Raw genomic sequence first — 64,656 nt, 5'->3', positions numbered from 1 at the left:
ATAATGTCATCCTTTTCATTTCTACATTTCATCACGCCCCTCCCTTGTGCTTCTCAATTCCGTCTGGTAATTGTCCTCTTTGTCCCACATTGTTCACCCTTCCTCAAAGTAATGAGTGCATATATTTTGTCAATTATTGTTTTGATGAAATGATATGTGACATAGGATAATATTGACAAGTTTCGCACATTCAAATAGCGTTTTAGCATGAGCAGCGTCTTGCTTTGCTCGTGCTGTTGTTTTCCAATAAGAAAATATAGAGTAGTTACTCTCTATGAGTCTTGATTTTCTATTATGATCGAAAATTTTAGTTGAATTAATTAACTTCATGCTCGAGTTTTTAACTCCTTATCTTTCTCAAACTCCCACTTGCTTCACTACCATCCTCTTTCGGAGCTTCGTATCCGTATCATAACATATTGTGTAAGCTCATATATCAACAATATGAAACACAATAAAACAATCTCCTCCATGAGAAGTAAAATATGTTCATTAATTTAACAACAACAAATAAAAAAAAACAAAAACAACAAGAAAAACTAGGGACCCGTTTGGCCATGAGAATTCTTCACTTTTTTCCTGAAAATTATTTAACTTTATTTGAAAATCAACATTTGGACTTGCAATTGTATTTGGCATTTGCAAAACACCTAAAACCTTGTTTTCACTTTCAATACATTCAAACAACCAAATATTTTTTGCAAAAACTATAACCAAACACAACTCCATCTTCAACTCAAAATTTCAAATAAAGTGCAAAAGATTTGGTTTTTGGAGCCAAAAACGCCTACTAGAAAACATTTTTTGCCCGGACTGGCCTTCAAAGGCACTGGTCTTTAGTTTTTGCCCTTCGTTTAAAAAAATCGACCATAAATATCCTGAGGTTACGGTTCAAACCTCCTCTCAGTCAAAAATTAAAAAAAAAAAAAAATTATAAGGCAATGGTTGCATAAGGCAGAGTTTGCTACTTAAGACAAACTCTACCTTATAAGGTAGAAATCTGCCTTATAAGTTAGAGTTTGCAAGCAAACTTTACCTTACAATTTTTTTTAATTGTAACTGAATAGAAATTCGAACCCGGAACTCGAGGGAGGACAAAAAATTAAACACCACCCCGAATAAGGCCAATCCGTCCAAATTGCCCAATAGAAAAGGATTGAAAACAGTGGGCCCGACCCAGTGCAAAACTGTAGGACGGTATGTACAAATTACAAAGTACAAAGTACATCAAATGGGCCCAATGTCTTAATTGGGTTATTCGGCCAGACAAAGCCATCCCCACCACTGTAATAGGAATCGTACCTCGCTCAATTGAAAAGACACAAGTCCATGAATTTTCAGACTTCAATGCAAGCACTAAAAGTGCCACGTTTCTATTTCTTATTGCTTCAAATACAAAGTGGAGATTAAAAGAAAAGTGAAAATACAAAATTGATCAAGGTTTTTTTATCCAGGGTTCCAATTACAGCGAAAACCAAAAAAAAAAAAAAACTAGGTGATTTCAAAACAAATTTTGGTCAGACAGAGTTACAAATGTTAGCGGCGAAGCCACCTTTTGCAAAAGGAAGTCAATTCACGCGATGAAAATTATAGGTTAAAAAAAGTTTTTCGTGTATTTACAATATGTTAAATTCTCTTATCTTCTTCATATGTTTACTTTTTTATATTATATTTTATCTCCTCTCAGTGAAAGTTTTGACTTCGCCATCGCCGGATGTCTAGGGCGTAGCTACCTCTTCCAAAGGAAGTCGATTTCACCCGCTCGCCTAAATATTACACTATATATATGTGGTCAATTTATTTATATACTATACTGCTAGATGCCAATTTATTATATACTATAATGCTAGATCTACTTTTTCTTCGTGTTGGAAATAACATTTGGGTCGGGTCCACTCATAAAGGATGCTAGTTAACCCCTATCATATAACGTATAAATACGCCATTATAAATGTCTCAAGAGCGACGATTTTCAACCATAAGACGACCAGGATTAGCTATCCAAAAGAGAAAAAAAATACTCTTTGCATCACCGAGGATTTTTAGGCCACGGTAATAAGAGGAATATTCATCCGGTTCATGAGAATTAAAACGTGACGTGACAGCATCGTGATTCTTTCAACAGATCACTTAAGCTAAAAAGCAAAAAGTCTCCTAACTAGTGTTTTACAATTCAATACTTATGTGCTGATGAAAGATAGCAGATATTTAATAAATATGTGCGAGCAAATTGATTCAAAAGAGTTGATGCAAAGTCAAATCAATCAACTTCGTTCATGTTTACAAGACAAATTATGCACATTCCCTCAGGTTAGAGGAACCCAACCAAAGAATCGTCCCCATTCGAAACCTGTCTGCTGCGTAGTGCAACATAACATCTTTTAATTTAACTGCGTAGGGGGCCACCACTCACGAGTAGCTAAGACAACCCAATGCCAACCATGTACGCTTATCTTCGATTTTTTTGGATGCCCACATTATTCAAATCGTCACTATTGTCATTAACTCTCTCAATTGTAACTATAGAATTTGTTTCAACTTTATGGGTTGTATGCTTTTTTCTTTCTTTCTCATCTAATGTCCGGTATGGATTTTGGATTCCAACTAGTCTGATCTCGTGGCGCGTAACGAGAAAATGTTCCTTACTAAAATTTGATTTATTCTCAAGGCGCGAATCAAAGGCCTAAGGATGCAAAGATCCTATCCATCCCTGATCTTGGTGATAACTGTATAAATTGTATCTTGGTGATAACTGTATAAATTGTATGTTCTTTAGATAATTTCATTATTTAAATGGTAATTGTGATTGTACTTTAATCCCCATTCTTTATCCAATCATAACATTTTCATCTTCACTTGTCAGAACATATTTTATATGTGTAATCTTTTTTTCTTCTTCTAATTTATCGATGAAAGTGAGCTTGTAAGTTGTAGCTAATAAATGAAGGAAATTTATTTAAAAATATATGACATTTAGCGGAATTGGAAACTAGCTAATCTATATACTATTACAGTTTTATCGGATGTCCCCGAAGAGACGGATTGAAAACCAGCTAGCTCTACACTAACGAGGTGCATTAGGCGGTTACAAAAATTAGGCGATATTTAAGAGGTGCATTAGGCTGTTACAAACATTAGGCTATAATATTAATCTTCTTTTATGGGGTGTATTTCGGATTCAAATTGTTTTTGCTAAATAGCGATTGTCAATTCTTCATATTCTTTAAGTTGTCCTAAAAATAAACAAATTCTTTTCTTAAGTGGTAAAAAAGTTAACCGATATTTTCGGGAATAAAGCAGATCAACCATAGCTGGATGGAATAGTATACGTCTGTCCAATTTCATCAAATATTGTGACACTTATATTAGTGTAGAATTATTATGGAAAAAATAATAATGAGCATATTAGAGATGATATTTTTTCGTTTTCCCTTTAATTGTTCCTCAATTATAATCTTATATTCTTCAAAGTTTTGCATCTTATCAACCTTAAATTTGTTTATGTCAGTTAGGTATTAATTTTAACTTCTAAGGAAAGCAATCGAGTGGATCAAAGAACATCAAAAGGACGTACCATATGTTTGATTGTACATTTGCTTTGTCCTTAAATCAATATCACAAGGTTGTCATGATTTACTTTTCTAAGCTTAAGTAAGTGGAGAATAAAATTATAGATGGTTGATTATAGGCATTTAAGATATTTGGACTATCATCAATATCAACATCATGAGTTTAAGCTATATAAACTCATGCTATGAGTTTTTATATTATTCGGTCATCTTTACCTGCTGACGTAACATTCCTTATTTTCAAGATCACAAATTCCACATTTTAAGAAAACACCTCTAGATATTTTTTAGGTGATATAATCAGAGGTGGATCCACACCATTGAGTGTGGGTTCGCGGGAACCCACAACTTTTATCCGGATCTTGTATTTATAAAGTGAAACCTTTCAAATATATAAGAAATTTGGTAGACGATATGACAACAGAATCTTATTTAGACTACATGAGTTTTAAATCACCGGATCCGCCTCTGAATATAATAATGTAAAAACAACTACAAACACACAAATTCCGAGGAAGTCTATAAAAAATATGGGGTTCCAACAGGAAGTCCATAAAAAATAAAATAAAAATTCGACGAGCCAATTAATTTGGGAATATATAACTTAAACTCATCAACATATATTAATTTTGTCGTTGCCTTGGGCAAAAGCAGAGCCATCCTTGTCTAGATTTGCTGAAAAATGACACTATGTGTAGATAGTATTTTTTTTCTTATATTATATATTTATAAGTACTGTATGCTGAATTTCCTGACATCGTTGTGTGCAGTTAACTCTTTATATTTCGACTCTTCTTAGCAAAAATTCTGGCTCTGCTATTAATATGCGGCATCAAATGTTGCTTTCATTTAATCATTCTTTAGCTTCTCATACGCACACATGTACCGACACTAGCTTGTATTTTTCCTCTTGTCAAATTGACATTTATACTTTAATTTCCCCCCACCCCAACCTTATAAATAGATCCACAAAAAACAAACGCATACATGATTTAAAGACGTGGTCCTAAAAACATCACTCTCTACCTTTTTCCTCTCAAAATTAAATTCCCACTTCTACCACAAGCCTATATCATCATCCTTTGTTCTCTTCTTCTTTTCTTCACATCAACTTTAGTTTTCTTCATGGGAACAGCTGGTCATCATCATATGAAATCCATGGAGAAGAATGATGACTTGTTGCTAATTTCCACTAGTGACGATGCTAAGAAGAAGATTATTACAACAAATAATACTAATAAGAAAGGGTCACCAAATTCTTCTTCACTAAGGAGTTGTCAAGCTGATAAATGTAGTGTAGATTTAAGTGATGCTAAGCAGTACCATAAGAGGCACAAAGTCTGTGAATACCATGCAAAGTCTCAAGTCGTCGTCGTCGCCGGACTCCGGCAACGCTTCTGTCAACAATGCAGCCGGTTTGATCACTTTCTCTGCCTTTTGTTTGATCTAAAGTCAAAATGACACCTTTTCATATTTAGATTTTTAACGTCAAACTTTTCATTTTACCGTTAATAACAAGTTATCATATGACATGTTTAAACCCGAGTTCCAAGGCTACTTTTGGTATGTATCAAAAAAGAGTTCATTCTTTTTAAAACTTTATCTCCGATTAAACATTGTCATATAAATAAAATAAACGGAAAAGGGTCAAATATCTGTACTTATCGGAAAAAGGGTTAAATATCTTTTTCTAGTTATCTTTGGGTCAAATATCTTGCTTTAGTTATCTTTGGGTTCAATATCATCTCTTGTTATCTTTTGGATTAAGTATACTCTTCCTCCATTAAAATTGTTATGATGAGGCATGAAATATGACATGTAATGACAGTAAAGGTGAGGAGGACACACATGTAGCGTGCGCCTCGCTAACCCAACCCATTTACCCCTCTCTTCCCCTTCTTCTTTCACCACTATCATCTCCTCCCCTCCATAACCTTTGCCACCATTAACACCACCACACCACCATCAAGGATAAACTTTCTTCACTCTAGTTTTGATTCATCTTTCATCAAGAAAAAAACTCGCTGAGAGTTGTTTCAACTTTACTCTAACGTATCCTTCAAAGAAAGATCATACTTCTTTTTTCTTCTAAGTCGTTCAAGATTTCAGTTTTTATCTGGGTGTGTGAGATTCTTGTTAGTGTTGTTTCTTCATGTGAATTAATTATTTATCTTGTAGATAAATTTATGAATTTGTTGCATTCTAAACACCATTTTCTGTAAAAACTGAAACTGTTAACTAGAAATTTATTTTCTTTTATGGCTACGTCCTTGATTGGTCATTTGGATGGTTATCATCCAAGTAAAATTGAAAGGAAAAAACAACTTCAAGTTTATCTAAGACTATGAGATAAACAGAAATCAAAACTAGAGTGAAGAAAATTTATCCTTGATGGTGGTGTGGAGGTGCTAATGGTGGCAAAGGTTGTGCAGGAGAGGAGATGGTAGTGTTGGAAGAAGAAGGGAAGAGAGGGGTAAATGGCTTGGGTTTGTGAGGTGACATGCTATGTGGTGTGCATCTCACCGAGTTGTCAGTGCCACATCATATTTCATGTCCATCATGAACAATCTTAACGGGAAGGATATATTTGGACCTAAAGTATAACAGGGAGTTATGTTTGAACCCAAAATATAACGGAAAGGGTATATTTGAAACCAAAGTATAACGAGGGGTATATTTAAACCATTTCTGATAGTTCAGGGGTATATTTGACCCTTTTCCGTAAAAATAAAACGAAGGGACTATTTGTTTATTTGTTACATAGATTACATTTGTCTGTAAAGTAGTTGAAAAGCTGGTATTTGAATGTGACTATATAGTACGTACTCATGTTTTTCTTGTTGAGATTGACCATTTATATCCTAGTAAAAGAAATCATTGGAGACCAATTATTTACTTTAACACCTACTTCTTCTAGGTAATCTTCATGTCATTTTCTGTGTCATCTCTATGGTTTAATTAGATCAGATTAAGAACTGCCTAGATTGACTTCATAAACTAAGTGGTTGACAAGTTTAGTTACGTTCCTCATATGAGTCAATTCGTTTAATATCATGACATTGATGATCTGTTTGCAGTTAAAAAGTGGTTGAGCTAGATGCCAAAAATAGCATGGAAAAGCTTCTTTTTAAAGTGGGAATAAATTATAAAGGCATCTTACATCACCAAGTTTAGAACATATATTAATTTATGCACTTTTTTTTGTTTGTTTTACCATTTATTATGCAGATTCACTATCACGACTAATCCAAATTCACACCACATAGGATCTGTAATAGGACAGATCGAGAACTTATCATGTATTATGCAGTAGTTGTAGTATGACAGATAAATTCTCAATCTGTCCCCAATTCAGATTCGCACTGAATAAGTTCTGAATGTTTTGTCTTAGCTTTTATTTTTTGTCATGGTGTATTGTTCCTTTTTACTTTTGTTGTTCCTCACCTTTTCGTTTTTCCTCATGCATTAAAGATAGGAGAATGGTCCTTCAAAATTTCGTTAACTGATTTAAATCAAGAGTAACTTAAGTTTTTGTAATTAATTAAACATATTTTCTAATTTTTAAAAACAAATTAAGTATATAATGCCATAACTTATTAAAATATTATGCAAACTAGCTAAGGTAACAAGATCTCGCTTTTGGTTTCTTATGATGTATTAGGAAAACAATTTAGTTAATTAATGAATGATTAGTTGACGTTCCTTATCTCGATCTTTTTTGTCTTTCATTTTTAATTAATTTATCACGTTATAATAATAAAATCAGATCGGGGCATGTACACCTGACTTCAGATCTGATTTCGTGATAGTGTACTTGTGATTGATATTTTCTGCTTAATTACATATTAAGCGAAAAATGGTATGCTATTGCACGTACATACATGAAAATTAGGTTCAAATAGGCTAATTTGTTAGTTGATCTAACTATTATTATGATAAAGTCCTCTAAAAAAGTAGTACCACTTACGATCATTACGAATAATAAGTGGAATTAGTTATTTGAAAAAAAATAACTTGAATAATAAAGAAAGTAACCTAAATTAAAAGTTAAATTATACTGATAGCTAGCGTAATTATTTACACGATTCATATAGACACTTTAAAATCCTTTCATAATTTTTGAAATGGTGCTGGCTAGATAAAAAAATTACCCACACCTAAATATGCGGATCTGGGTAGGCTCTATAGGTTCAATTTTTAAGATTCTTAACATTGAACCTATTTTATTTTTAAAATTATGGGTTCAGACCTACTATTCGCTACAATTCAGTGAACTTTTACACATAAACTATGTTATGCGTCAAAAAATCTTGGTTTTAGTTGAACTCGATCATCAAAATCTTGGTTTGAACTGAGCACTTTTATTCTAACGCTACGTACATCTCCTTGTCAAACCAATTAATATATGCAAGATATATATATATATATATATATATATATATATATATATATATATATATATATATATATATATATATATATATATTGTAATGATAATTAAAATGTATGTTCTGCTTTTGGTTAATTAAATAACTATGCAGTTTTCATGAGCTGACGGAATTTGATGAATCGAAGAGGAGTTGTCGAAGGCGTTTGGCTGGGCATAACGAAAGGCGAAGAAAGAATTCATCATCATCATCTGCAGATCAGCCTCCTAATACTATTGCAGAAGGTTCAACCAGAAAAGGAACAGTGACACTCAACACGGACATTAACAACATGATGTGTGGTCAAGTTGATGACAGAGGAGGAATTCACGTATCTATCCAAGAGAATTCCACTTACAAAAACTTCCATCTCCGTTGAAAAAATGCATGCATGTTTATAGTATAAAATAATTGCTCTCTCTCTTCTGTCATAGTTCTCTCTAAGTAATCTGTTTCCAAAATAATCATCATCAGTTACACCACCAGTGGCTTAATTTATCAATTATCTGCACTAAAAACAATATCAGTTATCATTATGATAATGAACTACTGTCAAATACCAGAATCATGCATGGCTGCTGGTAGTTTATAAGTACTATATATTGATCTGTGGTTGCTTTCTGCTATATATATCTAACTAAGATATGTGTGATCTCAATGTAATTAAAGTATTAGTGACTTTAAGGACTTGGTACGTTAAGGTTGTTGTAGTCCTTGTAGAGTTGTAGTAGGACAGAGGATTTATCGCGATTTTAATTTTATTATGGTGTTTTCTCTATGTATTGTAATATATAAGTTTAAAGAAGAGCATAGTCCATGACTCATTGGGCTCCTAATTGTTTAGTTTGAGTTGTAAGTTTCGTGGAGTAACCTATTGTCCATGGGGTGTCCTATTAATCCCTTAATTTTATATCTGTACGGACTATTGGTTGGTGACAATTAGCTATATATTCATGTTCCAATTGTTACGTTGTTTTAGTTTCTTCATTTACTTTTGAGAAGAGTTTAACAAGTAGTATTGCTTCGGATTAGAATTTTCACTAGAGGGAGATAGAATATAAAGAAGTGTCTATACAAACTTTGACCTATTTATATAACGTTGTTTTTTGACGAAAGAGCGTTAGCTGACTCCTATTAGGTAAGGTTATAGCTTCGCCCTACTCTATACTATAACCTCTTCTACAGTCTACACACACACACACACACATCTTCCTTACGTTTTGATATTGCATTAGAAAACAGAGGAAAAAGGGACGAGAGAAGAAAAATTGATGCTGCTTAGTTCTTATTACTGCAATTTTACAATCAAAGGTAACTAGTTTAATTAAACAAGTGTATAACTGATGCATGCAATTATGCAACCATGAACCTCGAGTATATGAAAAGCTTAATTCAAAGATTCTTGAAGTACATAATCATGTGTATATGATCACGTAGTCAAATTTTAAACAAATGCTCCTAGATATATGCATGCCCACAATATGAGAGTACTTTCATTTCATGATATTTAAAAGGATTTTCATGAAATTGTAAGAAGCGTAATATAAGATTTTAAGTTGTTATATAGACGCTATATTTCGTTGTGTCAAACGTATGAAAATAGTGAATGCATTTATCCCCGTTTTAGATTTGCTTCATCCTTTTATGATAATTCAAAAGAGGAGAGGTTGTTTGTATGAGAGCGCGAGAGGCGTGAAGAAGGGGAAAAAAAATGAGGCAGTGAAACAAAATGCCGATTAGGGTCTAGGGAAAAAATTGCATTTGTGTGGACCACAGAAATAGTCAACTACGACTAGCATAGACCCGATTCTGGCGATTCAACCTATCATAAAGACATTTTTAACACTAAAGAATTAGTTTTTAACACAAAAGAATTAATCACATGTATTATATAAAAGTGAAAATAAACGGGAAATGAAATTGTTGGTACATACATAGCATATTTAAAGTTTTATTTTACGATTCAAACAATTACTTCTGAAATATAAAGGAGACCAACTTTCTTAGATAACCCTTTATATGACTTTTCTACTTTCACTAATATTTTAGATGAGCTAAAAAATCATTGATCATTCACATAACTTTTACTTCTTTTTTTTTTTAATGTATAATTGTTTACTAAGAGCTTTATTTTAATAACATATTTGTTATTTTATAAAATCGTGTATTACTTGATTCAGCATACACATGCCTAGAAACTAGTTTAATTAAACAAGTTTATAACTGATGCATGCAATTATGCAACCATGAACCTCGAGTGTATCAAAAGCTTAATTCAAAGATTTTTGAAGTACATAATCATGTGTATATGATCACATAGTCAAATTTTAAATAAATACTCCTAGATATATATATATATGCATGCCCACAATATGAAACTACTTTCGTTTAGTGAAACTTAAAAGGATTTTCATGAAATTGTAAGAGGCGGAATTCAAGATTTTAAGTTGTTGTTCGCTATATTTCGTTGTGTCAAACATGTGAAAATAGTGAGTGCGTCTATCCTTGTTTCAGATTTGTTTCATCCATTTATGATAACTCGGAAGAGGAGAGTATGCGAGAGAGAGAGAGAGAGAGAGGCGTGAAGAAGGAAAAAAATACTAGGCGGTGAAACAAAATGACGGTTAGGGAAAAAATTGCATTTATATGGAGCACACAGAAATAGTCAACTACGACTAGTATAGACCAGATTCTGGCGATCCAATCGGTTAGAAAGACATTTTTAACACAAAAAAATTAATGACATGTATTATATAAAAGTGAAATAAAACAGGAAATGAACTTGTCCGTACATATATAGCATAGTGATTTTAGTTCCAAATTTGCCCCAAATGAAACATGAAAATTATAATTTTGCCTTGGTTCGTCCTTCCCAACCCCCATTTCTAATATAGAGTAATTTGATACATATTTGACACGAGATTCTAATTACTAAATACACCAATCATTAAAAGACATTTAAAAATTCATATCTTCTCGTGTGAACGCAATCTATATCTAAATGTCGACGTTTTAAGTTGACAAAAAAGTTTAAAAGATGAGAGCATCCTTGAGAGTAAATGACATCATATCCTCACTGTACAATTGTTTAACATGCATAATGTATTTTCTTTTTAGAAAATTGTAAGAATTACTTTTGACATAATTGAAAAGACGAAAAAGTCCCTCTTAAAAAGCATATTTTTGCTGTAGATTTTCAATATCTACACTCTGGGTCGGGATTATGATACCATATACGTGTTTGAACGAACTCAATAACTTTGATCTGCTTAGACCTTATATTTGTTTTAAAAAATCTATTATATACATAAGAATATTTAGGTGACACCAGATGCACGTGTGACACACGGAATGCACGTGTGGCACATGAAATGTACGTGTGACGCACACAGAAGCTAATCTTATTAAACATAGTTGAGATGTTTTATTAAGATTTGGCTTTAGACCAACAATTTCATTGAGCCACCCTTGGTTGTTATTCGCTATTTCCTTGTATCAAAAGTGCGAAAAATGAATGCGTCAAATCCTATTTCAATTTCATTCCATCCATTTATGAGAAATGTGTAATTTGTGTGCATACTTGGCACGAGATTCTAACTTCTCCTAAATACATCGATCATAAAAATATATTTAAGAAAATCACATCTTCCCGTGTGAACGCCATCTATATCTAAATGTCGTCGTTTCAAGTTGATAAAAAAAATGAGAGCGCCTTGAGAATAAATTACATCTTATCCTCACTGTACAACTGTTTAACACACGTAATATATTCTCTTTTTGGAAAATGTTAGAGTTACTTTCGACATTATTCAAAACAAAAAAGTCCCTCTTAAAAAGGCATATTTTTTGTTGAAGATTTCCAATATCTGCACTCCGAGGTGGGACTACATTATTTGTTACGTGTTCAGACGAATCCAATAAATTTGATCTACTTAGACCTTAAATTTGTATTAATATAATTTGATCAATTGGATTTCAATACTGGATACTGAAAAAAGAAGACATGCAGGAAATTTACTCATCCCAAGTCCACTTCTCCCTCTCTCTCTCTCTCTCTACAATGAAAAAAATACCTCTATGCTTTCATCAAATTTACAACTCTCTCTTTCTTTTCTTCTCCCAATTCCAAACACCAAATAAAACCAACACACATTCTTGAAAAATACTTTTCCTTTTCTCTGATACAACAAAATCAAGCGGTGCTCATCAAAAAAAAGGCCAGCCTAGAAACACTTTTTATCGAATTATAATCAAGATGATGATAACAACAACGACGACGACGACGTTGATGATAACAACGATGATGAGTAAATAACATCTTATCCTCATTGTACAACTGTTTAATACGCTTAATACATTCTCTTTTTGGAAAACGTTAGAATTACTTTAATTTCTACATTATTGAAAAGACGGAGAAGTCCCTCTTAAAAAGGCATATTTCTTGATGTAGATTTTCAATATCTACACCGCAGGACGGGACTACAATACCAGATAATACCAGATACGTGCTTGATTGGATCCAATAATTTCGATTTTCTTCAACCTTATATTTATATTAAAAAATTATTAAATATATATAAATATTTAATTGACACCAGACGCACGTGCGACACACAGAATGCACATGTGGGACACTAGATGTACGTGTGACGCATGCAGAAGCTAATCTTATTGAATATATTTGAGACGTTTTATTAAAGTATGGCTTTAGACCATTAATTTCATTGAGCCACCAGGCTTTAGACCATTAATTTCATTGAGCCACCCCTGGTTGTTATTAGCTATTTCATCGTATCAAAAGTGCAAAAATAATGAACGCGACAATTCCTATTTCAGATTCGTTCCATCCATTTATGAGAAATGTGTAATATGTGTGCATACTTGGCACGAGATTCTAACCACTCCTAAATACATCGATCATTAAAATACAGTTAAAAAATCACATCTTCTCATTTGAATGTCATCTATATCTAAACGTCGTCATTTCAAGTTGATAAAAAAGAACAAAAAATGAGAGCTCCTCGGGAGTAAATGACATCGTATCCTCATTGTACAACTGTTTAGCATGCGTAATATATTTTGCTTTTGGAAAATGTTTGAATTACTTTCGACATTACTGAAAAGATAAAAAAGTCCCTCTTAAAACTGTATATTTCTTGTTGTAGATTTGAATATCTACACTCCGGGGCCGGACTACAATACCATATAAGTGTCTGAACGAGCCCAATAACTTCGATTTGCTTAGACCTTATATTTGTATGAATTTTTTATTAAATATATATAAATATTTAATCGATACTAGATGCACGTGTGACACACAAAATGCACATATGGCACATGAGATGCACGTGTGACGCACACAAAAGCTAATTTTATTAATTGAGACGTTCTATTAAGGTTTGGCTTTAGGGCTTAGACCACAAATTCCATTGAGACATCCCTGGTTGTTATTTCCTATTTCCTTGTGTCCAAAGTGTGAAAATAATGAATGCGTCAATTCCTATTTTAGATTCATTCCATCCATTTATGAGAAATGTGTAATTTGTATGCGTACTTGGCACGAATTCTAACTACTAAATACCCTGATCATCAAAAGAAAATTAAAAAAATCACATCTTCTCGTGTGAAGGCAGTCTATATCTAAACGTCATCATTTAAAGTTGGTTAGAACAGTAAATGAGAGCGCTTCGAGAGTAAATGACATCTTATCCTCACTATACAACTGTTTGACACGCGTAATATATTCTCTTTTTGAAAAACGTTAAAATTACTTTTGACATTATTCAAAAGACAAAATAGTCTCTCTTAAAAAGCAATATTTCTTGTTGTAGATTGCTGACATCTACATTGCAGGACAGAACTACAATATTAGATATGGATTCGGACCAACTCAATATTTTTTGCTTAAACCTTATATTCGGATTAGAAAATCCATTTAAAAAGTATAAATATTTAATTGCAAAGCCGATAACTAAATCAAACTATAAATTCAAAATTTGTAAACTTCAAATCCTGAATAAGTCTTGATCTGCTCTCCATTCCAAAGGAAAACAGAATTGAATGGAAAGTGAAAAAAAGAAGAAGGAAAGAAGTGTCTAAAGTTGCAAACTTGTAAAAACATATTCTCTAACAACTTTTGTCAGGGAGCTCTTTATCCCCCTTTTTTTTTGGCCACCTCATTCGGTGGATATATTTATTAATAGGAAAATGATGTCCCAAAAAAAAAAAAAAAGAACCACAACAAGACAGAAACAAAAGGGTAATTGAAAGGATACATCTAGAACACTATCACTAAACACAAGGGAGTTGCACGTGTGGCACATGAAATTTCAGGTCCTTATTCGAAAATCCATTTTTGTTGTTGGGCACCGGGTGAAAGATAAAAGACGTGTAGTATAATTATGTTTGTGGAGAAAAAGAGAAAAAAAGAAAAAGGAAGCTCAAAATTTACTCAACCCAAGGACTTTAAATTTGTATTAATATAATTGGATTTCAATACTGGATAGTGAACACCGGGTAGAAATAAAAGAAGACATGTAGAAGTAATGTATATGTATGTGGAAAAAAGATAAATAAAGAAAAAGGCAGCTCAAAATTTACTCATCCCAAATCAACTTCTCTTCTCTTCACTTCTCCTTCTCTCTTCTTCATAGACTTCCTTTCTCTCTCTCTAAAAAGTGAAAAAACACAACTCTATGCTTTCATCAAATTTACAACTCTCTCTTCCTTTTCTTCTTCCAATTCCAAACACCAAATAAAGCCCACACATTTTTGAAAAAAACTTATTCTTTTCTATGCTACAACAAAACCAAACGGTGCCCAACAACAAAAATGCCAGCCCAGAAACGCTATTTTCTTGTATTAAAAATGCCAAAATAATGAATGCATCAATTCCTATTTTAGATTTGTTCCACCCATTTATGAGAAATGTATAATTTGACATGCATACTTGGCACGAGATTCCAACTACTCCTAAATTCACCCATCATTAAAAGGAATTTAAAAATATCACAACTTCTCGTGTGAAAGCCATTTATATCTAAACGTCATCGTTTCAAATTGATAAAAAGACAAAAAACGAGAGCTCCTCGAGAGTAAATGACATTTTATCCTCACTGCACAACTATTTAACACGCATAATTATATTCTCTTTTTGGAAAACGGTAGATTTACTTTCGACATTATTGAAAAAGACCAAAAAATCCCTCTTAATAAGCATATTTCGTGCTGTAGATTTCCAATATCTACATTCTGGCCAAATACGTGTTTGAACGAACCCAATAACTTCGATCAGCTTAGACCTTATTTGTTTTAAGAAATTTATTAAATATATATAAATATTTAGTTGACACTAGATGCAGATGTGGGACACACAATGCACATGTGGCACACGAAATGGACGTGTGACGCACACAGAAGCTAATTTTATTGAACATATTTGAGACATTTCATTAAGGTTTGATTTTAAACCCCAAATTTCATTGCGCCACCCCCGATTGTTATTCTCTATTTACTTGAATCAAAAGTGCGAAAAATGAATGCATCAATTCCTATCTCAGATTCATTCCATCCATTTATGAGAAATGTGTAAATTCTGTGTATACTTGGCACAAGATTCTAACTACTCCTAAATACACCGATCATTAAATTTTTTTAAAAAATCACATCTTCTCATGTGAACCCCATCTATATCTAAACGTTGTCGTTTTAAGTTGACAAAAAAGAAAAAAAATGAGAGCGCCTTGAGAATAAATGACATCTTATCCTCACTATACAACTGTTTAACAGGCGTAGTATATTCACTTTTTGGAAAATGTTAGAGTTACTTTCGACATAATTCAAAAGACAAAAAAGTCCCTCTTAAAAAGGCATATTCCTTGCGGTAGATTTTCAACGTCTGCCGCGGAACTACAATAACAGATACGGGTCGAGATGAACCCAATAATTTTTATTTAAATTCTATATTCGTATTAGATAATCAATTAAATATGTATACATAATTAATTACGAACCTAGTGACTAAAACGAATTATGAATTTGATTATAGACCCAAAACCCATAAACTTTAAATTCTCAACACATCTTAATTTGTCATTCATTCTAATCTGCCATATTCCAATCAGTGGCGTACACATGATTTTTTGTCAGCGGTGTCACATTTTAAAATGAGAAACAATAAATAAAACAATGTAACACCGGAACAAAATATAAATAAAACATCATTCACGTACAGTAATATAACTTTTCTCGATGAGATTTTTTTTTGTTTAATGTATTCAAAATAACCTCATTAAAAGTAGCGAGAAAGAAGGTGAAAGAAAAAAAAAACATAAAAAAACCCGCAAATAACTAAGTAGGGAAGGAGAAAGATCTTTTTTTCTTAACAATTAAGAGGTCGTGGGCTTGAACCCAAATATGTTATAAAACTTTTTGTAGATGAGGAATATAACTTTTTTAAGAAAAAAGTGATGTGCTGCTGGGTTTCGAACTCGCGTTCAACTCTAAAAGAGGTAGCGCCCGACCAATTAAGCTATGCGATCCAAAGTGCTATGAGGTGTCACTTAAAAAAATATATCCTCAATTTTGCCTTTGCCTTTTAATTATACATAAATATTTAGTAAAATTTTCCGACAAAGCAGTGTCACGTGACACCCCTCGGCCTAAGGTAGATCCACCCCCGATTCCAATGGAAAAAAGAGTTGAATGGAAAAAAGAAAAAGGTTTAGTCGGATCTCACTATAGATTCCAGACAAAGGAAAAGAAAAAGATTTAGTCGAATCTCCCAATAGATATCAGACATCGGGTGAAAAAACAAAACACATGAAGTAGATGTATGTGGGAAAAAAGAGAAATAAAGAAAAAGGCAGCACAAAATTTACTCATCCCAAGTCCACTTCACTTCTCTACTCTTTCTATCTTTTCCATAAGACCCCATTCTCACTCTCTACAAAGTGGGAAAAAAAAAAACATCTTCATGCAGCTTTCATCAAATTTACAACTCTCATTTCCATTTCCTCTCTCAATTCCAAACACCAAATAAAGCCAACACAAATTCTTGAAAAAAACTTCTCCTTTATGCTACAACAAAATCAAGAGGTGCCCAAAAACAAAAATGTCAGCCCATAAACACTATTTCCTTGTATTAAAGTGTGAAAATAATGAATGCGTCAAATCCTATTTCAGATTCGTTCCATCCATTTATGAGAAATTTGTAATTTGTCGTGCATACTTGGCACGAGCTTCCAACTACTCCAAAATACACCTATCATTAAAAGGAATTTTTTTAAAAAAAAATCACATCTTCTCGAGTGAACGCCATCTATATCTAAACGTCGTCGTTTCAATTCCATTCACTTATGAGAAATGTGTAATTTGATATGCATACTTGGCACGAGATTCCAACTACTCCAAAATACACCTATCATTAAAATGAATTTTTAAAAATAATCACATCTTCTCATGTGAACGCCATCTATATCTAAACGTCCTCGTTTCAAGTTCATAAAAAGAACAAAAAATGAGAGCTTCTCGAGAGTAAATGACATCTTATCCTCACTGTACAACCATTTAACACGCATAATGTATTCCGTTTTTGGAAAACGTTAGAATTACTTTTAACATTATGGAAAAGACGAAAAAATCCCTCTTAAAAAGCATATATCTTTTTGTAGATTTCCAATATCTACATTCCAGAGCAGGACTACAATACCAGATACGTGTTTGGACAAACCCAATAACTTTGATCTGCTTAGACCTTATATTTGTTTTAAAAAATCTATTAAATATATATAAATATTTAGTTGACACCAGATGCAGATGTGGCACACAGAATGCACATGTGGCACACGGAATGTACGTGTGACGCACACTTACAACTCTCACTTCAATTTCATTGAGCCATCCCTGATTGTTATTTGCTATTTACTTGCAGCAAAAGTGCAAAAAAGGAATGCGTTAATTCCTATTTCAGATTCATTCCATCCATTTATGAGAAATGTGTAATTTGTGTGCATACTTGGCACAAGATTCTAACTACTCCTAAATACACCGATCATTAAAAAACATTTGAAAGAATCACATCCTATCATGTGAATACCATCTATATCTAAACGTTGTCGTTTTAAGTTGATAACAAAGAAAACAAATGAGAGCGCCTCGAGAATAAATGACATCTTATCCTCACTATACAACTGTTTAACACAAGTAATGTATTCTTTTTTTGAAATTTTTTAGAGTTACTTTCAATATAATTCAAAAAATAAAAAAAATCCCTCTTAAATAGGCACTCCTTGCAATAGATTTTCAACATCTGCCGCGGAACTACAATATTAGATACGGGTTGAGACGAACCCAATAATTTAAGTCTGAATCCTATATTTGTATTAGATAATCAATTAAATATGTATAAATATTTAATTACAAAACTAGTAACTAAAACAAATTACGAATTTGATGATAAACCGAAAACCCATAAACTTTAAATTCTGAATACATCTTAATCTGCCATTCAATCCAATGGAAAAAAGAGTTGAATGGAAAAAAAAAAGGTTTAGTCGGAACTCACAATAGATACCGGACAAAGGAAAAAGAAAAAGGTTTAGTCGGATCTCCCTATAGATATCAACACCGGCTGAAAAAATAAAACACATGAAGTATATGTACGTGGGTAAAAAGAGAAATAAAGAAAGAGGCAGCCCAAAATTTACTTATCCCCAAGTCCACTTCACTTCTCTACTCTCTCTCTCTTCATCATAAGACCCCCTTTCTCTCTCTCTCTACAAAATGAAAAAAAAAAATCTCTACGCATCTTTCATCAAATTTAAAACTCTCACTTCCATTTCTTCTCCCAATTCCAAACACCAATAAACGCCAACACACATTCTTGAAAAAAAAACTTCTCCTTTTCTATGCTACAACAAAACCAAGCGGTGCCCAACAACAAAAATGCCAGCCCAGAAACGCTATTACACGTGCGAAAATAATGAATACGTCAATTCCTATTTCAGATTTGTTCCATCCATTTATGAGAAATATTTAATTTGACATGCATACTTGGCACGAGATTCCAACTACTCCTAAATACACCTATCATTAAAAGGATTTTTTTTTAAGAAAAACTACATCTTCTCGTGTGAACGCCAGCTATAGCTAAATGTCGTCGTTTCAAGTTCAGAAAAAAGAACAAAAAATGAGAGCTCCTTGAGAGTAACTGCCATCTTTTCCTCACTATACAACTATTTAACACGCATAATATAGTCCGTTTGGAAAATGTTAGAATTACTTTCAACGTTATGGAAGTGGAACTGACCCTGAAGCCTTTGATGAGTAATTCTCTTTGTTACTTGAGAACTTTTTTTTTTTTTACTATGCATGTTTAATTTTGTGTTTTTTTACTGTTGGGTTTGTTACTTTCTATCTTTTTCTGTAACGATCGTTTGGTCGTTATAGTTCTTTCGGCATTTTCCCCCTTTTCCGAGCATTGATTAGCTCGCTTTTGACCCGAAGGAACCGCTGATATGCTTCCTGGGGTGCCTAGACCGAATTCGGGCAACTTTGGTGAAAATATAGGCTTAAAGTGAAAAATGGTTGACCCGAAATTGACTTTTGGGCAAATCGACCTTTTCCAAAATTTCGTCGATTTCGAGAGGTCCGGATGGTTGTTTAGAACCTGTATGGGTATTTGGTTCGATTCCCAATGCATTCGGATGCATTTGGGGACTTAGGATGGAAAATTAGAATTAAGGCATCGGGGGTTGACTCGGTCAACGAGGCCTCCGTTGGAAATTTCAAGACCACAAGCGTGTTCGTAGTGTAATTTTGTGTGGGTTTGTGTGTTTGATTTGTGAGCAGATGGCCTCAGGAATAACCCAGAATTTCGATTGAAGACTTAGAAAAATAGGGGAATTCTGGTGTCTGGTGCCCGCTATGGCGGCACCGCTGTTGCGGTATGTTGACCGCTGGGGCGGCCATGTATATTTTGGCCATTCTGTTGTGGCGGTCCACCATTCGCCGTGGCGGCAGCGACCGTAACAGTCTCTGCATTCCCACGCGAGTGACGGGCAGTGATTTTTCATTAAATGTGTCTTAAATAAGTCTTAGACCCTCATTATTTCCTATCTCAATTTTGGAGCTTGAGGGAACTGTTCTTGGAGCTAATTTAGAGAAATTCTTGGAGGTCAAATTTTCCTAATCCTTTACCCTTCCTTAATCCCAATCATCTTAGATTTCACCCTTCCCTTTAACAATCCCTTAGAGATGAAATTTGAGAGAGGGTTTTTGAAGAACATTTCCCTAGATTATTAATGATAAATTGATGATGGGTATGCTAGATATTGACTGATCTAAGCTTATTAAGCATATATCTTCCACTATTAACATTGAAATTCAGATTTGGAGACTTAGGGTTTATACCCAATTTGGGGGTTTTTACTTGAGATCAGATTTAGGCCAATTCTTGAGTAAAATCAACAATTAGTGGTCGGGTTATGATCACCTAGTACTTAATTTGGTATTTTGCCCGCGAATTTTCTGTTTTGCCCTTGTGGGTCCGTTTCCTCAATTTCTAGGGTTAAAACGGACCTAGTTGATATCATAGCAATATTAGTATCATTCTTCATGATTTCTAATATAGAATTCGATTATGCTTAGATTACTTTGGTTCTGAGCTTCAGAGGAAGGGCAAGGCAAAAGAGTGACTTGTTGGTGTTGCGGTTCGGCAGTCCAGGTAGGTTATGGCATACCTTTAGTGAGACTTCGTATAATGAATCACATATTTAGATTATAATGTTGGAGACAGCATGTGAACCTTCAGGTATGAAGTTGGGATGGATATTGCCTTAGGTTGGGCCTTGATGTGTGTTGGGACTAGCCACCCCGTTATGCGTGCTTGATTGTTGAATTGTGTTAGCTTGATGCCATGTGTAGTTGGTAATTATCGACTTCTGTCTTGTCGTCTTGATTTCGATAGAATTGACATACCCGTGGTTGGTATTTGTACTTGGATATATTATTGGCGTACCCACTGTGGTACTTAACTTATTGATATTTGTTGGCATACCCACTGTTGGTATTGTGATGTGATACTTGTTGGCGTACCCCGTTTTGGTACTTGTGATATTGAACTTGATCGATTTACATATGCATTGAACACATTCTCTCATATTCATGCATGACCGATACCCGGTGATGATCCGGTATTGTTGATCGAGCGAAACTGATAATTGATAAACTCTTTTACTTGAGTGATTGTAAAAAGGACGATGTCCGAAGATCCATTCCGGAATCGTTGATTACATGAAACTAATATTTCGATGAACTATTTTTACTTGAGTGATTGTGAGAAGGACAATGTCCGAGGTTCAATTTTGAAATCATTGATTGTGTAAAACTGATATTTGACAGACTCTTTTACTTGAGTGACTGTGAGATGGTTGATGTCCGATGAGCTATTCCGGCATCGTTGTTGCATGGCCGATTCCGATGTTATTCTGGAATCGTTGTTAGTGCATGGACTCCGCGGGTCCCCCAGGGTGGTGCCAGTGAGGCTCCTCCTGTGAGCAATTAGCCAAGGTCCCGTCTATCTTTTGGGCAAAGATCTGGGACGGGTGGCACTTAGACCTCACGAGTCACACTGGGTTGTGCCACCGAGACGTCGATATTTCCGTCCGGAGTACATTTGTACACCTCATTTGCATGGCATAGCATCACATTCATACCATTATTGCACTGCATTGCATATGACTTGATTGAGATGTTTGATGATTGGATTGGATCAGATATACTTAGACTTGACATATTCAGGTTTAGATGCTTTACATAGGTGGTGTCGGATACTCGGTTGTGACTATATTGTCTCATGCTTGTTTAGTTTATTAGCTTATCTGCTTTATCTTCTGAATTGTGTTAACTATACTTAGTCGGCCGATGATGCCTACCAGTACTGTTGATTGTACTGACCTGTACTTGCTGCATTCCTTTATAAATGCAGAGTACCAGGACGGTTCTACTTCTGTGACCCATGGCTGATCGACTCTTCAGCTTTCTCTCGAGTTTCCAAGGTGAGCGTGGATTCCGCTGACCTTGAAGACCTTCCTATCGCATATCTTACTTTTATTTCAGAGACATAGACATTATGTATTAGTATTCCAGATTGTATTATTCACCTTAGATGCTTTTGTATTATTTAGAGTAGACCCTGGGGTATTTACTGTCTTCCGCACTTTTTACTACTATCTATCTAGTGAGACTTACGTAATTGTTCTATTCCGCTATTTTAAATTCATTCTTCGTGTAATTATTCGTTGTTGGGATGAGGGTTCGCTTACTGAGGTGGGAAGGTAAGTGCCCGCATGACCTAAGCAAAATGGGTGGTGACATTTTCGATGTGTGTTTAGTTCAGATGGCGTGTTTTGCTATTTGAGTCTGTAAAAATGCGATCTTTTGTCATTTTTTGGTCTGTTTTGATAGTTCTTGTTTTGAGTAACGACAGTTTGGATGGATACTGAGTTTCTAGTTTTGAACTTGTTTGAGTGTGATTCTTAAAAAGAATATTTCTTGTTGTTGATTTTCAATATCTACACTTCGGGACGATAATACAATACCAGATACATGTTGAACGAACCTAAGAACTTCGATCTACTTAGACTTTATATTTGTTTTAAAAAATCTATTAAATATATATAAATATTTAGTTGATACTAGATGCAGATGTGACACAGAATGCACATGTGGCGCACGAGATGCACGTGTGATGCAAGCAAAAGCTAATTTTATTGAATATAATTGAGAGGTTTTATTATGGTTTAACTTTAGACCACTAATTTCATTAAGACACCCTGGTTGTTATTCGCTATTTCCTTGTATTACAAGTGTGAAAATAATGAATGCGTCAATTCCTATTTAAGATTCATTCCATCCATTTACGAGAAATGTGTAATTTGTGTGCATACTTGGCACGGGATTCTAACTACTCCTAAATTCACCGATCATTAAAATACAGTTAAAATAATCACATCTTCATTTTAACACCATCTATATCTAAACGTCGTCGTTTCAAGTTGATCAAAAAGAACAAAAAATGAGAGCACATCGAGAGTAATGACATCTTATCCTCACTGTACAACTGTTTAACACGCGTAATACATACCTTTTTTTAGAAAATGTTAAAATTACTCTCGACATTATTGAAAAGACGAAAAGTCCCCCTTAAAATGTATATTTCTTGCTGTATATTTTCAATATCTACACTCCAGGGGAGGACTACAATACATATACATGTTTAAATGAGCCAAATAACTTCGATTTGCTTAGACCTTATATTTGTATTAAAAAGTCTATTAAATATATATAAATATTTAATTGATACCAGATGCATGTGTGACACACTGAATGCACACGTGGCACACGAGATGCACGTGTGACGCATAAAAAATTAATTTTATTGAATATAATTGAGACATCTTATTAAGTTTTGGCTTTAGGGCCGAGGCCACCAATTTCATTGAGACATCCCTAGTTGTTATTCCCTATTTCCTTGTGTCAAAGGTGTGAAAATAATGAATGCGTCAATTCCTATTTTAGATCCGTTCCATCCATTATGAGAAATGTGTAATTTGTATGCATACTTGGCACGAGATTCTAACTACTCCTAAGTACACTGATCAATAAAAGAAATTCTAAAAAATCACATTTTCTCATGTGAACGCAGTTTATATTTAAACGTCGTCATGTCAAGTTGGCTAGAACAAAAAATGAGAGCGCCTCGAGAGCAAATGACATGCATCTTATCCTCACTGTACAACTGTTTAACACGAGTAATATATTCTCTTTTTGGGAAACGTTAAAGTTACTTCTGACATTATTCAAAAGACAAAAAAGTCCCTCTTAAAAAGGCATATTTCTTGCCGTAGATTTCCAACATCTGCACTCCAGGGCGGAGCTACAGTATCAGATACAGATTCGGACCAACCCAAAACTTTTAACTTAAACCCTATATTGGTATTAGAAATTCATTTAAAAAGTATAACTATTTAATTATGAAGCCGATAACGAAAACAAACTATAAATTCAATGATAAATCCAAAATTCATAAACCTCAAATCATGAATAAGTCTTGATCTGCTCTTTGTTCCAAAGGAAAATAGAGTTGAATGGAAAGTGAAAAAAAAAGTGTGTAAAGTCGCAAACTTATAAAACCATATACTCTTAAGAACTTTTGTCAGGAAGCGCTTTGTCCCTTCTCGAATGGGACTTCAGATGCGAATTAGTATTTAGTCGGGTCTTTATTCGAATACCGGTCACCGGGTGAAAGATACAAGACATATAGTATATGTATGTAGCACGAGATTCTAATTACTCTTAAATACATCGATTATTAAAAAATATTTAAAAAGACTACATTTGCTCGTGTGAACGCCATCTATATCTAAACATCGTCATTTGTAGTTGATAAAAAGAAAAAAATTGAGAGCGCCTCGAGAATAAATGACATTTTATCCTCACTGTACAACTGTTTAACACGCGTAATATATTCTTTTTTTGGAAAACAGAGTTGAATGGAAAAAAAAAAAAGTTTAGTCGGAACTCACAATAGATACCAGACAAAGGAAAAAGAAAAAGGTTTAGTCGGATCTCCCTATAGATATCAACACTGGGTGAAAAAATAAAACACATGAAGTATATGTACGTGGGAAAAAAGAGAAATAAAGAAAGAGGTAGCCTAAAATTTACTGATCCCCAAGTCCACTTCACTTCTCTACTCTTTCTCTCTCATCATAAGACCCCCTTTCTCTCTCTCTCTCTCTCTTTACAAAGTGGGAAAAAAAAACATCTCTATGTAGCTTTCATCAAATTTGCAACTCTCACTTCCATTTCTTCTCCCAATTCTAAACACCAAATAAATCCAACACACATTCTTGAAAAAAACTTCTCCTTTTTTATGCTATAACAAAACCAAGCGGTGCCCAACTATAAAAATGCCAGCCCAGAAACGCTATTTCCTTGTATTACAAGTGCGAAAATAATGAGTGCGTCAATTCCTATTTCAGATTCGTTCCATCCATTTATGATAAATGTGTAATTTGACGTGCATACCTGGCACGAGATTCCAACTACTCCTAAATACACCTATCATTAAAAGGAATTTAAAAAAAAAATCACATCTTCTCGTGTGAACGCCATCTATATCTAACTGTCGTCATTTCAAATTCATAAAAAGAACAAAAAATGAGAGCTCCTCAAGAGTAACTGCCTTCTTATTCTCACTGTACAACTGTTTAACACGCATAATGTATTCCATTTTTGGAAAACGATAGAATTACTTTCAACATTATGGAAGTGGGACTGACCCTGAAGCCTTTGATGAGTATTTCTCTTTGTTACTTGGGAACTTTTTACTATGCATGTTTAATTTCGTGTTTTTTTTTTTACTGTTGGGTTTGTTACTTTCTATACTTTTCGATGTGCGTTTAGTTCAAATGGCGTGTTTTGCTATTTGGGTCGGTAAAAAAGCCATATTTTATCGTGTTTTGGTCAGTTTTGATAGTTCTTGTTTTGAGTAACGGCGGTTTGGATGGATGCAGAGTTAGAGTTTCTAGTTTTGAACTTGTTTGAGTGTGATTCTTAAAAAGCATATTTCTTGCTGTTGATTTTCAATATCTACCACTGAGGACCTGATTAAAATACCAAATACGTGTTGAACGAACCCAAGAACTTCGATCTGCTTAGACTTTATATTTGTTTTAAAAAATCTATTAAATATATATAAATATTTAGTTGACACTAGATGCATGTGGGACACACAAAATGCACATGTGGCGCACGAGATGCACGTGTGACCCAAACAAAAGCTAATTTTATTAAATATAATTGAGATGTTTTATTAAGGTTTGACTTTATACCACTAATTTCATTAAGCCACCCTGGTTGTTATTCGCTATTTCCTTGTATCAGAAGTGCAAAACATGAATGCGTCAATTCCTATTACAGATTCATTCCATCCATTTACGAGAAATGTGTAATTTGTGTGCATACTTGGCACGGGATTCTAACTACTCCTAAATTCACCTATCATTAAAATACATGTCACGACCCAATTTCACAAAGTGGCGCGGGCACCTACCTATCCTACCTCGGTAGGCGAACCCTTAATTCAATCTTCACAAACACAGTATATATAGTGGAAGAAAATAAGCAACGAAGCCTGTCATTCGAATATATAATAAATGTGGAAGTAATTATAAACCACCCCGATCTCGTTCGGTCATACAAGAGCACTAACTAAATACTACAAGTCCGAAGATGAAAAAGTCTCAAAATACAAGCGTCTCGAAAATAGAGTAAGACAAGTAGGTAAGGGAAAAAACATCCGGGGCGTGCCGCCGTCATCGTGCTCACCCCGGAATGACTTACATCACCTCGCCGAATAGCCGCGAGGGGAAAGGAGGAACACATTTAATGCTCTGCATCCATAAAAGAATGCAGCAAGCGCAGGCCATTATAAAACAACGATATTGGTAGGTATCATAGGCCGACTAAGACTAGTTGACATATATAAAGACAATAAGGTAAAAGAAAACAAGTAAACGATAGAATACAAGTCATGATTTTCCATGTAATCACCGTTCATATCCAACCTTATGTTATAGCAACTAATCTCAATTGTTCCAACCATTCAAATATATCAAACAAGTCTACTAGTACGATCCAAACAACGTAGTCTAACTCACAAACAACCAAGAAGTATAACCAACACCATAACCAAGTCATAATCAACCAAGAAGTATAATTAAAGCAATGCAATATGAGGTATGAATGCAATGCGATGCAATGCAACACTTGCACTCTTGTACTCCGACGGCGGAATACCTCTACGCCTTGGCAAAAGATAACCCATGAGGGACCCGCGAAGTCCAAGCACCGTCACTCCGCACACAGCTCAGAGGACCAAATATCCGAAAGTCTCATAATATTAGTGTTCCATATCAATCACTCAGGACATAGTCCAGAGATGACTCAATATCAAATATGTCTTAGAAGAATATCGATCACTCCGCACACAGCCTAGAGATGACTCGTATCAATATGTCTCATATCAGTCACTCCGCACACAGCCCAGAGATGACTTAGTATCCAATGCAATAATGTATGAAGCAAGAATATGATGCAAGTACAATATCAATGAATCATATTAACCAACCGTTCCCCGAAGGGGCGCACAAGTAATATCAGCATCAAGGAAACGAGATAAACCACACAGGAGTCACAACTCTCAATTTTACTAATAATCAAGTCTCACAATATCAAATTCATCAATGTTTCCTTTTCATTTCTATGATCAGTACCAATCACAAGGCCTAACAATATAGTATCAGTATTTCCATCTCGGTCATTCCGTGTCACAAAGCCTAGGGTGACTCAATAATCAATATGCCATGAATATGAGTATGAATATAGGACAATGCAACTATAAACCGTGAATAATCTTAAGTTTCAAGTCGTGCCAAACATAGCCCACCAATATCACAAATGATACACATCCGTGTCATACAAAGCGCACCAATATCATTAGTAATGATCCAAACAAAAGAATCATAATGAATATCCAATTTCCATGACAATAAGGGCCAAATATCCCAAAATTGCTATACGAATAACAAGGCATACACTAAGTATTAGTATCAATATCAGGTAATTCCGTCCTTCCATTTGACTTCCAATTCACAAACAATCCACCAATTTATACACAACGTACCAAACAAGGTCCTATGGAGTCTACAGGCCACAAGCTCGATCAAACAAGTCACAAGCAATACCAAACCCTAAGACAACATCTATCGCAAACTTCATATCTAAATATACGCTTCGCTAGTCGAAGTCTCACCACAAATGTAAGCTGTAACCTACCTGGAATGCCGAACAGCAAATCACGGACCACGAGCTAATTCCTTGCCCTCACGGTGAGTCTCACACAATCAAACTCTAACCAAATAGAGATTCTATGTAAGAATACGAGAAGAGCAACACCCATATTGGTTATATTCTATTCGGGTGAAACCCGCTCTTTAATTTAGGAAAATAGGACTTAAGGGTAAAACGGATATTTTATGATCAAAATACCAATTTCAACACCAATTAACCCAAACCCATCATTAAAATCAAATGAATGTTAAACTAATCCTCAAAATCCTTATTATATTAAAAAAACCCCAATTTGGGTCTAAGAACCCTAATTTTTATTCAAGAATTTCTATGGAATAATCATGGGTTATTGATTACTAAGCATGGAAACATGATAATCTATCATAAACATCAACAATTTCATCATTAAACTCCATCTATTCATCAATTTCGTTTTTAACACTTTTTCTCCCAAAACCCATGAAAACCCTCTTTGATTTTAGTTATACTAGGTTAGAATCATGCAATAATAAGTTCTAGTCATCAAATCCATGCTTAATAGAGCTAATCCAATCCAACAAATCAAGATTTTTTTAACCACAAGTTCATTTTAGAAGAAAACCCCAAAACCCAATTTTTTTTAACCACAAGTTCATTTTAGAAGAAAACCCCAAAACCCACTTAGCCTTCATACTCTTAGGAAGAATCTTAGCATAGATTAATGGTTAAGAGAAGTGAATAGATGATTCTAAGGTCAAGGATGTTACCTTTGTGAAGAACTAGTGAAAACCCTCTCAAAATCGGCTCCCCAAGCTTAGAGATATGAAAATGAAATAATGACTTAAGGTTGGTGCTTTAACACTTATTAACATCAGATTCTGCTCGTCAACCGCTTCGGCGGCCACTCGGCCGCTTCTGCGGCCACCAGACACCAGAATTTTTCTGGTGTCTTACAAACTTGGAATTATCACTCGGAACCATCCCGGAACCGCCTAGACACAAATCAAATATGCAGATATACATAAAAACGTGCTACGAACGCACTCGTGGCCTTGAAATTCCCATCGGAGGTCTCGTTGACCGAGTCAATCCCCGATACCTCAAAACTAACTTTCCAACCCAAGTCCCAAAATGCCCCCGAGTGCATTGGGAGCCTAACCGAATGTACACACAAGTCCTAAACGACTATAAGGACCTCTCGAAATTGAAAAATATCCGAAAAAGGTCCGTTTACCGAAAAGTCAACTATGAGTCAAACAATTTTCATTTAAAAGCCAAATTTTCCAAAAATCACATCAACACTCACTCCAATGCCTAAGGAACCATGCCACCTATCCCCGCGGGTCAAAATGGTACTAATAAGGCTCGGGGATGAGTTAACGGGGCAAAATGGTCAAAAATGCAATAACGACCGAACGGGTCGTTACAATACAGTTAAAATAATCACATCTTCGTTTTAACACCATCTATATCTAAACGTCACCGTTTCAAGTTGATCAAAAAGAACAAAAAATGAGAGCTCCTCGAGAGTAAATGATATCTTATCCTCATTGTACAACTGTTTACCACGCGTAATATATATATATATTTATTTATTTTTTGGAAAAAGTTAAAACTACTCTAGACATTATTGAAAAGACGAAAAGTCCCTCTTAAAATGGTATATTTCTTGTTGTAGATTTTCAATATCTACACTCCGGGACGGGACTACAATACCAGATACGTGTTTGAACGAGCCCAATAACTTCGATTTGCTAAGAGCATATATTTGTATTAAAAAGTCTATTAAATATATATATAAATATTTAATTGATACTAGATGCATGTGTGACACACAGAGTGCACACATGGCACACGAGATGCACGTGTGACGCAGAAAAAAACTAATTTTATTGAATATAATTGAGACATTTTATTAAGTTTTGGCTTTAGGGCTGAGGCCACCAATTTCATTGAGACACCGCTGGCCGTTATTCCCTATTTCCTTGTGTCAAAAGTGTGAAAATAATAAATGCGTCAATTCCTATTTTAGATCTGTTCCATCCATTTACGAGAAATGTGTAATTTGTATGCATACTGGCCATGAGAAGTACACTGATCATTAAAAGAAATTTTAAAAAATCACATTTTCTCATGTGAACGCAATCTATATTTAAACGTCGTCATGTCAAGTTGGCTAGGACAAAAAATGAGAGCACCTCGAGAGCAAATGACATCTTATCCTCACTATACAACTATTTAACACGCGTAATATATTCTCCTTTTGGAAAACGTTAAAGTTACTTTCAACATTATTCAAAAGACAAAAAAGTCCGTCTTAAAAAGGGCATATTTCTTGCCGTAGAATTCCAACATATGCATTCCAGGGCGGAGCTACAATATCAGATACGAATTCGGACCAACCCAAAACTTATGCTTAAACTCTATATTTGTACTAGAAAATTCATTTAAAAAGTATAAATATTTAATTACGAAGCCGATAACGAAAACAAACTATAAATTCAATAATAAATCCAAAATTCATAAACTTCAAATCATGAATAAGTCTTGATCTGCTCTATGTTCCAAAGGAAAACAGAGTTGAATGGAAAGTGAAAAAAAATTGTGTGTAAAGTTGCAAACTTATAAAACCATATACTCTTAACAACTTTTGTCAGGGAGCGCTTTGTCCCTTCTGTGACGGGATTCAGATGCGAATTAGTATTTAGTCGAACCTTTATTCAAATATCGGGCACCGGGTGAAAGATACAAGACTTGTTGTATATGTATGTGGCACGAGATTGTAATTACTCCTAAATACATCGATTATTAAAAAATATTTTAAAAAATTACATCTTCTGGTGTGGATGCCATCTATATCTAAACGTTGTCGTTTGAAGTTGATAAAAAAATGAGAGCACCTCGAGAATAATTGACATCTTATCCTCACTGTACAGCTTTTTAACACGCGTAATATATTTTTTTTTTTTTTTTGGAAAATGTTAAGAGTTACTTTCGACATTATTCAAAAGACAAAAAAATCCCTCTTAAAAAGGCACATTCTTGAGGTATTATTTTCAACACATGCCGCGAAACTACAATATCATATATGGATTGAGATGAACCCAATAACTTTTGTTTAAATCCTGTATTTGTATTAGATGATAATCAATTAAATACGTATAAATATTTAATTAAGCACCTAGTAACTAAGACGAATTATGAATTTGATGATAAATCTAAAACCCACAAACTTTAAATTCTGAATACATCTTAATCTGCCGTTCATTCCAATGAAAAAAGAAGAAGAGTTAAATATAAAAAGGAAAAAAGAAAAAGAAAAAGGTTTAGTCAGATCCCACTATAAATACTCAACAAAGAAAAAAGAAAAAAGTTTAGTCGGATTTCACTATAAATACCGAACACCGAGGGGAAAAAACAAAAGCATGTAGTACATGTATGTGCAGCGAAAGGGTGAAAAACAAAAGAAGAACAAAGCAGCTCAAAAAATTACTCATCCAAGTCCACTTCGCCTCTCTCTCTCTCTCTCTATAAAGTGCAAAACAAAACAGCTCTATAACTTTCATCAAATTTACAACAACACTCTCTACTTTTCCTTCTCCCAATTCCAAACACCATATAAAACCAACACACATTCTTGAAAAAACAACTCCTTTTCTCTGCTAAACGGTGCCCAACAACAAAAAAATGCCAGCCCAGAAACGTTTTTTATCGAATTATAATCAAGATGATAACAACAATGATGATGAAATTAATCAACAACAGCGTCGTGGTCGGAAACAATCTCGACGAGTTATAGAAGAAGAAGAAGAACAACAAGAACAAGTTGAGGAACAACAAGATGAAGATGAAGATGAAGATGAGCAAGAACAAACCCAAGATGATGTTGATGGTGATGATGATGATGATGATAAAGAGGGAATTAATCAATCTACTGATGATGGTTATATATCTTTAAACACTTTTTATGTGTACCCAAATTCTCAAATCTGTGGTTATTACATTGGTTTTTACTGTTATGACTAATATGTGTATGTGTGTGTGCGTGTGTTTTTTTAATCGTGCATTGATTTTATTTGTTGTTTTGATTGTTTGTTGCAGATTCTGATGGAAGTGGCACTGACCCTGAAGCCTTTGATGAGTAAAATTCTCTCTCTCTCTCTCTCTCTCTTTTCTCTTAATTTTTTTATCTATGCATGTTTAATTTCGTGTTTATTTTACTGTTGGGTTTGTTATTTTCTATCTTTTTTGATGTGTGTTTAGTTCAGATAGCGTGTTAAGCTATTTGGGTCGGTAAAAATGTGATCTTTTGTCGTTTTTTTGGTCTATTTCGACAGTTCTTGTTTTGAGTAGCGGCGGATTTGATGGATGTAGAGTTTCTAGTTTTGAACTTGTTTGAGTGTGATTTTTACTTTGGTGAAGGTTTTGATGCACTTGTGTTGCTTGATTTAATGCGCGAGTCATTTCTGCATGCGGTCGGTTAGTTTAATATCTGGGCTTCTTGGAAGAGTTTTTTTCTATAAGTAGAATGATTGTGAATTTGGAAATGCTATTTGGGTATTGTTTTTGACTGTTGAGTTGTAAAGAATCCATTTTTATAACTTACTTCTTACCCCTCTTTGATTACATCACATTGCATTACTTATATTCTCAATCTTTACATATCTAGAGTTTGCCCAAAGAGTGAGGGCAGTGGTGTAAACCAGAAATTTTCTTCTTACCAAACTTCTTTCAAATATGTAGATGGTCATAAAGATTTATGTATATAAGGATGTAAACATGTAATGTCAGCCATGCGCATGCATGTATTTTGTCGAGCTTCTGTACTTCACTGCCTTGTATGGTATGACCTTATCAGTCTAAGCCTACAATCTTGATCTTCCCTTCTATCTTCTTACTTTCTTGAGCCAGAAAATAATATGATTCTTCTTTTAGTGATTATTCATTTTAGAGATGATCCAGGATTAAAACTTGAAGGATTCAACTTTCAAGATTCTTAGCATTACACTCTTTGTACTTTCCAAAATATCGTTTCAATTTCAATTTTTATTGAAATTGTAGTGATTTTTCACATATATATATCGATACTTTGTGTCAACAGTTACCGGGTTCTATTGAACCCCTTGCACAAACGCTCCATCCGCCACTGTTTCATTTGGCATTTTGGTAAATGCTTCTATTTCGTGGAGCGTGGTAATGGTTTTGGTTGCATCAGTTCAACATGAGATATGTCGCAGCTTGATATTTCAGTTTCTGATGTATGAAGTTAGGCACTTAACTTCAGCATAAACTAACTCCCGGGGACGTCCTGAAGAGTCCGGAGAATTATATTTTGAAAATTTTGGACTTTTCAGTTGTTCTAGCAGGCCACTACTGCTGCTCATAATTTTGTGTTCATCCTCAAATATTCACCTTGGACGTACCTATAATTTCATGTATATATCGTCATAGACATTAAAATAGGCACCTTTTCCTGACTTAGTTTTCCAGAGTTGTTGTGTGAAGGCCATTCAAGATGGGGTGTTCTATTTATTGTGTTTGTCCTTCAATTAATGTAGTGCTTCAAATCTGTCCTCTTTTGGGATATATGTCACTGTTGACTATTATCTAGATAATAAGGTAGTCACTTAATTTGCCAGAGGTTGGTATGGTCGTTATCCTATTATATCTCTGGATCTGGCCATGCAGGCTAAAACTTTTCGCCCATATAAAGCCATTACTTCGATTGAGCATTCAGGGTATGCTTTTTTCTTACTGTAAGACTTGTGAATATGAATTACAAAATGCTCAATAATATAGTTGATCATGAAATATACGGTCAGGTTTGTGCATGACCAAATAAGTTGTCTGTACTATGTGTAAGATATCTTATTGATAAGAATATCTGTCTTTTAGTGTCAGGAATTAGTTGTCTCAACATCTTTGATAACTGCAATTGGAAAGTCTGATACTTTGCAGTGAAAGTTACTAGTTCAAGGTTCCTTGGATTTTTACAATGAAATAACTTGTTAACTTTTGTCCTATTTACTTAGTAATGAAAAAGCAGTTATGCTAGATGATTACTATAAAGTATAAGGTGGCACCATTTTTTTCTTAACATAATGCTCAATTAGGTTGTCATCTTGCATGCTGAACTGAAAGTTAAAATGTACAAATTTCCAGAAGTTATTCTCTCGAATTTAGAACCTCTTGATCTTACTGATTATCATGAGATTCTAGACAGTACCTTTTCTATATCATCTTCTTGGTAAAATGATCTGCAAAATGCATCATCTCAATTTTTCTGTGTATTTGATGCAGTTTTGTAACTTTATGGTCTTTCCCTGCCTGCAGGTTGATCGCTGTGTCACGATCTGAGATTCGCACCAATGTACAATGTCCTATATGCTTAGGTATTCTTTATTCATTTATTGTATTATATTTGAATATTTACAGCTTCGAGTTTTTTGCTAGGATTTCGATGAGAGAAGTTTTTTCGCACAATTATTTCAAGCTCGTAAAGATCTAGAATGTCCTATATGTCTAGGTATATTTGCTTTCACATCATTCTATGTTTTTAATGTTCTATAATTTGGTTATCCAATCCAAAACTGTTGTGATATTTGTGGATTTTACCATTTAACTTCGCTGTTTATGCATAAGTTTGTTTTTCAAGAATTTTCTCCTCAAAATATCCCCTTTATTTTTATTCGTTTTCCTGCACCCTTATGAGGGGATTTTAGCAGATGATTCAGGATTATGAAAAAAAGCTGATATTTTCCCGAAGTTAAAAGTTGAAGAGATATATCAGTGGTGATTTTCCATATCTAGTGCAAACTTTTTCTTTGAGACTCTAGCACCATGACAAATACCTGAGCGATAAAATGTTGTTAGGTGGTTGATCAAACTTGACAGGCTTTGGGCTATTTCTAATTGTATGGAAGAAACAGGGATCAAAAGAAGACACCTAATTGGATTTGTTTCAGTTATAATATTTACCAGGCCAGTCATGTATAATTGGCCGGTATTTGTCAGTCTAGAATTGTGTCAATCCCTGACGTGTGATCCTCAAGATTCTCATTCTAGTTATTCTCAAATTTCCAGTAACCATTGATTTGAATTGTCAGTTTGATACAAGCGTGAACTTTCTTGGATGAATTGTGTATTCAATTATACTCAGTTGAATAATCTTCAATATGCTTTAGTTAGGGTAAGTTATATGTATTGCACCTGATTGAATTATGGTTTAGGGATGATGAGGGTCCTATATGGGCTTACATTAGTAATATCAGAATTTTCTTTCTTTTGGTTGTCCATCATAAAGAAGGTATCAACAGTGGTCCTGCACAATTTGGTGCGGTACTAGTTTAAGCTTGTGCTGGTGGCTCTAAAGCCCCTTCTGCAACTGTGCAGGTAGCCAGACAAAGTTAAGGATGACAAAGCAAAGTCATTCTAGTGATGATACCCTCATTTGATGTGAATTTATATACAACGTGGAGCAGAAACTTTCTAGAGACTTGAAAGAAGTAGCTTCTATTTCCTTGTGATGAGAACAGCTTTAATACATGTCTGCTATCAAATTACCTGATATTTGGTTGAAATCCTACTCCCTCCACCCCGTTTCATTTCCCATTTCCTGTGGTCCGACCTGACAATGGCACCTAGGCATTGAGTGCTTTTGCTGAGACGGATGGAGTACGTCATTTTGAAAACTGCCACAAATCTATAATCTCTTTCCTTTTCTGGGAAGTCTGTCAAGGTGTGACAGACTATAATCTTACAGATGTCAGAGTTTAAATGTTTGGTTTGTTGTGACAAAAGGGGATACTTGAAAATAAATGTTTATTACTCTGAAACACGGGTAAAATGTGAGAAAGTTCTATATCAAAAACGAATCCAGGTTCTTCTCCCAAAAAATAATTCATTTACTTTTCGTTTGGAGCTTTGATGAGAGAATTTCTCAAGATGATGCTCTGTCCTTCCTCCCCTGAGTTTTATCATGGTAACTTGTGAAGTTGTCTTCTACCTCAGTTCTAAGTCAGAGGATTAAACTCTTAAGTGTATTTTGTTGTGCCTGTTATTATCATAAAGTTGAATACTACTTGACTATTCAGCAAGTCACCTGAGAAATCTCATTTTCTTATCCTTTCCATGTCTTCCAGCTAGAGCATCATATGAGCCTTTCTTATCAGCAGTATCTTCAAAAGAAACTTTTCTTTTTTCTCCTCAAACAGCAAGTAATAGTACTTCATGTTTTCTGCTAAAGAATGGGGAAACAAAACTGCCAAATACCTTCGTGAAAAAGGAAAAATACCAAATACAGGCTTCGATTGGTTTACTTTTATTTCGTCAGTATTTGCTGGTTACCCTTTGGACTTGGTTAACTTCACGAACAGCTAAATGACCATAATCTTCTCAATAACCAAGTTGTATTCCAGGTCATACCTTTTCCTATACACTATGAGGAGCCAATTATTTTTGTTTTTGTTTTCGTTTTTTGCTTAGTCTCTATCAGCATATCCACATCTTTTACCAGTTCTTCTTTACACCAAAAATGAAATAAAATTAAACAGTACATCTTTATTTTCTGCACATTACTAGACTTATCTTCAAAACATCTTGCATGTCTTCCTTCCAAACGGTCTACCATATGCAAGCTGGGATAACTTGCCACTATTTTTTCTGCCCATTTTAATGCCTATGTTTGAAAATAAATCACTGCTGCACTGAAGTTCCACTGCTTAATACTAGATTTGATTATTAATGTGCTTTATATTGGTTGAAGACCACAGAGTCCAACAGTTTTTTAACCATTGGGTGTCTACATTGCATTCACAGGTATTATCAAGAGAACTCGGGTTGTGATGGGATGTCAACACCGTTTTTGCAGGGAATGCATAGATAAATCAATGAGACTTGGGTATGTAATGCATTAAAACAGTTTTGTGTTTTAACTAGTCTTTAGAATCCAAGAATTACCTGAAGATTACTATGGATTTTGCTTGTAATCGGCCCTTTTACAGGAATAATGAATGCCCTGCTTGTCGCATACATTGTGCTAGTCGACGGTCATTGAGAGATGATCCTGGATTTGATACTTTAATTGTGGCAATATATCCAGATGTTGAGAAGTACGAAGAGGAGGTATTTCCATGATGATAATATTGTGCAGCTTAATAAAACCCCTTCCCTCGCCCTGTATAACGAAAAAAAAAACAACGGCCACTAAGGAAAAAAGAAGAAATACAGAACCACTAGAGGCATGTATTCCGTTCCTCTTCCCTTTTGATGAAACTTGTCTGCTAATTGTGGAATTTTTTGTTTCAGGAACTTGTCTTTCTTGAAGAGGAACGGGTACTGAATGAGCAGGTTTGTTAAAGAAGAGCCTGAAATCCTCATTCTTGAATGGACATGTGTGCAATTGTTTGCATGTTTGTGCTTCTTGTTTGTGTGTACATAAGAGAATACACATACAGAGGTGATACATCAGTCATTACAGGTCCATGCATGTTGAAGATAGATATTATGAATTACTAGAACTTAATCTGTTGATGACGTTTTCTTTGTAATGTAATACATTCTGTTTTCTCCCCCTTATTAGTATTCTAAAAGATGTCATTCTATAAAAAATATTATATGGAAACTAAGACGCCTACTATGGCCAAATCACATCCTGCGTTCTCAGAAAATGATCTTAATGTGTCCGTCTATGCTTGTTGGTGACAGACTCCAAGTGCTCTAGTGACACATGTTAAACCAACTTTCTATCTTTTCCTCGTATTGAGAATCTGAGAATGAAATGGAAGATTGTTTTACCATTGTTTGTGAAACACGTGTTTTCAGATGTTATAATATGCCTATCCGATGGTCCAATTTAGTGTAATATTGTATTCTGTGCAAATAAACTGTTAATTAAAATGGACGTAGATATAAATTTTTCTTTCTGATTGACACTTCATTACATGCCTTATGTTTTGTTGGACAGATTCAATCAAAAATTGCCAAAATATCTGAACGCCAATCTGAAGCATTAATTAAGAGGCGGAAAGGTGGTAAAGACATAGCTGCTCCCTCTGCACAAAGAACATCTCGCAACTATCCCAATGCTTATTCAAGAAGAAAAAGAAACAGTCAGGGCAACACAGAACCTGAGCGATCTGATCCAAATGAGAGTGAAAATGATGATCATGATGAGAACAAAGATTCTTCACCCCTTAAGGACGAGCGTGGAACACAAACCAAGTTCAGGAAACGCAGGAAGCGCAAAGGAGCTCCAATTACCCAGACTTCTCCTTCAGCTGTGAGTCCAGACGGTGGGCCCATTGAAACTACTGCAGTACAACTACCCAGAGACACCCTAAGTAACTCTCCTGCACCTGCTTTGAAGCCTGAAACACTTACTTGGGGAAGAGGCGGTGTTCGAAGCCACAGTCGACATGGCAGTGCCAGTGGTAGCAGAAATGCTCGTAACACTCGATTATCTAAGTTAGTTGATTATCTTGAAAGTGCGCAAGCAAATGATCATGAGGTAATAGATTCTCTCTTGGGATTTTTTTCATTTTTGGCCCGTCGGCCAAAATTAATTACGGGCGCTAGCCGAAATATACAAAACCTATACACTGATTATGTATATTTATGTATATTATATGTATATCAAATGTATATTTATACTTACTATACAAAACCTATACATTTTCTGGCTATTCTGTAAATTAGATAACCGAAAGGCATTGGACAGTAATTATCTCTCTCTATCTAAGCATGCTTATTCATCTGATTCAAGAATGATATCGCCCTAGATTCTTTATAACATCTGTAAATGAGATGTGTCATAATTCATGAGCTGTCTGGTTCTTTCAATGGTTATTTGTCCGTAATTCACCGTTCTTATTTTGCAGTTAAATATCCATCTAGAGCTTATTCCATTAGACAAACAAACGACACCAAGTCTGAAAATGCCCCATCTCCTCTGCAGGCCAAGCACATCAGTTGGACACCTCTGTGAAGTAAGAGTTCCTTTCCGTCATACTTTACTAAGAACAGAAAAGAAATACTTTCCACTATCCTTCTCAATAATAGATATGAAACATAGTGATATGGGGGTCAAACTTTCCGGTGCTGCACAATCTTATCTCTTATCACATTGATATGCATTTCTGATTCAACTTTGATGTCTCAATAATGATGATGCATGTTTGTTGTTCTATGGTTATGCCTCTAAAAAATTTTCAATTAGGAATTGCTTCCATAAAATCTGCCAGGCTGTTCATTTTTCCGTTTTGCCTCAACGTTGATTTTTATAATGATATTTTGCATGCAGCTTGTTGCTCAGGAGACAAAATCACTAGCCAAAGATGTTGAATTACTGGCAGTGAAGGGAAATATTAACCAGTCAATCTTAAGGGATGCATCAAATATGCTATCTCGAGTTATCAATTGGTCCAATGTTCCTCTGCAACGCTTGGAAAGGCAAGAAACTGTGGGAGGAATCAGTTCCAGTTGCACTTTAAACCAGGATCTGGTGAGTTGGAGCTACAAATGAGGAATCACTCCAATTGGATTATTTTGAAAAGTTTATGTTTGTTGATGTTTCCATTAGTGTCCCACTTGAACGACCTTTTCTCTGTTCTTTCAGATCCTTGCGTACGTGCAAAAAAATTCTGAGGTATGATGATCATTCAGCTGATATGTGACGTCCTCAAGTCGGCTTTGTATAAGGATGGTGCAGGGGAGAAAAGGGGATAAGGGAACATATGGAAGCCAATATTTAAGAACTTTTTTTTGTTTTTCCTGAATAGCAGTTCTGCTAGTTTTCAGTTCTGGCCTATGATTTTTGGTTGTATAATGAGTTTAGTATCTTCTTTCTTTTTTCCTTTTCCTTTTACCCAAGTTTTGGTTTGTTTACAACAGTGTCATTTTGTTTTATCACCTAGGATTTTTAAATCTCAATTATTTTTAATATGAAAATTGCTACTGAGACTCTGTGCTGAGTTCATGTATTTGTATGAAATAAATATACTACTAGCTTTTCTGTATAATTGATAGTGTTTAGGCTCCCCCCTAACGTAGGTCCACATTTGCTTTCCCACTTCCTCTATAAGGGAAAAGGGTAAAAAAATACCCTTAAATTACTGAAAATGGAATGATTATGCCCTCCATTTATTTTTGGGTGCAAAATAACCCTTGCCGTTAGAAAAGTAGCTCATATTTGCTCTTACCTAACAGATTCCACAAGTCCACATCATATATAAACAAGGCCAAATCCATCGATAGATACGGTTCTTATCTATCTTTCACTTGAACACCTCAATTAAATTTTGTTTCATTTAGACACCTGAGGTAGGGTCTGACTATGCCATTTAGACATTTTTCACCGAATCAATCAATTTTATAAAGTGTGTGCAATACACTCGCTGCTGATGAATAAAATGAGGACATGTGTCTTTTTTAATTAAAAAAAACTATTTTAAAATATGTAATCACAAATTAAAAGTAATACTAAAAAAGAAAAAGAAAAACTTGATTTACACCAATCAGAAAAAGACACATTATTAACAAAAAGAAAAAGAAAAAAATGGCACATTGAAAATTTTGAAATGAATAGTTGTTCTTGGTGTTCTTCACCATCTTTATGTTATTCTTGTTACAACCACGATTTTAATCCAAATTTTCAAAAGAAACTCCTCCAAATTTGGTATAACTTGAGCTAAAGATTCCCACAAAGACCTAAAGATAATCCAACATTAATTTCTCAAAAATTTCATCAAATTAGTTAACCCATTTTATACCTTCAAGCTTTCTAAAGATTTTTTTTTTTTAAATCTTTTTGGAAATTTTATTTTTATTTTGTTAATTAAATAGATTTATCCAAAGAAAAATCATCTTTCTTGTCCTGTAAACGCTTAGGAGAGAGAGGGTGATGGCGGACTTGATTTTTTCCGATGAACAAGATAGCAATGGTGGAAGGTTTGCTAATGGTGGAAGGTTTGTTAAATGGAGAAGAAAGAGAAAAAAAAAAATAAAGAAGAAGAAGGAAATAAAAAGAATTAAAATCTATTTTTTGGACTCTTCACGCGCCAGTTTGGTGTGCAAATCACGTAAGTTGCTAAGTCAGTAAAAAGTATTTAAATGATATAGTCGGATCCTATCTCAATGTCTAAATAAAATAAAATTTAGTTAAGATGTTCAAGTAAATAAAATAGACGATCACCGATGTTATGATGAGTTTGACCTTTAAACAAACCCGCGTATGAGTCGTATCTAGTACTATTCGTTTATTGCTGAGTTGGAAATCAAGGTTGAAACAAAAAGAAAAAAGAAAGTTCCCCATGAATCTATCATCAACAGTTGGGGGGTACTTTTAACCCTTTGCCCCATTTTCCATTTCTACACCAAAACAAAAGAAGAAAAAAGTCTATATAGTTTCCACGTTAATCAATCTCTAAGGATTGGCATTCTGCATGGCCATTGTAAAAACATACACACACACACACACTATGAGAAAATTTCTAGTACTTATTTTAGTTGTTCACTCCACTTGATTGAAGAATTCAATGTAGGTCTTCAAATACGACGCCGTTTTTCCCATCTGTACTGAAAAAGGTTTTCATCTTTTGACTCAACACCTCAGTTTTACCTGTATATATTTTCTTTGATTGTGATATTATTTCTATATTTCAATTTCAATTTTTTCTGAAATATTGTAAAAATATTTGTTATCCAATATTAACAAGGGAAAATAAAAAAATATTGACCTGAAATGATACATATTTCTAATATCACCGGAAATGACCCTTTTATGCAAGGTGCATACATTGTATATAGTAAACGTATAATGTTGTATATCATGTGTGTATAAACACTGTTGTATAAAAAATAACTGACTATGCGGATGTAAATTAAAAAATATGGCTACGTGGATGTAATATTTTATGTTGTATTGTATGTTATTGAAAGTATCCCTGCAGATTGGCTTTTTTTAAGTGAGATTGGTTTTCAGTCAACTTGAAGTTCACTCCTTCCCCTTTTCCTCTTGTTCATACTTTGTAATCCTCTGTTTCAGATTGGCTTTCAACTAAGAAAACTACATTTACTCTTGTTTCAGCTAAACAACTTTCAAGCTATTTTTACTGATTCCTACTGGAAACATTTTCAAGAATTAGTTCAAGAAGATAGCTATGGAGATCTTAATATGTATGTAGGAAAAGTCACATATTGCTTGATGCAGCCAGTTGTGAGAGGGATTGGGTATTTCTTTTACTACAAGAGCAACATCAGGTTTATGGATAATGAATCTCAGAAGCTAGATAATATCAGAAGTGGAGTGCAGCTAGGAGTGGAGGCTGCCTGGAAAAACTTAGAAGTCATTTCACCCAACGTTGAGGCTTGGTTAACTAGTGCTAATACAACTAGTGCAGATTTGGAAGGTGTAATGCGAAGTAGAGTTGAGGTTGAAAGAGGTTGCTTCTATGGTTGGTGTCCAAACTTGAAGTCACTTTACGTGCTGAGCAGGAGAGCTAAGAGAATTGCACTGGAGGTGGTTGAACTTCGAGATGAAGGCAAACGTTATGCTGATTTCTCCTATCCTGCACCACCTGCAGTCGGAATTGAAGCTATTGCTAGTAATAATGATGAGGAGTTTGAATCCAGAAAAATGAAAGAGGAGGAGCTCATGACAGCTTTGAGAGATGAGGATGTTCCTATGATTGGGATATGTGGTATGGATGGTGTCGGTAAAACAACTCTGGCTGAGAAATCAGACAAAGGGCGAAACAAGAAAGGTTGATGAAATAACTGTCAGTCAGACAAGGGGTTGCCGCTTGCAATTATTACAATTGCAGGAGTGCTAAAGTGTAAAAGCAAGACTTCATGGGAGGATGCCCTTAAACAATTACAAGTGTCAACACCAAAAAATATCCCAGGAGTGATTAAAAATGTGGATCAATCTCTCAAGCTAAGCTACGATTACTTGGAAAGTGATGAATTGAGGTACCTCTTTTTGCTTTGTTCCTTGTTCGAGGAAGATAGTAATATTTGGCCTGAAGAATTACTTAGATATGGAATGGGGCTTGGCATCTTTTCAGAAATTAAAAATATAGAAGAAGCAAGAAAGCGGGTGTGTCATCTGTTAGAAACACAGAAAGATCATTTCTTGTTATCCCTAGGTTCAAGCAAAAATTATGTCAAAATGCATGATGTGGTCCGTGACGTGGCTATATATATTGCGTCTGAGGGAAAGCATGTTTTTATGGTAAGTCACGATGTGAACTCGGTAGAGTTCCCAAGAAGAACTTCTTACGAGCCATACAGTCACATGTCAATTGTTGCACAAAGATTTCATGAGCTTCTTGAACCAATAGTCTGTCCAAGACTTGAGTGTCTAATGTTAAGACTTTTTGAAGAGCCATTCAACTTACGGGATAACTTTTTTGTTGCGACGAGTAAACTCAATGTCTTACGCCTGAGTGGATATGAGGAGTCCATTTGGCCTTTTCCAGCATCACTTCGGTTATTATCAAATCTGAGGACGCTATTTCTGAGTAATTTAGGGTTGGTTGATATATCCATTATTGGCGAACTTGTCACTTTAGAAATTCTCAGCATCAGAGATTCTCAGTTAGAGGAGCTCTGCCAGGGGAGATAGGAATATTGACCAATCTAATTATGTTAGAGTTTTGGAATGAGCATCAAGCACTTGAAAGGATTTCACCAGGGGTCTTGTCAAGAATAGTTCGATTGGAGGAACTACATATGATGAAAGTGAAACATTGTAGTTACTCCACCTTGAGGGAGCTGGAATCCTTATCGAGATTGACTGCACTGACATTAGTTAAATGTTCCGGAGATGTGATTTATAGTAACTTGGGCCTTTCCTCCAAGTTGACACGATATTATCTAAAAGTGGGCCAACAAGGTCTTAGTTACCTAGATAGTTCACTCATGGATAAGTATGACATGATTATGGATCTCGAGGTCACTAAGATCACCCCATTGGGTGATTGGATCCGCCGCCTTTTGAGGAAGAGTGAATTTGTACATTCAAGCGGAAATGGCTCCAAGAATGTCCTGACCAAGTTGTTGCTCGATGGGTTTCAAAACTTGAAACATCTCTGCCTATCTGTTTATGATTCATTGACACATTTATTGAATATCCACTGTCAGAATAATATATTGTTCTCCAGACTCGAAAGCCTGGAGGTAAGCGGTTGTCATAGTCTACAGTACTTTTGCAGCGACACTGTTGAGGTTACGGAGTTCCCTCAGTTACGATTCATGCGCTTCTGGAACTTACCGGAGTTCCAAAATTTCTGGCCTACAGCCAACAACTCTATCACCGACTCAAATCCTCTTTTTGATGAAAAGGTGTGCTTCTACTGTTCTATTCTACCTGTGACGTATCATGAAAAAAAAATTGAATTTATTATTTGGAGGGTTTATATGAATGAAATATTACCTTATACTTGAGCATTAAAGATCTTTATTCACGCAATGTCTATTTTTTCTACTATATATGATTTTTGTTTACCTAAGTACTTTATCTATAATTTAAGTTAGTTTTGTCTTCATTTGAATGTCTTTCTAGACGTCTTTTGTTTTATAAAATGTGGATAATCAAAATTTAAACATTGTGAATTATTCTAAAATTTTCTAATGTGGAATTTATAAAGTGGCGAAGCATATACATGGCCAGTAGCGTGTCATAACCTATTGCGGAAAAGTTGACATTTCAATCATTTGTATTTCTAAGCATTCACACGTAACCAATTACTTTAACGCGATAAAGAATATTTCAGTAACTTTATTGTTTTAAGTAGGTAAAGTTTGATAACTTTAATGTGGCAAAAGATAGTTTTCATGATTTTACTGTTACAACGGATAAGTGGGTAAAGTTCATCCGTTATTATTAACCCTATGTTAGAGCGTAGGCGGATCTAGCCTTAAAGCACTGGGTTCAGTGAACCCAGTGGATGTTACCTAAACCCTGTATTTGTATTGAGAAATTCACTAAATATCTATAATTATTTAACTGTGAATCCAGTTACTATTGTACAGTGTTATCAAAGCGCGCTTAAGCCCTGAAGCGAGGCTCAAAACATGTTGAGCGCTTCGCCTCGCTTTATGTGCGCTTTAGTGTCGTCATCAAGGCTCTAAGACATATTTTTCCTTGCCAATGAGCCTCTCTTGAGGAGGTGACACTAGATGATTGATATTTCACTTTATCTTAATATTTTTACAATTTCTTTGTCCATATATTTGTTATTCATGCTTATTATTATTAATCTTGGACTAAACATATATATATTTGTATTTTTGCACCATTGCGCTTTTTTCATTAAAGCCCACGCTTTATATGCGCTTCGCACTTAAAGCCCCAGCTGACCTTAGAGCTTTTTTCACGCTTTTCGCTTTTGATAACACTGCTATTGTATATTAACTTGACGTCGTTGTAGGAACCAAAAACTTCAAATCCTAGATTTGCCTCTTTGTTAGAGCCATGAATCACGAGACCTTTTTGTCAGATTGTAGTTGGAGTAAGTTTCATGAATTAAAAAATCCAAGTCTTTCACTTCCTCTTACCTTGATATAAGATGAGATATGGTTCGTCTTTCGATTGTAATTGAAGCTACATTGAATTTTCATCCTTTATAAAGATACAAGGCCTTCAACGTTTGCAGGTTTCTTGTCCCAGCCTGGAAGAGCTATAACTTGGTTATGCTGACAGCACTGCTCTGTGCTCTCACCAACTTCCAACTGGCTACTTCAGCAAACTTGAAGTATTGGTAGTTAGTGAGTGTGGCAAGTTGATGTCTCCATCAGTGGCCTGAATCTCCGAAGACTATGGATAAGAGACTGTGCATCAATAGAAGAAGTGATTGCAGAAGAGGAACAAGGAGAAGAAATGATTAAATGAGCCCTTATTTCCCCAGTTGGAAGATCTGCAGCTTGGACCGCTACCAAAGCTGGGGCATTTCTCTCCAATAAAGCGTGCTCTTGAATTTCCATTTCTTTGGAATCTGATGATTGAAAGCTGCCCCGAAATGAAGACGTTTGTCCTGGGATCTGTGAGTACACCGAGTCTCGCATTGGTGAACAACAAAGGTTTTGAGGTGGAAGATGATCTCAATAAATGGATACAGCAGAGGTTCAATTCTAAGGTTTGTCTCTTGCCATTGTCTAACTAACAATACATGTCATGCATTAATACACCCCTGTTCTACTGCTCTCTTTCTGTTTTAACTGCTAAATAGTAAGTAATATTCAGATAGTTTCTTCTCTCTGTCACTTGAAGGAACTTTCTTTTACTTGCCCAAATATATCCAATAAGAAATCTTATAAAGCATCATTGTACTCATTATTTTTTTTCTCAAGTAATTGTACTTTCTAGTCATCTTAGTTGTTTTGCAATCTCTGCACTCAGGAAGAAGAGATAACAAGCAGAGGCGGGTCAACAATATTGTAACTTATGGGTTCACGTGAACCTAGTAGATTTTTCCCAGAGAGTTTGTATCTGTATTAGGAAATCCACTAAATATCTATAAAATAAATGAATGTGAACGCAGTTATCATTGCTTATTAACTTGAGGTCATTATAGGATCTTATAAACTTCAAGTTCTGAATCTGCCTCTGGTAACTAGTGTATGGTACCAGTGTTGACTGTTGAAGTCTGAAGCTCGTTCAGTTGTTGACACAGTTATGGCTTTCCCTCCCTTAAAGGAAAAAAAATCTAGAAGTGGACTAGACGTCCGAGATATTCAAGTTCGGATCGACTAAAGAGAGAAAAAAGTAAGGAGGCTGCAAAAAAGAAAAACGACGAAGGTTGAATGAGAAAGAAATGAAAAAGGAAGAGAAACTTTGTTATCGGTCAAATTATGATATCACAGAATTAACTGCCCCTAGAATTAACTTTGGAGGCAAAGTGGATTAGATAGTACATTCATGTTTCATGAAATAATCCAATGTTAATTATACTACGTAAATTATATAATTTTTTTTTAAAAAGTTGTTTTTATTACATGGGGGTAGGGGAAATGGGGAGGGGATTACAATGTGGGGATTCGAACCCTCACCAACAAGGTGAAAGTTCAGGTAGTAAATTATATAATATGCGTATTATGAAATAAATTAAAATTTAGTAATATGTAAGTTAATTAAGGTCAATATTTAATACTATTGGGTGTCTGCACTGCATGCACAAGTATTATCAAGAAAACTCAGGCTGTGACGGGATGTCAACACCGGTTTTTGCAGGGAGTGCATAGATAAATCAATGAGACTTGGGTATGTAATGCATCAAAACAGTTTTGTGATTTTACTAGTCTTTAGAACCCAAGAATTACCTGAATACTACTGTGGCTTTTGTTTGTAATCGTCCTTTTACAGGAATAATGAATGCCCTGCTTGTCGCATACATTGCGCTAGTCGACGGTCATTGAGAGATGATCCTGGATTTGATACCTTGATGGAGGCAATATATCCAGATGCTGAGAAGTATGAAGAGGATGTATTTCCTTAATTTTAATATTGTGCAGCTTAATAAACCCCCTTTCCTCGCCTGTATAATGAAAAAAAGAAGAAGGGGCAATGAGGAAAAAAGAAGAAATACAAAACCTCTAGAGGCATAAATTCCTTTCCTCTTCCCTTTTGATGAAACTTGTCTGCTAAATTGTGGAATATCTTGTTTAGGGACTTGTCTTTCTTGAAGAGGAATGTGCACCTGAAATCCTCATTCTTGAATAGACATGTGTGCATTTGTTTGCATGTTTGTACTTCTTGTTTGATCCATTAGTCATTACAGGCATCTTGAAGATAGATGTTATGAATTAATTGAACTTAATTTGTTGATGATATTTTCTTTAAATGTAATAGATTCTGTTTTCTCCCCCTTATCACTATGATCTAAAAGATGACATTCTATAGAAAACTCTCATTTGGAAACTAAGATGCCTACTATGGCCAAATCACATCTTGCACTCTCAGAAAATGATCTCAATGTGTCCGTCTAGGCTTGCTGGTGACCGACTCCAAGTGCTCTACTAACACATGTTAAACCAACTTTTAAAAGGTTATTTTTTCCTTGTATTTAGCGAATCTGAGAATGAAATGGAAGATTATTGTTTGTGAAACACGTGTTTGCAGGTGTTATATTATGCCTATCGGATAGTCCAATTTGCTTTTATGCTTTACCCAGTAGAGAATGTAGTTATACTGTTGAAATAAACTGTTTATTAAAATTGATGTAGATATAACTTTTTCTTCCTGATTGACATTTCATTATATGTTGAGGGTGAGACACATAGAACTGATACATGCCTTATGTTTTGTATAGATGAAGCATTAATTAAAAGGCCCAAAGTTGGTAAAGACATAGCTGCTCCATCTGCACAAAGAACATCTCGCAACTATCACAATGCTTATTCAAGAAGAAAAAGAAACAGTAGGGCACAGAACCTGAGCGATCTGATCCAAATGAGAGTGAAAATGATGGTCATGATGAGAACAAAGATTCTTCACCCCTTAAGGATGAGCATGGAACACAAACCAAGTTCAGGAAACGCAGGAGGCGTAGCAAAGGAGCTCTGACCACCCAGACTACTTCTCTTCAGCTGCGAGTCCAGAGGGTGAACGCATTGAAACTGCAGTTCAATTACTCAGAGAGGCACCTTCTCCTGGACCTGCACTGAAGCCTGAAACACTTACTTGGGGAAGAGGTGGTGTTCGAAGCCACAGTCGACATGGCAGTGCCAGTGGTAGCAGAAATGCTCGTAATACTCGATTATCTAAGGTAGTTGATTATCTTGAAAGTGCGCAAGCAAATGATCACGAGGATTAAGATTCTTTAAACATGCTTATTCAAGAATGATTTATCCTAGCTTCTTTATAACATCTCTAAATGAGATGTGTCACAATTCATGAGCTGTCTCGTTCTTTCAATGAATAATTTGTCCGTAATTCACTGTTCTTACTTTGCAGTTAAATATCCATCTTGAGCTTCTTATTCCATTAGACAAACAAACGACACCAAGTCTGAAAAAGCCTCATCTCTGCTGCACGCCAAGCACATCAGTTGGACACCTCTGTGAAGTAAGAGTTCCTTTCCGTCATACTTTATTAAGAACAAAAAAGAAATACTCTCCGCTATCCTTTTCAAAAATAGATATGAAACATAGTCATATGGAGGCCTTGGTGACCTAGTTAACAGAAGTGATTAGAAGCTGTCTGCTGATGCAAAACAAATATCAAACTTTCTGGTGCTGCACAATCTTATCTCTGATCACATGGATGTCTCTCTGATTCAACTTTGATGTCTCAATAATGATGATGCATGTTTGTTGTTCTATGGTTATGTTTCTACATATCGTCAATTAGGAATTGCTTCCATAAAATCTGCCAGGCTGTTCATTTTTCCGTTTTGCCTCAACGATAACTTAAGAGTGCAGCTTGTAGCTCAGGAGACAAAATCACTAGCCAAAGATGTTGAATTTCTGGCAGTAAAGGGAAATATTAACCATTCAGTCTTAATGGATGCATCAAATATGCTATCTCGAGTATTTCTGGCAGTAAAGGGAATATTAACCATTCAATCTTAATGGATGCATCAAATATGCTATCTCGAGTTGTCAATGGGTCCAATGTTACTCTGCAACTGTTGGAGGAATCAGTTCCAGTTGCACTTTAAACAAGGATCGGGTAAGTTGGAGCCACAAATGAGGAATCAAGTCCAAATGGATTATTTAAAAAAAATTATGTTTGTTGATGTTTCCATCAGCGTCCCACTTGAACAATCTTTTTCTGTTCTTTCAGATCATTGCGTACGTGCAAAAGAATTCCGAGGTATGATGATCATTCAGCTGAAATGTGATGTCCTCAAGTCGGGTAGGGAGCATATGGAGTCCCAACATTTTGGAACTTTTTCTTAGTTTTCGCTGAATAGCAGTAGTCTGCTAGTTTTCAGTTCTGGCATATGATCTTTCTTTCTATAATGAATTTTAGTATCTTCTTTCTTGTTTCCTTTTCCTCACAAGTTATGGTTTGTTTATAACTTACAAGCTGTTTGTTTTTTCCAACGCTTCCCTGTTTTTTCTCCTAGGTTCCTGCTGTGGCTAACCTAGGATTTTTAAATCATGCGTGTTCAATTATTTTTAATATGAAAATTGCTACTGAGATTGGGTGCTCAGTTAATATATTTGTATGAATTATAGTATTAATGTTTGGCTCCTAAACACACAACCCCCAGACATACGGTCCACCATTGCTTTCCCCACTACCCCTAGTCTCTATTTGCTGCACCAAACAAATATGCCTGACCAATCAAACAAAGGGATCACGTTTTCTTTTTTAAGGTTGGTCTGAAGTAGTGTATCGCACTTTAGTACAATACGGGCGGGACAAAAAAAATAAATAAATGAAGAACTAACTTTCTTTAAAAAGAAAAAAAGAAAAAAAAACTTATCGTCACTACAGTTTCTACGTTAATCAATCAATTAAGTATACGTTATAATTCTGAACTAAGGATTGGCATTATGCACATGGCCATTGTTTTACAATTTTCGATGTGTTAATTTACTCCATATACTTGATGAATTCTTCTTATACTAAGGGCGCATTTTTTAAGATAAACACATTGACTCCAACCACTTCACAACATTGTCCCTAATCTCTCCATGGAGTTCAAGGATTCTTGAACATTCCTCCCGGTTTTTGGATCGATTAAAAGTTTGTATCTTCACCTCATCTGGGAGGCAGCACTAGAAACTGCAGCATAGGGACACATCATTTTTCTCCTTTCTTGCCTTTTAAGAATCAGCAGCTTGGGGGATCTTGGTTTTGTCACTTGTTTGGAACACCTGTGAGTGGGTGTGTTTTAAACAGGTTCAGTAGTTATTCCAATATGTAAAAAGAAGAAGACAAGAGCTTCTTAGCATGAATTAATTATACATACTTTTGTGGCAGGAAAGGATGATCAAATTTAGGCACAGGTCTTGCATGAGGCACCAAAGTTCTCCGTAGTTGTTTCAGCGCCATCTCTTCCTCCATCTAACCACCACAATCCACCACATTTAGAATTAGTCTAATCACGCAGTTAGAGAGTTGCTCGAAATAACATAATAAATATGCATACCATTCTTTCAGCTTCTGCCTCCTCCCTGTATCTTTGATACATCAGTTCTTTCTCCTTAATCTGCACAACATCTTACAACATGAGTATTATAGGCTTAAGCTTCCAGAGAGAGTTGCGTGCAAATGGAAAAAGTTTTACCTTCTTATCAAACTCAGCTCTATCTGTTGCACGGTGATCTACGTGTAGATTAAATTCCTGAACTTGCGTGAGGGGCTTACGTACTTTTTCAGGAACTGGAATTGGATCCCTACACGTTTTAAGGGTTGGAAAAAAGCATTATTCATCCTTTCAGATTCACTACAAAAGAAAGATGGTACATAAAATATTCAATCTTTGAGATCTTTACTCGATCAAGACTGGTTGTGCTCTAAAAGTCCTCATTCTTTCTTCTTCCTCCTCCAATCTTTGCCGTTCTTCCAATTCCCTCTGCATCTCCCTTTCATGCCTGACCAGACTCTCCAGTTGGAAAGGTTCTGGTTTTGTACAATGCTTTGGTTCTGGTTTTGGCGGAATCTGGCAATGGGAAACATAAGAAATGAGTTCGCATAAAAGGGGGTATGTAGAAAAAGGTTTTCCTGCAAAACAGATATGACAATATTATGTGTGTTACATACCACAGGGTAATCAGTTGTGTAAGGATATGGAGTTGCTTTGGGAACTCTTGACCTCTCTTCTTCAATCTGTTTCTGTAGAAGTTCAGTGAACAGTCTCCTCTCTTTCTCTGCTCCTCTTTCCTGGATTCAAGAAAAAACTAAGGGTTGAAGAGCTACAGCATTTCGATAAGAAGGAACAAAAACAGGAACACAGAAAATATACACACCTCTGTGTAGAGACGAAAAGGACTTGGTCTGGTGTTTGTCGGTATAGTCTTTTCATTTCTAGGTTCGGAATTCAGAGAAAGCTGAAAATTGGGGAAAGTACAGTGAGAAAAATGTCAAGGTATAAGGTTCTAGAGATAGTACTAAGAAGGATGATATTCTGATGGAACCTTGTCAAAGAGATCAGTAACGTTAGCAGGAGGTGGAATCCTTTCATCTGTGGCAAAATGAAATTCTTCAGGCACTGTCACCTGCTTCTTTGTGTTGCAGAACATTCCCAGGTCTCCTTTACTTTCAAAGATCTATAAGTCGAAAATGTTAGCAACCAATATTGATCAACAATAATTGATAGTCCAGAAGGTAGAAAACTATTGGGAGGTTATGTTACCTTCTTATTGAAAGGCCTAGCCTTGAACTTCGGAATGTTTTCAAGTCCTTCTTTTTCAAGTTCTTCAGAGCTTTTGATCTGTGGAGGCCGTGCTCTAAGTGACGTTTGCAGAATAGGTGATTTAGGAGCTGTAAGATGTGGCTTCCATTGGTGACTCTGAAAATGTTTGATTTAGTCAGTATGAAAGCAAGTAGTTTTTTTTTTCATGAGTATTTACAGGAACCACTTTGTAGTTAGCAACAACCTTAGTAGATTCCATGGATAAGACTGAAGATGTTTCCGCATTCTGCTTGGCCCTGACCATCGTCTCCAAATGAAATTCCTGCAGAAGTGTAGCAGATCTTTAGCTGAATTTTCTTGAATTACTCTCAGCTCTTCATAATCGGGATACCATACCTTAAATTCTGGAAGTTCTGGTGTACTTTTACGTAATGTTGGTAGATTTGGAGCTTCCAAGATCTGTTCCCAAGTAAGATAAGATCAATAAAAAATATTCAAAATCAGAAGGTAGAAAAACGACGCAAAATCATCTATAAAATGAGGCACCTTCTTGTTCAATGGGCGAGCCTTAAACTTGGGAATTTTAGCCATCATTTCTTCCTCAAGCTCAGCTGAACTCTTCACTGTAGTTGGACGGACACGTTGTGCAGTCTCAAATTCAGGTTCTTTAGGCGCAGTTAATTTAAGTTTATTAGGTTTCCTCTGCATCAATCATCCTTGGTGATGAATATAACATTATAAAGAAATTGAAAGGTAATAAGCCGATATCAAGAAAGGCTTCAGAGGTTACATGCAAAGTGGAACTGCTCATGCAAGACAGCGACATCTCCCTTGTGCTACATTGAAACTTCTTCATCATTTCTGCTGTTGAAATAAACTGTGGTACTGGTTCTGGGACGTACATCTTAAACAGTATAAACTCTAAGTTAGATTCTGAATATTCAGATAAATATATATCCATCCATCACATGCAAGAGATAAAGGAAGATGTAGTCAACGGAAACCTTTCTGTCCTCTTTACGAGTTTTGGCAGCCGAAGAGAAGGTGGAACCATTAACTCCAGGTTTTGTTTTGTGCAGCAAATTTGGTGGTTTAACATCCAGAATCTAGCAATTCGGGAGGCAAAAAAAAAAAGAAGGTAAATCCCGTGAGGTCAGATAAGACAACGTTGAATATTCAGTATTCTCCAAAGTTAAACTACCTGCTTGGCTTTTCCACTTTCTAGCTTTTGTCTCTTTATAGCTTGGTTTTCTTGACCAAAATTGGGCGTTCCAACAGCACTTCTCATGATTGCTTGCCTGTGCAAGCAAATGAAGTTCATTCACTCTATCAGACCAAAATAATTTAGGGGAGAGATTAAGAAGGCGGAAGGAACAATGCGAGAATAAAAATTGAAGTGCCAAAGAAGCTACAATAGCACGTCACTTACTTTCTCACGCTGGCAGGATTAGCGATCTTCACTGGCAATGTTTTTGACTTCACTGCTGAAGGATTTCTAAGCATGCTTGAAATTTTCTTCGCTGTCTTCTGATTGTTGGAATCAGTCTTCCTAGGGTCTATCTTCTTAGACATTGTTGGTGGTGGTCCTGGGGTGCACATTTCTGTACAAGATGGTTATGATCAGATGGCCTTAGCAGCTGAAATTGTCCCCTAAATGGGCAAAAAACTAAAGCAACAAATCTAATTGATAAGCCATAGTATAACTAACCTTGACTAGTTGGCTGTTTCTCAGCAGATTCCTGTAAAATTATAAAAAATACAATGAGATACAGAGGCCAAATTAAGAAATGGTGCGTCAGTTACCACGGAAAATGCAGACATACCGGATTGAGAAGACTTCCATTAAGTTCTACTACAATCCCCTCATTTGGTGTCACCTCTTCCTTAACCGCAGAAGATAAAACCTTAGCTTCTACCACAGTCTCATCAGTTGGTGTCACCTCTTCCTTAACCTCAGAAGAAAAAACCTTAGCTGCAGGTTTGTTCTCATTTGGTGTCACCTCTTCCATAACCTCAGCTACAGGTCTGTAGCAGATAATATAAAAACATGATGGTTAAGTGACAGTAAAATGAATTGGCATTGTATCATCTAAATCTTGAGATATTTGTTACACTATAAGGACCTTGTATTACTCTGCAGCTTCTCGCCTTCATTAAAATCACAAGGGATCCCAAGTTGTACTGATCTACTGGTCTTGATTCTTGGCATACAAGCTGCAACATTAAACAAAAAAAAAAAGGTAACTAAACATCAACTTTTCACTTCAAATTGGTGGTATTCTATAACGAAAATAGCAATCAGCAGCATCTACAAAGACCGCCATTTAAACATCAACATTCCTTGTACATCCAATGATTCTATAATAAAACTAGCAATCAACAGCAGCTACAAGGCAATGTATCCACTACCAATCTGCAGGATCTAAAAAAGGGAGCAGTATTCGCAGAATCGAATTGCGAGAAATCCAGTTTGGAGGTTAAGCATTCCTGAAGTTGACCTAGAGATAATGACCGTTAGCCCTAAATTTTCGCTGTTAAGTCTCACATTTGTTCTCCACCAGGGATGTATTAGGTCTGTATTTATCAATAATTCCAAGGCCGATCCCAACTAGTTCGGGATTGAGCCCTAATTGATTGATGAATCATAAGCTATCTTGCTCTTTAGTTAACTGTATTCAGTGATAAAACTAGTATCTCAAATTTTCAACTTGGTGACTATATCCACTGAAGTGGCAAAAACATTATTCAACAACAACATAGCCAGTGTAATCATTTCAAAGCAGGACGGAAAAGAAATAACGAAAATGAAGAAATAATAGCAAAAAACTATAGAAAGCATGACCCAACAATAGCTACATTCAAACTAATACGATAACCAAAGTACAAGAAACAACAGATATAGTAACAGAAATCAAAGAACAAGTAACTACTACAAGAATTAACAGTCAGTAAATTGAACAATTAAAATAAAATTCCAAAAAAACAAGCAGAATCAAAATCTTGAAACATACGTGAAGGAGCATAGCTAGTTGTAATCTCAAACCAAAGCTCTGCCTTGCGCATATCTTCCTCCGTCTCTCCGTCAATGAAATCGTAGAATTTCGGGGCCGAAAACTCGTAAATTTCATCAATTTGGAATAAGTTCGGATCCTCTTTTCCTTCAGCCATGTGAATTTGAGGAATGTGAAAGAACAAATGTATTTGTCTCTGTTTAATTTTGATGTTCACTTTGCTGGGGTTTTTTTTTTTGGGAGCGGGAGAGTATTAAAAAACGGTCGAATTTCTGATTTGGAAATCAACGGTCGAATTTGCCTTTGAAAAATATATGATCTTGTTGACCGTTGGTGCTGGTATCTGGCAAACTCTATAACGGCTATATTAGTATGTGATCAACTCCATCATGGAAGAAACGGTGTCGTTTTAGGTGCGTAGAACATATGCTAAACTTTTTTGTTCTTTTTCCTTTTACAGATGCTACAACAACAACAACAACCCGTTTAATATGTTTTAAAAAATTCCACATAAAAGCATAAACAACATAATATTCAACATTTCACCATCCAAGTTTTCCGTCGATCCGGTTTCAATTTTTATGTTACTACTTTTGTTCCAATTTATTTGACACACTTTCCTTTTTAATATGTTTTAAAAAATTCCACACTTAATATTCAATTTGACTTTAATATTTGTATATCCTTTAATGAAATGATTTATAGCCGCATAAACGAGTAAGGTTTGTTTGCCACATAAATAGGGATGGAGGGAGTATATTACATGTTTTCTATAAAAACAACATTCACTATGATAACAAAAAAAAATATCCCAATAAACCTTCTTAACAGTTTTTAAAAAGGTTTGACTGAATATCCATATTTAGCCTTTTCCTTTTTAGGAAATTTTCTGAAGATCTTGTCAGTTAAATCATTCTTAACAGTTGTCGGAATTCTTTGGCCTAGTTTTCTTATCTGAGATAGTTATGATCGTTTCAGACTTTCAGTGAAGTACATGTATTAGGATTTATATTTGACTTACTAAATCCGTACCTTTTATGATTTGTGATGACTTTTTATCTACCAGAAAAAAGCATTCCATTGTTTTTAGTACATAACTACATAATAATAGGAGTGTATAATATATACTACATATTTTGATTGGTTGTGATTCTATAATAGATTCAACAAAAATATATCAAAATCATAAAAATCTAAACGTATTTGATTAAGCGTAAGCGTTGTTCTTATAATATACAGTCAAACGCCTTTATAAAATCATTGGGTTCGAAATTTTTTGGCTGCTATAGAGAATGACTGTTATACACCTATCAACATTGAAATTTAAATAATATCTCATTGTTATAGGCAAAAAAAATGCTTATAATCTAATTCTTAATTATCAAATCATAAGCTTAATCACACTTTGTATATCGAAGAGAAGTCTTTTTTAATGATGTATATATATATATATATATATATATATATATATATATATATATATATATATAGTGTTTGTTAAAGTATTAAAATATTTAGTCAAAAATCTCTAGACTATTAGTAAAATTAGAGATTCTCGTTTCTATAAATATAGTTAATTATTATATATTACAAGGAAAAGAAGATAGCTATTATATGGGCTAATAAAGTTACACATTAAAAAAAAACACACTTAGTGTTTTTTTTTCCATAAAAAGATCGCAACATCTTATTTTAGTAAATCTTTTTTTTTTTGCAACACTTAGTGTTTTTTTCCATACTTTGACCAACGATTAGTCGTGTGTCAAGGCTCCGAAATGTCAATATTTTATATAGAACCTGATATTTTTTCTGCGTACTATAATGTAGGCTCAATACATCTAGGATACGTAAACGTTCGGATCGTCGTTTTAGGGGTTGAAAAGGTACCCGAAGTAAGTTTTGTTTGAAAACTTTAGGTGTATTTTTTTTTTTTTTAAAAAAATAAATAAATTATACCTAATTGGGATTTTCATTTATTAAGTCAAAGTCTAACACAAAAATAAATGGGTTAAGCCCATAATCAGGCCCAACCCCAAATAACAGAAATTAAAAGAAAAAGATCCATCTCACTTGTCCTAAATCAGAATTAGGAAAGTATACTTTTTTTTGGTAAAGTAAACAAATTTCATTAGAAAAGGCATCAAGTAGATGCAAAGTTACAGAGAGAAACCTAAGCTTCAAGCATAGAGCTGAATAAAGCTAGATTGGTGAGCAAAAACTCCGTGCAAACAAGCCTAAACCTATGCCGCCTTAGAAACTCGCTAAATAAGAGTCAAGGAGCCAACAAAATCCAAAAAGTTATCAACACCGTTTATAGAAGTATGGAAATGCCAACTAAACAAACTAACTAAGCGAGATTCCTTTCAAAGAACTCGGTGGGGAGTTGATTTTCCATCAAAGCATCTATTGTTTCTTTCTTTTCAAATACACCAAAAGATAGGCCGCCGGGATCATTCTCCAGATCCTTTTGATGGATTTGTCAACTCTCCATAATATCCAAATTTTCAAAAGCATCCTTAATAGAAGAAGACATAACCCAACTAAGACCAAACAATGAGAAAAAGAAGTGCCGGACGAGCTAGCCATCAAGGGCAAAGCAAAAATAGTGATTCACGCCTCATTGGTCCGATAGCATAGATGGCATCCGTTGATAAGAATAATGCCTCTCCTTTCCGAGGTTGTCTTGGGTCGGCAAGCCCTTTTAAAGCCGTCTGTGTGAAACAACCGACTTTCGCAGGTCGCCTAGTCCTCCAAACATGCTTCCAAGGCCAATTTTCAAGCAAACCATTCTCGTAACACCCAATCTCGTAGCATTGTTTCACGTTGTATTCCCCCCTTCTTTGAATTGCCCCATATCCCGTCGGGTGCCTCGCCTAATATGTAGTTTTCAAGAGCACCCAAGAGCCGTGTGAGGTCATTGATTTCCCAATCTTGGAGATTTCTTCGAAAATAGGGCTCCAAACATTGCCTTCCCTATACCGTGCAATGGAGGCATCTCTATTGCTTGCTACCGCATAACCTTAGAAAGGCAATTTTAAGAGTAGATTCACCTAGCCATAAATCTTCCCGTAATTTAACGTGGAGACCATTGCCCGCCTTGAAGGATATTTTTGGAAAAAAATCCTCTTGAAGGTTGTTGATGTGCTTCCGCACCCCTACACCATATGGTTCTCTCGTTTCGTTAGCGCTCCGTTGATTTTGGGCACCATACTGGCTAATATGATGTCTTTCCAAAGAACTGCCCTCGGGTTGCCCATATCTCCGTAGCCACTTCATTAGCAATCCCTTATCGTGCGAGCTTCAAATCTCTCGATCCCCAACCCTCCTACGGCCTTTGGAAGAGTCACTTTTTGCCATTCGACTAGAGAGAATTTGTTGGTTTGATCGTTTCCTTCCCATAGGAATTTTCTTCTAAGTCCGTCAATTTGCTTAGTGACCGAACTTGGCATAGGGAAGAGGACATAATGTAAGTAGGAATGCCGTCCAATACACCGTTTATAAGTGTGACTCTACCTCCGAGAGAAAGGTATCGTGCATCCGCCATGTAGCAAGCCTCTTCTCCATTCTTTCAATAACTCCATTCCATATTTCAACGTACTTGAACTTGGCCCCAAGAGGTAATCCCGCATAAGTGGTAGGTAGAGAATCGCATTGCAACTTAAGATCTCTCGCCGCAGCTTCTAGGTCGGGGAACTTCACTGACGGATAGATTTTGCTTTTTAGCATGTTAATGTGCAATCCAGAGATTGATTCAAATACCATCGAGTGATGTCGAGGTACTTCACCGCTCGACCGTTCGTCCACAAAAAGTCAAAGTATCATCCGCATAAAGTAGATGAGATATCGTGACAGAGGTGATGGATCTCTCGCCCACACGAAATCCCCGGATCCATTGGAGTTCCTTGGCCCTTTCCAAAGAATCGAGTTAGCCCCTCCATAGCCAAAATAAACAAGAAAGAGAGAGTGGGTCTCCCCGCTCGAGACCCTTTGAGAGAGAAAAAACCAACTAGACTTCGTTTACTAGGATTGAGTATTTTACGGTAGAGAGATACAAAAAAATATCCACCTTATCCACCTATTCCCAAAGCCCATCTTCTTTAAAAGTTCAATTAAATAGGTCCAATTTAATTGATCAAAAGCCTCTCTATATCCAACTTGCAAAGAATGCCGCTTTCCACTTTTCGCCTTCCAAGAACCTCATTTGCAATCGAGAAGCATCGCTGATTTGCCTATTCTTCATGAAAGCACTTTGTTGCCCCGAAACCAACCTTGTACGTCACCTTTTTCAACCTTTCGCCTAGAATTTTGGCCACGAGCTTGTAGACACCGCCTATCGTCGATTGGTCCGAAATCCCCGAGTTCTATTGCACCTTTCTTCTTTCGTATGAGAGCAATGAAGGATGCGTTGCAGACCTCACCATTTGACAAGCTTTTGGTGGAAAAATTGAAAGCTCCCATAATGTCGCTTTGATAAAGCTCCGGGATTTCGAAAGAAAGCCATGGCGAGCCATCGTGGCTCGGTGCTTTATCCGGGGCACAGGATTTTAGGCCGTAAGGACCCAAGTTCGAAGAAAGGGTTTCCATCTCCATCATTTCCTCCGATCGATGGTGGAAAGGTTCTCAAAGTTCATCGAGGGTCTTCATAGTTCTCGCTTCTTGTAAAGATTTTGATAAAAGTCAAGGATGCCATCCTTGACGAGTCCCTTGTCATCGCGACTTCGCCTCTATTTTAAGCTTATCAATGTTGTTACATCTTCTATGAGAGTTAGCCATTCTTCCTCGAAAAAATTTAGTGTTCTTGTCCCCCTCTTTCAACCAAAGACATCTTGATTTTTGCCTCCAAGAGATCTCTTCTCCGCAATTGCTATCCGTTCCAAAATCCAAATTTAAGCTTAGAGATTTGAGCTTCTCCTCTCATTGAGTGGGTTCGTTTTCTGCAATTTGCTCTAAAAGATCCAGCTCCTCCAAAGCCTTGCTTCTTTGATTTTCCAATTTACCATAAACATCATGTTCCATTTACCGATATCCCTTTTCAAGTTTCGAGTTTTTGAGTGAGTACAAAATCGGAGTGCCCCCGACCGAGTAAGAATCCCACCATCCCTTCATCGATCTAGAAAACCCTCTCGATCGTAACCACATATTTTCAAATTTAAAGTAGGAAAGGGATGCCTCTCAGTCCCCACTTTCCAATACAATTGGCTTATGATCCGAGAAAACCCCGGGCATGGCAATTTGTTTAATGGAGTTGAACATCTCACGCCACTCGAGGAAAATAGAAACCCCGTCAATTCGAGGCTTGGAGAAATTCCTCCTCTCTCGACCAGTGAACCGAGCTCCTCAAGTGGAAGGTCTATCAATTCCAGGTCGAGAATGATGTCTGAAAAACCTCTCATTGCTCTGGATCTTCTAGTACAGTTGAGCGTTTCCTCTTCAAATCTACAAACATTGAAATATCCCCCGATCACCTATAAATCAGACCAAAGACCCCTAACTGCTGCTAGTTCAAACCATAATTCAGTTCTCTCAAGGTTAGTGTGTGGACCATAAACCCCTGAGAACACCCATTTGAAATCTTCAGTAAGACTCTCGAACGAACCTCAGATAACGAGAAAGCCCAACCCGAGAATCAACACAATTCCATAATCTCTTATCCCACATGATCAAGATGCCCCTTTAGTACCGATTGCTTTTAGTTCGCCCATGAAATCCACCTATTCCCCCAAATTTATTTGATCAAAGACGCGCTCCATTCTCCAATCTTAGTCTCCGCAAGCATATTATATCAACCTTCCATTTTTGAATAAGAGATTTCAAAGTGCTTCTCTTATTCTTCTCATTTAATCCCCGCACATTCCAAATAAGGGTTTTAACTTTCATCCGGAAAGAGCTTTTTGAGACCTCGCCCCTATCCTTCCTTCCACTCGCCTTCGTAGTCCCCATTCCAGCTTTTTCTACTCGTTTCGCTTTGTTCTTCCCTTTTCTTTGATTCCTTGTTTTCTATTTCTGTTCTTGTGCTTGAATTTTTTTCCTTTCCTCCATCCTTAGAATAATATCAAATAATTCGTGTTCAAAACCTGAGACATTGACCCCTAAAACTTTGCAAGTTTTCATCATTGTCGCCTTTGTCCATTTTGATGTCTCCAACACCGGCGTGTGTCAATCTTGTGCATACTCAGTGCACCTTCATCATGCCATGGGAGAGGTAGACAATTGTTGAAAGAGAGTGAAGACCGGCCTGAATTGGAATCACTGGGGGGATTGGAATAAGGATTTTGAGGGGTAATGGCTCTGCATGGAGAACTAGGGTTGCAGATGTTCTCAGCTTCATCATTTGCTTCCAACTGGGAAGGAGTATTTCGAAAGAATTCATATCCTTAGAATTGAAAGCTTGAAATTCATCGCTAAAGGGTCGAAGGAGTTAGTCATGAAGGAAGAGGAAGGTCGGAACAAACAAGGGTCCGTAATCGATCCTTTTACTCTCCAGAACCCGCGTTTTTCTACGGGTTTTTTCCATTTTTGCCCCTTTGAATAATAACCATTATTCAAGCCCACTTCAGCTTTCCCATTAGAAGCTTTGCCTTTTCCTTTGTATGTAACATGTTGAGCCGGCCCATTAGGAATAAAAAACCCTGACCTGTTTTCTTCCTTTGAATAATAACCATTATTCAAGCCCACTTCAGTTTTCCCATGAAAAGCTTTTCCTTTTCCTTTGTATCTAACATGTTGGGCCGGCCCATTAGGAATAAAAAACCCTGACCTGTTTTCTCTTTTTAGCAACAAGGTGGCATGTGAGCGAGTGTCGCTTTAGTAGACTTAGCACGTAAGGGATCTAGTGGTATCCCTAATAACCGGCTCCTCCCTTGTCCGGGCAAAGGATTTGACCTTGCTTCCATCACTATCGATAGGTCATAGATCCGGTCCTCTAATTTGAAATTCAAATTCGCCTAATCTTCCTCCCCGAATTTTTGACACAGATGCGAGCCCAAAATAAACGGGTCCTATGTTTTGTGTCTTCGTCAACCCCGATAAATCCACCACATTGATCTCCGATGCGATTGAAGGTTTCGTGTCCAAGCATTCGTTAGGAACTCCAAAACCTTTATCCGTGTTTTTCGGTGAGGAACTTGGTATTGACCTGCGACCACCAAGAAAGTGAGAGACGTCTCCCACTCCAAAACCGCCTCCGACTCGACTCTCACCGCCTCTTGTCTAGATGGGAGCTCGAAGAGGAATCGTTATGATCCATGGGATCACTTTCAAGCTCGCCGTGACCCTCCATCCGGACTTAAACCAAGTGAGAATTGTTTCTTTGTTGGGGCCGTGATGAAAAGAGTCGTTGAAGGTGCCGATAAGGCTTCGAAAAGAGGGTGAGATTCGTCCGTTGGTGAGAGATTGTTTGCCTCGGCCGCCTTCCAATATTTGCGCAAAGATGGTATGTTTTTAGCAAAGGAGCCGGGGGTCGAATAGAGCCGTATTGATGCTCGTATTTTCCCAAAAAGCGCAAGATCTTCTCAGCTATGTCTACCTACCCGCTGTTTGGAGTTATTTCTAGAATGATCACTGCTGATTTTGAAGTCCCTTGCTAGACTTTTATGCGTGTATACCTTCCGTGAACGTTGAAATTCTGATAGACCCTGTATAAATATTGTTGTTGCTTTCTCCCCCATCTTCTGTATAAATTCCCCGATCCTTTTGATGCTTGTATTAGGGCCTCGCACACCCAACTAAGATTTTGGATGTCAAAATTAACTTTTGTTGTAAATCTCCTGCCTCTTTCTATTAATGAGAACCATCTGAACTGTTTGTCTACTGTATTGTTGAGCTCGAAAGATTTATCCCCTGCAATGAAAAATAATTTGTCTCCCATTGTGGATGTCTCCGGTGGGCTGGATCACCGGAAGAAGAAACTCCCTCAGACCCTAAAAGGTCTTTTGGGGCTTACCTCAAAAGAAGTGCCTTGAAGCCCTATTTGCATTTGTTGCCTTGCTCTCGTTTCTCCCTCTTTTTGCTCGATGTGGAAGTGATGACTCCTCATCTCCCTCTCTTGACTGTTGGTGTTGAGCTCAATGTAAGTGTGTTTTATTTTCCTTTTCGATTCCTTGCTGGATTTCAGATTTGTTGACCCATTTCTTGTGTTCTTGCTGTTCATATCTCGGTACTTTGTTCGATTTGGTTTGAATCGAAATAAAGAGTAAAATCAATTACTTGTTTAAAACTTGTGCTCTACCCAACGAAGTGAAAACTGAAACATTTAAGCTCTGCTTCTCTTCAGTGGTCTGGAATCGACCGTGTCCAAACTTTGAGGATGTGTCGATGAAATCAGCTTAATGGTATCCATTTTGACTAGCACGGACAACTGTGAATGAAGGATCTGTGCACAATTTGTCCGCGTCGATGTGTTTCTAAGCTCAATTAACCTTGTAAGTTCTTCCTCCTTCATGATTCCAGTCCTTTGCTGATGTTGTACTTCTCGAATATACTGATGATGTTGAACATGTATGTTTCCTTCTTTCCTTAATTTAGACTTATATAAACCTGATATTTGTCTATTTGAATGAGCACCATAAGATGCTAATACCACAAATAAAACATCCATCAAGTCTATTTGGTCTAAATCAAGACTGAGAATTTAACAATATTTGTTCTGCATATGATGAATTTGGTGAATGAAACTGGAACCTGCCTCAGAGCTAAGCTTAGAATGTGTGTTTGCTGCTTTTCCTTTGATATTCCAGTTTTTATGCTGCTGCAGTCTGTTAAATGCCCAATCTGTACTCTCTTGTATGAGTAGTGTGCTTAACCTTCTGGATTTAAAGCCTCTTGCACTTGTGTGTGCTGATTTGTGTAGTGTAGAAGCCTGCAAAAAAGCAAACATAGTTAGAAAAAACTACTATTTTCTCCTCCATAAGGATATGAACATGATGATTAAACTTCCTTCATTTCCTTTCTTCCAGCTTCCAGACTTATTTTCCTCTCTGACTGCATATGTTCCCATCTGACTGCACATGTTCCCATCATCTCATAGTCCTTACCCTCAAATAAGGGATTTGAGTCTTGTCACTATTGAGTATTTTTCTACAATTTGAGCTTAATCCCTAAAAATCGACAAAGGAAAGAAAGCCACATCCAAGGCTCCGATTTGCCAATGCATCGAATTTGTTACTCTCTCTCAAGATATTTAATCGAAAGAAATATTCCTATTACTTCTCAATTCCAAAATCTCTTCAGTCTAATCAAAGAATTCCCCAAGGAGGTTTCCATCCTTCTAAAGGCAATTCCAATTAAAGTTTTGTACACCAATTCAGAATCAGTCTGACTTATGATATTGTTCAAACTTTCATTTCTGCAATATCTCATGGCCTCTAGAATTGCCATTACCTCAGCATCTATATTAGTGTTAATGCCAATCTCTGTAGCTTGAGCATAAATCAAGTTCCCCTCATTGTTC

General features: G+C 35.8%; 3 protein-coding genes, 1 long non-coding RNA gene and 2 pseudogenes across 7 annotated transcripts; 5 read left to right on the top strand and 1 right to left on the bottom strand.

Annotated features, from left to right (window-relative positions):
- The first annotated feature begins 4,547 nt into the window (after positions 1-4,547).
- On the top strand, positions 4,548-8,774 carry LOC132036931 (squamosa promoter-binding protein 1-like). The gene is made up of 2 exons (XM_059427343.1): positions 4,548-4,984; positions 8,111-8,774. The coding sequence occupies exons 1-2, from the start codon at positions 4,695-4,697 to the stop codon at positions 8,373-8,375; spliced, it is 555 nt and encodes a 184-aa protein (XP_059283326.1). The 5' UTR covers positions 4,548-4,694; the 3' UTR covers positions 8,376-8,774.
- Positions 8,775-31,330: 22,556 nt separating this feature from the next.
- LOC132036459 (putative E3 ubiquitin-protein ligase RING1a) lies at positions 31,331-39,624 on the top strand. Of its 2 annotated transcripts, XM_059426810.1 has the most exons (11): positions 31,331-31,835; positions 31,994-32,033; positions 34,226-34,262; positions 34,346-34,418; positions 36,710-36,791; positions 36,895-37,015; positions 37,199-37,240; positions 37,857-38,399; positions 38,770-38,877; positions 39,192-39,392; positions 39,507-39,624. In XM_059426810.1, the coding sequence occupies exons 1-11, from the start codon at positions 31,580-31,582 to the stop codon at positions 39,540-39,542; spliced, it is 1,539 nt and encodes a 512-aa protein (XP_059282793.1). In that variant the 5' UTR covers positions 31,331-31,579; the 3' UTR covers positions 39,543-39,624. The 2 variants fall into 2 exon arrangements, with proteins under 2 accessions (XP_059282793.1, XP_059282794.1); XM_059426811.1 differs by lacking the exon at positions 34,346-34,418 and having other exon boundaries at positions 31,332-31,835; positions 34,226-34,284.
- Positions 39,625-41,820: 2,196 nt separating this feature from the next.
- LOC132036460 (disease resistance protein At4g27190-like) lies at positions 41,821-48,308 on the top strand (annotated as a pseudogene).
- Positions 47,140-48,830, top strand: LOC132038361 (putative E3 ubiquitin-protein ligase RING1a; annotated as a pseudogene).
- A 595-nt stretch (positions 48,831-49,425) lies between these two features.
- Positions 49,426-50,271, top strand: LOC132036461 (uncharacterized). The gene is made up of 2 exons (XR_009409587.1): positions 49,426-49,559; positions 49,674-50,271. It is a non-coding gene; the product is annotated as an uncharacterized LOC132036461 (long non-coding RNA).
- Positions 50,272-50,354: 83 nt separating this feature from the next.
- LOC132036458 (protein TPX2) lies at positions 50,355-55,551 on the bottom strand. Of its 3 annotated transcripts, none has more exons than XM_059426809.1 (21): positions 55,209-55,550; positions 54,321-54,411; positions 54,165-54,222; positions 54,021-54,080; positions 53,906-53,936; positions 53,627-53,798; positions 53,399-53,495; positions 53,202-53,303; positions 52,988-53,101; positions 52,744-52,899; positions 52,594-52,656; positions 52,442-52,519; positions 52,198-52,353; positions 51,980-52,111; positions 51,812-51,892; positions 51,606-51,725; positions 51,338-51,504; positions 51,130-51,238; positions 50,992-51,051; positions 50,812-50,906; positions 50,356-50,716 (listed from the first exon to the last, which is right to left on the bottom strand). In XM_059426809.1, exons 1-21 carry the CDS (start codon positions 55,363-55,365, stop codon positions 50,596-50,598), a joined length of 2,220 nt encoding a protein of 739 aa, XP_059282792.1. In that variant the 5' UTR covers positions 55,366-55,550; the 3' UTR covers positions 50,356-50,595. The 3 variants fall into 3 exon arrangements, with proteins under 3 accessions (XP_059282790.1, XP_059282792.1, XP_059282791.1); XM_059426808.1 differs by having other exon boundaries at positions 50,357-50,716; positions 54,021-54,101; XM_059426807.1 differs by having other exon boundaries at positions 50,355-50,716; positions 54,021-54,222; positions 55,209-55,551.
- Positions 55,552-64,656: the final 9,105 nt, after the last annotated feature.

This window comes from Lycium ferocissimum, chromosome 11, assembly GCF_029784015.1.
Source record: "Lycium ferocissimum isolate CSIRO_LF1 chromosome 11, AGI_CSIRO_Lferr_CH_V1, whole genome shotgun sequence".
Taxonomy (NCBI): domain Eukaryota; kingdom Viridiplantae; phylum Streptophyta; class Magnoliopsida; order Solanales; family Solanaceae; genus Lycium; species Lycium ferocissimum.
Note: the sequence above shows the minus strand (reverse complement) of the source record. Positions and strands in the feature narration are given on the sequence as shown.

Excerpts from the sequence above, each read along its gene's own strand:
- LOC132036931 (XM_059427343.1), top strand. The coding sequence starts at position 4,695 with ATGGGAACAGCTGGTCATCATCATATGAAATCCATGGAGAAGAATGAT. Across the intron at positions 4,985-8,110 it reads TTCTGTCAACAATGCAGCCG|TTTTCATGAGCTGACGGAAT; the intron begins GTTTGATCACTT and ends ATAACTATGCAG.
- LOC132036459 (XM_059426810.1), top strand. The coding sequence starts at position 31,580 with ATGCCAGCCCAGAAACGTTTTTTATCGAATTATAATCAAGATGATAAC. Across the intron at positions 38,878-39,191 it reads CAGTTGGACACCTCTGTGAA|CTTGTTGCTCAGGAGACAAA; the intron begins GTAAGAGTTCCT and ends TTTTGCATGCAG. Across the intron at positions 39,393-39,506 it reads GCACTTTAAACCAGGATCTG|ATCCTTGCGTACGTGCAAAA; the intron begins GTGAGTTGGAGC and ends CTGTTCTTTCAG.
- LOC132036458 (XM_059426807.1), bottom strand. The coding sequence starts at position 55,365 with ATGGCTGAAGGAAAAGAGGATCCGAACTTATTCCAAATTGATGAAATT. Across the intron at positions 53,937-54,020 it reads ATGGAAGTCTTCTCAATCCG|GAATCTGCTGAGAAACAGCC; the intron begins GTATGTCTGCAT and ends ATAATTTTACAG. Across the intron at positions 51,505-51,605 it reads ACACAACTGATTACCCTGTG|ATTCCGCCAAAACCAGAACC; the intron begins GTATGTAACACA and ends TCCCATTGCCAG.